We start from the raw sequence: 72,089 nt of genomic DNA on the forward strand, positions 1-72,089 counted from the left end.
AAAATGCAGGCCAGTAGTACAAAGGATATCACATGATTACTTATGATAAATACAAAGAGCCCTTCTGCATGGCCATAGAATGCCTGCCAACATGGAATTCTTATGGGAGATTGTTGGAATCTCACCTCGCTTTATAAGTGAAATGCAGATTTTGCAAGATGAGGCAAAAGAAACAAAAATAAACCTTAATTTCATCAACTTTCTCTAAGATGGATTCTTACCATGTGTGCTGGTTTGAATTTGTGGACCCCAGAAAAGCCATGCCCTTTAATTCTCATTCAGTTTTGCTGGGTGCAAGTTTTTCAATTACCCATGGAGATGTGACCCACCCAGTTGTGGGTTATAACTTTTGATTAGATGATTTCCTTGGAGGCGTGTCTCTACCCATTCAAGGTGGGGTTGGTTATTGGAGCCCTTTAAGAGTGAACCACTTTGGAAAAAAATACAGAGCCTGAGCAGCCAGAGACCTTTGGAGATACAGAAGGAAAACACTCCAGGGGGAGCTCCATGAACCAAGAGAGAAAGCTAGCAGATGCCGTCATGTTCGTTATGTCCCTTTCCAGTTGAGAGAGAAATCCTGAACATCATCAACCTTCTTGAACCAAGATAGGCATTCTAAGGCATTCCCTGGATGCCTTAGATTGGACATTTCTATAGACTTGCTTTAATTTGGACATTTTCATGGTCTTAGAACATGTAAACTTGCAACTTAATAAATTCCCCTTTTAAAAGCTGTACTGTTTCTAGTATATTGCATTCCAGTAGCTAGCAAACTAGAATATCATGTTTGTTCCACAAGTATCCTGATTCTAATGTCAGGTTGGGTCCACCCATTGTGTCATCTATATATAACAAAACGTGGAGCAGTTCTATTGATAACCCTTAACTCATTCAGCTTACAAATAGTTTTGACCACTACCTGGGTAGAATGCCTGGCACATACAATGCACTTTTTGTATCCTAATGTGGTTTAGCCATCTAGTCTAGACTGCAGTGTCCACATCTTGCTTTGGGGTCCTTATTTCTTAAATGTGTTAATATTTATGGTTTTAATAAGAGTACCTGGTGCATTGTAAGAATTGCATAGATTCTATTACATGTAAATACACACATATGCATATATAAAATGACTTAAAGTTCAGTATTAAGGCCTGAATCATTGGCACTTGATTTCTATGGAAGGCTTTGCTTTTCCCAACATATACTGTAGGATAGATCCCATCTGCCAATCTTCTTGTTAACCTGGGAAATGATGGTGGGATACTGCCCCTCTCTGTTTTTCTAGCCTGAATTCTGTCTTGCATCTCGATTCTCATTCCCAGTTATTTTCTCTCTGTGGCAATATATGGGAGGTTATCAATCTCCTTTGGAAGGAAAGGTAATTTCTGCTTAAAAGACATCCTTCAGTGCACAGCACCAGCATCCCATTAACCCTTTTCTGGAACAGTAGCTCAGAGAGCTCCACGTGAATCATTCCATGAGCCAACACAGAATACAACACACTTTCTTGAATTTATTCTCCCCAAATCTTTCTAAAGAAGGGAAATGTCAGATGGAGCAAAACTGGAACAAAACTAGAGCAAAATTTGGTTTTCTTACTCTTGCCCTTTTTCTGCAGCAATGTACCTTAAAAGTTGAGTGCTTCAAACCACTAAGGCTTGAGGGCACACTGCCACCAGTTATTGGTAAGTATCACTGATTATATGCCCTAAAGTGCTTGACAATAACTACGAGTGATGCTAAGACAGAAATTAAAACAACATATTTTCTCTTCATTCTTTTATTTGTAATTAAAACAAAAAGTATTTTTAGTGAAACTGCTGATTTTAATGTTTTACGGGTGTTAAAGAAATTACACTAAGGTCACAGGGAAGGTTTTAAAGAAAATAAAATAACATACAATTTAATATCTTCTCACTAACATTCACTTGATATCAATCACAATTTACTGTAATCCTTGTCTTATCAGTAAGCTTTCTAGTCTTCATTAGAATACTTTTTTCCTAACTCAACAGTCCTTATCTCTGAGTCAGACCTCTCATAGAGCTGGTATGTTCTGCAACTTTAGCTCCAAAACTTCAGGTCAATGTAGCTGTTAAATTTCTCATGGCTGCTCCTCCCAGATTCCTCCACTTCTCTCCATTCCAGTAAAAAGCAGAGTAAAGGTCTTTATTATTATTTTTAAAATCTCTTTATCACTAGGAACATTCTGTAACTTTTCCAAAATTCGGAATTTGCTTTCACGAAGACTGTGCCAATTTTCACTAATGTCTAAACTTTGACATGGAAGAGATTCATTTAGAAAATTCATTAAAAAGCAAATTAGAACCCCACTTTGAGACATGCCCACCGCATACCCGAGAAAACATGGACATATGCATTGTACCTAAGGGAGCAGAAGCACGTGTGAAAAGACATGTATGGGAAAAGTTATTTTCTCTAAGACTTTAGCTTGTCTGCATTTTGGCTTGCCTGCATTTTTTCATCTTGGTGACAAATATCTGAGTGAATGGTAGAAAGGACATGCTATGGGGAGATAGGAAAATTGAGTTAAAGTTAGAACTACAAAGTTGTGTGTTTGAGGTTTTTGCTTTTCTTCTTTCCTTTCATTGAAGAGGATAGGAATATGTGTTGATAGGAAAACCTTGTCAGGGATAATGAACTTAAATTTTCCCAAAAAACTTTATCTCTCCTTTGAGAAGGTTGGGGGTGGGGGTAGGGAACAGAGAAGAGGAAGGTTGGTGGAAAAAGGTTGAAAGGAAGAAAAACAAAACAAGTAAAGAGAGGGAGGGACTGAGTGCAGGAGCCAGAGAGAGAGAGTGTGTCCTTACCTAAAATATACCAAATGCCTCAAATTAAAGCTTTGAAAATAAGACTATGCAGGAAGCACTTTAAAAAGCCACATTTTTTTTTCCTGCAATACAGGACAACTGAAGTGAGAAAAGGAGCTAAGAACAAGAGGCATGGAAGACAGAGGAAAAAGGAAGGCCAAACCTCACTCCTATCATTCTGCGTAAGGTGCTGAAAGCATTTCTTTATAAAGTGTGAAGTTTCAGTTGAATCCAAATTCCTGGCATTAAAAATAGTGTCAGGGGTTGTTTACGAGAAACAGAATCTTCTCTTTTCCTAAACTGAAGAAAACCCTATGTTTCTGCATGAGATCTTCTCCATCCTGAAAAGCCCAGGCTCTTCTTCCATTCATTTACCAGAAGAGGCTGTAATAACTAGAACAAATGAGCAATTCTCTTTTGGACCAGGCCTGACCTATGATTTATTAGGCTGTCAGAAGGCCCTAATCTACCAATCCCAGCTAAATACCCAATCCATAAATTCTGTCCTTAGAAGCCACTCACACCCATGGCTATCCTCTCTTCCATCATACAGGTATACAGAAGGTCTCAGTGAGATAGGGGTATTGGAAAAATGTTGTAAGATATAATTCCCTAAACATAGAGGAAGACGTATATTTAATAAGTGGTGCCGCCATGATTGACAATCAGTTTGAAGAAAACAAAGCTAGACCCCTACCTCACTCCGTATACAAAATAAATCCCAGATAGCTTTAAATATAATAAAAGAAAGAAGAAAATACTTGAATTATTTCAGGATTAGGAAAATCTTCCTAAATAACACAAAAAAAACTTAAAAAACAACATTTGACTAGATACAGATTTCAAACTCTTGCATAAAAAAATACCACAGAATTCAGACCACTGGTTGGTGCCAGTGAATGCACACAAAAGTAAACATTCAAAATGGCAATACTGGATTTGATGATCTAACACTGCTAAGTATGACTTAATATGATTGGGAACTGCAGATAGGCTCCATGCTGCCCTACATACCTGGGTTTGGCCCCCTGTCCCAAGACCTCTTACCCTTTGATTTTCATGACTTTCTATTTTAACAGAAATGAGTTTAGGGTACTTATCATGTGTGTTTTGTCCATATTTTAACTATTTCAAAAGTGCTCAGAGTATGATGAGAGTGAACATGTCTCGGAATTATTTGTGTAATGAAGAAGAGTAGGGGAAAAAGTAATTATGTATCAAGCTAGAAGTACTTATCCTTAAGATACTTGTGATATTATACCTTTGCATTTTTTTTACTATGAATACATTTATTGGTTAATAAAGTATATAAACATGTTATCAAAATATATTTCTGTGAAAAGAACAAAGGAACAAATAAAAGCGAAAAACAACCACATGAAAATTATGCCTGTTTTCCCCTATCCCCTCCATTTTAGCAGTGAAAAAAAGGATAGGTTTTGCTATGCCACCTTATAAAGGGATTTTTTCAAGTTTTTCAATGTCTTTTTAATAAAATGACATCAATTACTGAAAGCATTACGACCTTCATTATGCTACATAATACTGATACAAAATGTGAATAATACGAAGTTCACTAGATATAATATAAGGTTTTAATATATTACATTTGTTTCTACATAAACAGACTATAAATATATGTGCCATAGCATGTTTTATAGTCATGGTTCCCAGCATCGCACACTATGGTACCAAAGGAAAAAAAAAATACATTTTCTTTTTTAAAAGGGAAAGAACAAGGGCAAAAAACAGTAGAAATAACTTTACATGTTAAAAGTCTAAATAATACAATAGATGTTGTTAGAACTCTGGCTATAAAGTAATTTTGAAGTCTGATTAATATTCATTCAGAGAATGAACAACCCAGGTCAGCTTTTACGGGAGGGTAGATGCCAAATACTAATATACTTGTGGGTGGGGATAGGGCTGGGAAGAAGAAACAAAAGGATAAAATCCTTCCTGAAGTTCTGGCACCACAGCTTGACATCGAATCTACTACATTCAGTCTCAGACATATCACATCATAAAAGAAATGTGGGTATTCATCCAGAAGAAACCAGAGGCTGTTGTTTGCAGGCAGAACTCTTCAACACGACAGGGAGCCTTGGTCTGAACATCCTTTCTTTATGGTGTCCTGAATAAAGGATCAGCCTGGGAGACAAGGAGCCAGAGCTGCATCATTTCCTTCCTGGGGCTCGGCCAAGAGACGCGTAAAGGTCCGGAAGGAACTCTCATTAGGAGTCGGAAACAGCACAAGGAACTCTCATTTAGCCCAACTGGGAAGAGCACGCAAGCTTCTAAAACCAGCAACCCTGTCTGAAGCCTTTACATTTCCTACTAGACCACATGTCCACCTCCATCAGAGTCAAGGCAATACAATTGCAGGGTCCAGTACTTTCTCAGAACAAGCTAACATCTTCCTTTCTACCAATCCAAATCCTCCACTTGACACTTGGCTTTGGACCCATATCCTAAACAAAGCTTCTTAGATGGGCTTCAGTCCATAAAGTCCTGGTCTTTCCCATCTTCAAGACCTAAAGCACCAACATTGCTTGGCTTACTTCTTGTTTTAGAGGTGTCAACTCCCTTAGACAGACTACTATTTTTTTGAAGATGGAATTTTTTCTTGAATGTCTTTTCTTATAACCTATGGGTGAGACCCACAGTAAGGCGCATCATAAATGCTCTTTAAATGAATGAAAAGAGAATAGGTCAACACTGGGAGAAGACACATAAACATTCTTAGGTCAGAAGCATCTTCTCAGGAAATGCCTAGGGGGCTGGCTCCCTGCAGTCTGAGGTCCTCTTTTTGAAATGAAAATCAAATGTGGCTATTTCCTGATAGTGGAAAGAACAACACTTGAAAATCTGAGCAGCACCTCTCATGTGATTTCCAGTCGTGGGGGACGTGAGTGTCTCCTTTTAAATAGGAGAGCTCAGTGTGGTCCCAGAGTCAGGCTGGAGAATCTGGTCTGCACCCCTGGCTTGTGGTCCAATCTCCACTAGCTTTAAAAGTTCTGCCTCCTCACTGGAGTACACAGTGGTGTCCGTGTCATCGGAGTGATACCCAGACTGGTAGCCACTCGTCTGGTTTGAGCCTTCAGATGCCACAGACTCCTTGCTTTTGCAGGGCATCAGCCCACTGTAGAAGAAATGGCAACCAATAAGTTGGTAGAAGAAAGAAAACAGTTCTTTGGCTTCTACTCTAACCCATTCCCAACCCCATGTGGACTATAATCTCCTTGGAAAAGCCAGCTGCCTCTATCTCCCAGTTGTTAATCAACATATCAGGTTTACTTGGACAATGTCTATTTGTAGGTACTAGCATGAATTACTAGCTGCAGATAAGTCCCCTTCTTCATGTTCAAGCCTTTCAAGCCTCAGACAAGATGAAAGGCAGTTCTCCTGAGTTATGCAAAGGCTCCGACCAATGGAACATTTTTATGGCCTTGCAGACTGACAAGTTTGTATACAGTGATAGGGGCCAAAGAGACTCATGATATTAAAGGAAATTGGGATGTTCAGAAAGTTTACTTGTGCTTTCTCTACACTATCAATTAGTCAAGGCATGTGTATGGTGTTAATAAAGTTCTTGAAGAACGTGAAACTTTAATAACTCAGAGTATGTGTGTAATCAAGCTTGACATGTCAAAGCCTGCTTTTTACTCATCAAAACCACGTTGTTTGGAAGGACTGAGGACCCAGATCACTCAGCAGCAACCAGAGAATGTTTTCAATGGCATGGAATCCTGACAGATGGTAATCATGTCAAAGCTTAGAAATGCAGGCTCTGTTGATCTAAAACTGCAGAATTAGCGCTTTCTCAAGCCACTAAGATGCAGTTTATTTCCCCTCTTAGTAAGTGTTTTACCCAAATTAGTATCTTAAAAATTGCTGATAGATTACATTTATTCCATGTTTGTATATGAGTTAAAGTTATTTCAAATGATTACAAAGGTAATTTTTCTATCAGTGCATCTCCCAATAAAACTAGTTTAGAGTCACCAGCAATGGCATGGTGCCTCGAACACAGCACTTCCTCAACACATCTTTTTTTGAATTAATGAATGAAATATATTATTGGCTCTCACAAGTGCTCATCTCAGGCCTTGAAGCAAACAATAAAATCACACAGCAGCTCACATTCATGCTTTCTTTTATGTGAGCATCACCCAATAATCCATAAGTGTTCCCATTTTGTATAAGAGTGAGATAATAAGGAGATCAAAATCTCTATTCTTACCTAGAGTGAATCCTCTAGAAATAAATAACTACTTTGTCTCTTATTATTATTATAAATAATGCTTTTCTTTTATTTGTTGTGCTAAAAGTAGGTACACCTATTCAAAGCAACTATAGGTTCCTACTGAACCCTATAGGGGAAATCATACATGAAATCAAATTTAATACTTTTCCTATAAGAAAAATACTTGATAATAACTCAGCCAATAATATTTAGGTACATTAAAGAAATAGATATTGGCTTATTTCTACATCATACTCCTTAAGTACAGATGCATGAATTCATATACAGATTTACAGAGTCTTCAGAATCCACAAAGATTTTAATCATCTGAATAGCTTTTGAAATCACATCCAATGACCTCTTTGTTATCAAACCAATACCATACAAACTGCTAACCACAGCAAAGACCCTTAGAAGTTCTCTGGTATTCATAAATTCTCATAAAAACCAATCAGATCCATGAATTTATTTCAGATTATATTTTAGACTTGCCACTTGGTTCCTCTGTTTCGCTTGTTTTGGCTCTGTAATAGTTAATGGCAATTTGCCCCACCAACAAAGACAACTAAAAGGGAAAACTGCATCAACACTGAAAATCATAAATTCCTTCCAAAAATTCCTGAAAACCTCAGTCTTACCTAAAAGATGGAACTAATTTGGTACTGTCTTCCAGTGTTTTCAGCTCTTCTGACGCGAGAACCATACCACTGTCCGTCTGGTTGTCCTTTTCGAGAGGCAATGAAATGGCACAGTTGATTAAGAGTAAACACTGACCAACTATTTAACTAAGCTGATTTCTTAGCCATTTACCAGAAAACACAATCAAACATCCTATAGCGGGAGGTAAGGGTATCATGGCCATACATTACATAGGCTGCAAAAGGAGAGAGCTGTTTTATAGAAGTAGACGTAGGCCTGGCTCAAGAGAACAATTTAGGAAGGAGCTGAGGAGGCCTTTTCCATCCCTCTTTTTACAATGATGCCGTTTGCTCTTGAGTGAAATTCAGGATAAAGCTAGACTATCTCGAACCTTGGACTAGGGGTTTTACTTATTGAAAAGGGGGTTCAATAAATTCCATTCCCATAATGACCCCATGGCTTATACCCTCAAGGACGGCCTTATAATGAGGCTCCAAAACTCTAATTCTTAAGCTAATATTTATCTAGCTAATATTTCATTCTTTCTATTATTTCTAAGACTATTTTTAAAAGATGTACTTACATCTGGGATTACTTTTATTTCTGGTTCTTCCAATGGGATATCTTCAAATGTTTTTACACTCACAGGCCGGCTCTTTCTCTTAGTGTTCTGCAGATACTGACTGCAAAAGAACAAATATTTTTATTTTAGTGGTGGTATATTTGGCTGCAGATACCACAAGTGATACCTAAGTTGATTATCTTTCAACCACACGCTTAATAGTGACCTTCAAAACTTCCTTTAGAAAAAGAAAAACAAAACAAAACAAAATCTTTCTCTGCTAGCACACATTAGAGGCTTAATTTCCTGTGAAAAGCCATTTAAAAGTATAATATAACTGAGGGGCCTAGATGAGCCCCCACTCTTTTGAATCATACTTTTGAGGTCCAGGGTTGGACTAAAGACAATAACAGCAGACTGAGTGATCATCTTCCCTCTACTTGGCTTCCTGATTGCATACAATTCCTCTATTGAGCCATGACATATTACCAAGTATATCACATCTTTCTGGCCATCTCCTAGAAAAGCATTTCTAGATAATAAGACTTACAGAGCAACTACTCAATGCAAGATGGGCACAGGAAACACCTGGAGGCCTCACTGAAGCATGCTGAACCCAGCAGGGATCTGAAGACAACCATCTCTTTCTACCTTTAATAGAGACTTGATGTGCAGAGGGGGAGGTGGGCTGAGTCTCACCATCTCCTATTTTCAGTCCATGGAGTTTCTAGTCTCAGGAAAGGGCAGTGGTTCAAGTATCTTGAGCTATTTTGTCTATTTCAGACTCTGCCAGTGAAACTTAGGCAAACCGTGAATATTTCTGGGCCTTTGATTTCTCTAACTTAAAAACGGATTGGCAACAACTAATAAGGATATTGGAGGATGAATGAGGTGATTAATGCTGAGCTTCGAGTTGTTAAGTAAGATGATGCTCTACCTCTCAAAGCTTGTTTTCCTCCTTTGAATTTCAAAGAGCATTCCAGGAATCCAAAGACTAAGATGACTTGTCAGACAACAGATCACATGTTCTCTGGAGGTGACCCGCTCTACCATGTCACTTTGGGTGAGTCTGGGTGATCCTGTCAAAATCACTGACAATTCAAGTGGAGAGAAGGGAAGACTTTTTCACAGGAACAGCCCCCTGGGACAGGCAAATGCACTCTTCCACTTACCATAGCCTACAACCTACTACAAGCTGCCTTCTGGACCTGCTGCATAGTAGCCTTGCCAAAGGAGGAGAATGGAAGCTGACTCTCCCTCCCCTGCCTCAGGAAGCAGGTTCCTCCTTTTACTGAGAGGAGAGTATTAGGTTTACCAGTGATATTCTCACTCAGGTAACTCCGCAGTAAAGAGGGCATGATATATAGGGAGAAAGTCCTCTTTCACCTAGGCCCAGTCTCTAGAATAGTTGGTAACCAACAACCACTGGTACAACAGTCAATCATTCATTCATTCACTCATTCAGGCAGCCCTTACTGAGCATCCATCACATACCAGGCACTGCACTGAAGGCTATTCAACCATTATCTCATGGGATCTTCACAATGGTACCTCTCTAGGGGAAGGGATCATTATCCCAACTTTTCAGATGAACAACTGGGGCATGAAAAGGTTAAGGAACTTGTCAAAATCCACACAGCTCCAAAGTTTGGATTATTATTTTGAGGACAATGAGAAGCCATTGAAGGGTGTTTTTTGTTTTTTGTTTTTAAGCACGGGATTAATAAGGTCTAACTTGACCTTTAGAAAGAAGACTCTGGCTATTAAGTAGAGAATGGAATGAGAAGAGTAAAACCAGAAGCAGAGAGAACAATCAGGGGGCTGCTGGACTCATGTAGAAAAAAGAATAGCCCGAATAAAGGTATTGTCCATGGGGTTTGGAGAAGTGGATGAGTTTCAGAGATATGTGGGATATAAACAAAGAGATGGTAATTGATCGGACATAGAAAGTGAGAAAGAAATAGAAGAGAGAATGTCAGTGAGGACTCCAAGGATACTGGCTTTGGGAAATCACGGCAACTGCCCTAGAAGGGACAGCTCCTTGATTTCTGAGTCTAATAATTTAAAAAATCGCATGCTCTTCAAAGTTGACAGAGTACTTTCACAAACGTTGTTGCATCTACTCTCCACCCCACAAAACCATTAAGTAGATCTTTATTATTTCTCCTTCATAGATAAGGAAGTTGAAGACCAAGGAGGAAAATGCTAGTAAAGTGTAGAATTAAGACTTGAACTCAAACTTTGGAGTCTTCAGATTTGAAAACCAGGTCAGGTTTTGTTCCCCTCTATTCCACATTGCCTCCCTTGAGAAACTATCAGGAAGAGAAGGGAAGAGAGCAGTGCAGACAATGGTTCAAATCTTTATTAAGCACTTAATACATGCTCAGCGCTATTCTAGTTGCCTTGCCTGCACTGATGGAGGGCGAGGGGGAAAGATCAAAGACGGAGAAATGGGAGTCCTACCTCAGGCAGTTTAATATCAGAGGCAGATTCAGAACAATAACTTCAGGAGACTGCCCTAGGCAGTAATCTACAAGGGACTTTGATCGATCACTAGAAATTAGCCAAAGTTTAGCCAAAACAAAGAAAATGTTAAGTACCAAAATCTTTCTCTGGGAAAGAATCAAAAAGAAACTTTTGAAAAGCTGCTTGGAGTGGGCGGTGAAAGCCCCCAAGAGAAAGGTGAGGTCACAAAATGTCTGTTTTCGTTATGGGAGGCATGCAAATTTGCGCCAGGGCTGATCCACAGGGGAAATTAAGAGACAAAGCTAAACCTAAGAAAGGAGTGGTCCTGACCCTTCAGACTTCACATCCTCTCAGCCTCCTCTCTAAATAAATGCTGAACAAATATTTTGAAAATAGTTAAAGGGACAACAGATCACAACACTGGCACCCACAGTGACGTCTCTGCCCAGCTCAATTTATAATGCAACGGAATTGAAAATTATAAGGAAGGAATGAGTGAGAATGACTCCTGGGCTTTCCGGCATGGTTGGAAATGTGAAAGAGGAAAGAACAAGTCCCCTGGGAAGTGACCCCAGCCTCATCTCCTTCTCCCCAGGGAGGTAGAACCATAAGGGTGCATCAAAATGAAATGTGCAGGGCAGGCCACGTTGGCTCAGCAGGCAAGGACAATTGTCTGCCATGCCAGAGGACCCGGGTTCAATTCCCGGTGCCTGCCCATGTAAAAAAAGAAGTGTGCAGATGCTTCTATTCTGCCTTTCTTTTAACCCACATGATTTAAATGTGACCATGGAGTCTTATTTTTATAAAAGGAAAAACGGTGGAAGGGGGTGGGAGGGGAGGCAGACAAATGATTCCAATTTCCATTTTAGTTTTCAAATTATGGCGAGATAAAAGAGAAACTGGACTGGAAAGACCAATTCAAAAATCACAGACAGAAAATAGAAGCCAGGCCTGTGTTCAGAGCGTGGTGTCACATTTGTCCACGCTTCTGCGGATAAATGTTAGCAGCCCCTTTTTTTAGATCCAGCATCGCGCTTGGCACTTTCTTTACACAAACGTGACTTCATCTTCTTCTCAGCACCATATGCAAAGCCCCAGAATGAGCCAAGAGGCTGCCAGTTGGAGCCTCACTCCACTTGGTCACAGGAAAAGAAAGACAAGGAATGTAGTTCATGACCAAATGAGGGGAAATTAGCACACCAGAAGGCCAGCTGACCTTGAGCTAGGGAATTTGCAAACTTGGAATGGGAACCGTAGTTTATTTAATTTCTCTTTCTGTCTGAGGGGTCCTTCTTGGGATGGGAGAAAAAGGTGCTGAGTGGTGTCAGAGGGACTGGATTCATCTCAGTTCGTGAATTTAAGCAGATCATTAGTTTAATAGCTATCATTTATGGAGGGCTTTCTAAGTGTCAGTACTTGGAAATACATTATTTCATGTAATCCTCAAAACAACCATTTGCAAACAATAGCAGTGACCTCCCCTCATTTTACAGCTAAAGAAATTGAGGGAGAGGTTAAAGGATTTGCCATAGGTCATGCAGCTACTCCCCAGTAAATCCAATCTAGTTCTAACTGACTTAAAAATCTAGATCTTTTAACAAACTGTATTGCCTCCATTTAGTCTCTCTGAACCTCAAGTTCAACATCTACATCAGAAAGGTAATAGTTTCTACCTTGCATAACTCTGAGAGTTGTCATGTGGGCAAAATCAGACAACATATGGCCTGTTTTCTTTTGAAAAGTGCCTGGAATTCTTCATATAAACAGAATGGGCAGCTTGCTCATTGGCGTCTGACCATTCTATGCTTTTGTCCCTCTCACCACACTGTCCATGTTGCCGAACCTGGGTTCCGTAGGGCAAACTGGTGATATGTGCCTTTGCAGCATCATCTGTGGCTTGGCAACCTAGCAAAGTGCTGGATTCACCATCAGGTTCCTTGCCCTCCCACCGCCCCAACCCCCCATCCCCCACCCCCCACAGCCTCAGTTCACTCAGGGAACCAGCTGAGCCCAGGTTTCAGGAGTTGCAGTGAGTCCAGAGTTAAAGGAGGAAAATACCCAAAGGAAAATACCCAACCTCAAAGGGGGTTGAGGATGAGAAAAAAAGAAAAGTAAAGGAGTCTCCAGACTTAAAAGTAAAAGGTAATTTTAATATCACATTGTAGAAAACCATATCAACTCTTGTCTTATGCACAGGTGCTGGGAGAAAGAAAAAAGAAAGCCTCCTTCAGAACCACTTAACAAATCAGGAAAGGACTGTGGTGCATGTGTTTTAAATACGCTCGGAAGTCCCAGTATGCAAATAAAATTCTGAAAATCAGACTAGGGGCGAGGCTTCCAAAGATGGGGTGCCCACTCTAATTCAGGACAAATCCCCATGGTATACTGTATCCTAGCCAGAGAAGCCTAAGTGTGCACATATATGCACAGAAACTCTTCCTTCCGGAACCTTCCTAAGCCATTTAATTCACGTTAATAAAAGCATACAGCTGTCTTTATGAAATTGGTCTCTTTTCCTGGAGATTAACAAACTATGGCATTCCAGCTATTCGCAGCTGTGGGGCTTAGAATTCTAAAAGGAGAAGCTGCGGCAGCAACATGGGCTACAGATGGGAGAAAACTCACCTACCCTAGCATTGAAGGAGAGTGCCATTTATATTAGTTTCAGGGCTAAGGTTAAGTGTGGAAGCGAGAGATGCAGCAGCTTTATAAAATGTCTTCCTCCCACTCCCCCTCCCCAAGATGGCCTTGAAGCCCCCCGAGGGGACGATGACCTTCGGCAGTACCTGATTCCTGCTGTGTTGTCATAATGGAATTTGGGGTCGCACACTTCCTCTTCTTCCGCACAGGAAACAGGTGAGGTGGGCAAAGAGAGTCCAGAATCCTCTTCCATGCACAGAGTCTCCGATGTGGGGAGAACGATGTAGTCTTTGCCATCCTAAAACAATAAACATAGAATGCTATTGTTATGGCTACTGTTCTACAAGAGTTTTTTTCATGAAAAACAAAGCCACAGGGGCTTCTTGGCTATAGGGTGTAGTACTTTCATATCTGAACATAGCACTCTGACATTAAAAACGGTGTGTCAAAAACAAAAGGGCGCTTGAAAGGGATGTATATATGACAATATACTGAAGGAACTAACTAAAAAGAAGGTGGGTGAGAAGACTGTGAGAAAACTGCAGAGGACTGTCGTTACAATGGAGACAAAACGCTGTGGTCACAGACTTGACAAGAGTAGCTTTCTTCACAGAGCTGAGAAATCTTTTCTTCACAAAGCCCTATATAGAGCAGGTAAGTTCTTTAAAGAGCACATCGCAATTTTAGCCTCTACCTTTCAAGATAATGGAAAAACTGATGATAGGAAAGCAATAAATGGATAGAAAAATGGGGCTTCTGAGAAAAGGTTACACAATTTAGCTTTACTTCATCAAGAGAAGGAGAGAAAGGGCTATTTGACACCTTCAAATGTTTGGAAGGTTTATTGATAAAAACAGATTTGACTTATTGTTCTCCAGCTGTTCAAAACAAAAGCTGGGGGAAACTGGCTTCCATTGTAGTAAGCAGCATTGACTAGAGATTAAATAACTTTCTAACATAAAGGCAGAAAGACCACAACTCTTAAAATCCTCCAAAGGAAGTTATAGCGTACTGGGATTTTACCGAGGAAAGAGCCACCTGTTTTGCATGGTTTGGATGTGGTTTTTGCCAGCAGAATTTATTTAAATTTCCTTTCACTGTTGATTTTCTGAGGGGCCAGATTTTTTTCTTTTTTACTTTGGAAGAGCTTCTGGATAGTTCACACAAAGATAAATTGACAGGAATAAGAATGATCTGCTCCCAGGTTATGGATTAGGACTTCATCTGTCTAAAAGAGTAATTATAGGTTTTAGAAGAGCATTAGTGCTAGGATCTGGAAGAATATGGCTCCTTTAATCAGTAGTTGAAAGTAGAGCACAATAGCCACGAGAAGATCCATGCAGGGGAGCCTTTGACAGCTATATACTCTTTGTAGAAGTTTCTTGGATGGAGGTTACAAACCTGCTGGGCATTAGCTTGCAACAGATTTCCCAAATGTTCCACTAATTCTGAAAATGTGGGCCTCTGACTGGGCTCCCCATTCCAGCAGTCAAGCATGGTCTGGTACCTAGAGAGGCAAAACATTGATTTCATTCACTGCCTTTTTCCTCTTGGAGCTGATGCTGAAGATACGCAACTGAATGAGCAAACATTTATAAAGAGCCCACCACCATGGACAGACATGCTCAATGGGGACACAAAACTGTAGAAGATACAGAAAATTTATGCATAGAAAAGAAAGGATTAGAAATCAACATCTAATAAAAACAAAACTTAATTAACTGGTTGGTATACATAATGAAGTGCTATTGTTTCGAGAAGGAAGTAATGAATCTGTGCTTGAGATTATCAAGGAAGGCTTCAAGGGGGTGGGGGGGGGTGGACAAAGTGGGCTGTGAAGGAGGTATATAAAATAGAAAGTCTTCTAGAAGAATTGTGAGCAAAGAAAGAGGACAGAAGAACCCTTGTAAACTCTTACATTTCTGGTGTGGTATAATCAGGGGCCCTCATTCTGGTTCCTTCTTTCAATCGTCTACAAAATTCCTCATCAATCTTTACCCCAGGATATGGAGAAGCTCCTAGAATATAACATGAATGGGGCATTATTTGATTTGATTTTTCTCTTATGCAGAGTCCTCATCTGATTCTTACAAATCCTCACCTCTATTTCATTTTTGTTTTTTTTTTAAGAGTTTATTAATCCTAAACTTCCAAGTAAGTTTCAATCCTTAAAGAAGGAATACAGGAGAGGAAAAGGAATATTGGGGCCACCAACTTTTATCATTCTACTTGGGTTCTGATGGAGAGGAAAGAAGAATATTACCTAAGGAAAATATTTCCCAGAGCAAAACACCAAAGGACCACACATCACTCTGAATTGTGTACACTCTGTCAAAAATAGTTTCGGGGGCCATCCATTTCAAAGGGAGGCGTGCCTAAGAGGGCAGAAGACAAGGAAAAATTCAAATAGCAAATATTTAAAGAAAAAATTTCCTTTGTTTCTGAACACATGTCCTAAAGTTTGCTATCAGGAGTTTGAATTCTCCAACTTAATAAATCACCAGATTCATCTTTGAAACTTACATCTCCTTTTCTGACATAATCTGGGTCCTTATAAATATCCCGAGCCAAACCGAAGTCACAGATTTTAACAACATTCTTCTCCGACAAGAGGATATTTCGTGCCGCCAGGTCCCTGTGGATACACTGCAAAGAGAATTGTGTGCGTTAGGTCTCGGCACAGCTGATCTCTTCTACATCTGTTGTGATCTCATGCTTAAAAAAGAAAACAAACCCCACATCAGAAAACCAACTGATTAAGGACTGGGCTAACATCTTTTATCAACACTCCAGGAAAAAAAGTCTTTGAGCTTCGTTGAAACACACATCTGCTTATTTCATAAACAGTCCCAGCTTTTGGAGTTGAATAATTACGCTATAATATGATGAGGGAGTCATAAATAGATTTATCTTGGACACAATGAAGAATGTGTTTCTGATCACATCCACACACACCCTTTGCCTGGCACCATATATGGTTAAAGTGTGTCATTCTAAGGAGGCCTCAGAATGGGATTTATTTTGAGTGAGTGATTGAAGATCAGCAATGGAGGACTCTCATTGGTTCTATGCTCTTTGGTGGTTTCCCAGTTCCAGATGTAATTGAAGCTGGTCTGTCTCTGATAAACAATTTCCAGTTGGGGCACATTCTATTTTCAAAAACTGGGTGATCATAAAGGCCTACTAACACAATTTTAACCTAGCACTAATCAGTTGATTATCTAGTGCACAAAAAAAGTAAAACGATATTCACCTTGGCTTGCCTTCTATTCTTTTTAGCTTCCCAGTTTTTCCCTTCTAATATCCCCTGCCATCTTCTAACTTCCTACTGCCAGCCAGCTTTAGCTCCACAATGTAAATTTGTATTCCAAAGTGACAAAGCATAAGAGATTCAGGGACCATTTAGAAATAAATGAAAGACTTAGATAAGAATTGTTAAGTCAGTGATCCTGTGATAAAGTGATGAAGTCATCCTGTGAGCCTCTACTGAGTGCCTCATCATCTGCCTGGCACTTACCTTTGGATGAGGCATTTTCAGAAGCACATTGTTTAACACGATTGAGCAACCAGGGGATTCCAACAAACAGTACTTTCTAGATCCTGCCCAACCAAAGAGCTTCCTTGTTACTCCAACAACCAGGTGTAGTCAAGAAGATACTACCTACCCAGTAGGTGGAAGGGAAGTTTAAAGGATCCCTCATTCCCTTCTAGCAGCCAAAAGGAGCCTGACTAAATGGTAAGCTCTGATTTCAAAAAATAAAAACAAAAAAAAATCATATTCTCCAGAAAAAAGGCCTTTACCTTTGGGGAAACCTTCCCAGAAGCCAACCTCAGGCCCCCCCACCCACCAAACCCCACCCGCATCCCATGGTGTTTACAACATTTGGAATATTTGTAACTTGTCACGTCCCCACCTCAGCCTTTGTTTGGCCTACTTTTCTAATTTTGGCTCTTTTAATCGCTCTCATCTGAAGCCTGTCCTTCCTGGTTTCTAATTATAGGACTAACAAATACTTTTTGATGGATGGTGAGGAATGTAAAATAAATTAAAAATAGACTCTCATCTACAGAGATATCTACAAGGCTCAGTCTCTCACCTCTTTCAGGTCATTGTTTGAATGTCACGTTCTTAGTACAGTCTTCCTTGTCTACTTTATTTAAAATGGATATACACAAACAGAGAAGCGGACACACACACCAAGCACTCCCCATAATCTTTTCCCGCTTTGTTTCCCCATAGATTTTTTTCCCATCTAAGCGACTGTGTATTTTGCTTATTTATATTGTTTATTGTTTATTCCACCCACTAGGATGAAAACTCTGTAAAGGTGGAGTTTTGTCTGTTTGTTCACCACAGTGAACAAATATTAGTGCTTAGAATGCTGTCTTTGTAGATGTTTGATAAGTATCTGTTATATGACTTAATCTTATGAAATTCTTCCGTTCCTTTAATGAGCTGAAACAGGGCATTCCTGGTAGAGCTCGCTGAACAGTCCTAGCAGTGGTGAATAATTAAAAGTCCCAAATGAACACCAGGAGCCAGCACCGGGCAGCTTTTTTCCACACCTGTGATCTGAAGAGATAGTTTATTTCCCCTTGAGTGGTCTTACCTTCCGCGATGCCAAGAACTCCATGCCCTTAGCCACTTGGAAGCTGTAACAGATGAGATGCTCCAAGGTCAGGAAATTCTTGTAGAGATCTTCCGAAGCTGTCAGAAGAGGCAGGATGATGGAGGTCAGTAATTCCAGCAGTCAGTAATATTGGTTTCTAAGTTTTTTGGAATAATGATAGTTTTAAGACTTGGGATTTAAATTCAAGAAGTAGAAGCTGGGAGAAAATGTCTCTATCCTCTGGAAATGTGATGAATCCCAGCATTATTAGCTTTCATCATATACATTAGAAAAAATAATGGTTTTTCCATTTTAGCCAAATTGAAATGGCAAACCCAGGAGTCAGAATGGCAGTAAAATTGACATAGACAACGGGGAGTTAAAGAAGACTTTTTCAAATTTGCTGTTTTAAACTGTTGGGTTTTTTTCATGTACCCAGAGGGATAAACAATAGTTTCATATCAAGAACTCTAAAAATAAAACAATATTCAGGGTCAGTGAATTTTTTCTCTCCAGGCTTTGTCCTGGGACAAAGGCCAAAGGTCATACAATAATCTACAATGGATAACTAAAAATATCAGAAATATATCTACTTCTTTCACTTTAAAGCTAAAAAAGTGCTGTAAACACTAAATCTAGGATGTTTTTTTCCTTCAAGGATACAAATGAGAGATAACAGGAACATGGAGAGAAAGACGAATTTACGTAAATTGGTGGTATTTGCATCATTGCAACTGGTACAAATAAACACTAAGACATCAATGAGTGTTTTCAAAATGAGCTCTTAAGTTTGGTCAGATAAGATAAGACTTATGGCATCTTTCCTGAAGACAAATACCAGAGTAAATGAAAACTCAGTTGCAATAATAACTTTATAAGTATTTAAAAGGCAGCCAGTCTTTTTCTCAATGACTTATTATGTTTAGGGCTAAAGGGCCTTTGGTGAACAATTAGTGAAACCTCTTCATTTACTGAATAAAGAAAGAATGCCCTTTCTACTCCAACATGCTATCTCAATTTCCGGCTAACTGGCCACCATATTGCGAGAGAGAAGGAACTGGGTAGAGATGGCTCTACTCAATGTGGGTTCAGGTATGTGGGGCCTGGATGATCTCCCAGGTTCTGCTGGACCAAGTCCAGGCTTACTGCTGCCTGCTTGGTTTCTAAGGGAAAGAAATTAGATTTAAGTTCTGCTTGTAGCCCCACGTCAAGGGAAATAGAGTAGGCTTCTTCCACCATCTCATAATTGGATTCTTCTAAACTCATGTCTCAAGAGAAGTCAGATGTCAGAAAACTCCACCTCTACATCCTTGGAGCTGTCTCTGCTCCTTCCAATCTACAGGGGATAAAGAAAAGTGGCATTTACCAAAATTCCTCTTGGAAAGTAGAGCTGAAAGGAACAATTGATAAGCCATTTTGTGGGGGGTAGGACAACAGACGGCCTCTAGGCTGCCTTGGAGATGGATATGATTAACTGAAAGACTTTTGTTGTGTTAGTGAAGTATGCAACATGGAGCTGAACTGCTTAGAGCAATGCGGAGGTATTCAATCCCTAAAGAGCCTCCTTCTCTGACCTTTCAGAAATATAGTGGTTAGCTTCTCCTGATAATAAAGCTAAACCAATATTTTAAGAATGTCGGTTTGTTACCAACTGGTTAGTTCACTTGGGGTACTCATATGTCTCAGGCTAGTCCTACTCTGTCCCTCAACCTAGCCTGCTGTTTATCTCGGGCATGCACTCCAATTTTGGAGAGATTTCAAGGCAATCTAGAAAGTCACACCTTTTAAATGTTAGGTAGTATAGGACTCTTCACATTACAAAATTCCTTGTAATACCTTATCACCTTGTCAATTGTTACAAGAGCATGAGTTAAACAAAGAGGAGGCAATAGCCATTACCTTCCTCTTCCTCCACATCACTCAGGGATTTCTCCTCCACAAATCCAGAACTGGCTGAGCTCTGGCTACTGGTGATACTGTCCAAGCGGCGTTTTAGATCCACAGGGATTTCCCCAACGTAGTCTTTCCCTTGACGGAATCGTGCCCCTTTGGTCTTTAAAGAAAAAATAAATGAACTTCTTGACTACAAAATGGATCTCTAAAGTGTAATAAATGTGGAAACAATAGAAATTATTTTAAAAAAAACAGACATGAAAGACATCAATTCCAAGCTTATCATCTCTAGGCTGAAATTCTGGGCTAATTCTCTGTATAATAAATTTTCTTCCATAAAGCTCAGCTGCTTTTTAACTTAAAAGAGATAAATGTGTTATTTCAAGTTGCTCTGAGACATATTTCCAGCATTAAGGTGTCCTTTATAGAGAGATTACACTCAATGGAGCTAAATATGGCTAAAGTGGGGAAAGAATAATCCAGAGCTATTTTTCACTCTGTCTTTCCCTTTTTGTAATCACACCCACCACCTTCTATCCTCCTCTGGCACCATCTTTGATGAGTCAATATATTAAAGTCACAAAAATAAAAATGAAAAGCATGTTTCCACCAGGAGGTAAAAACGGACAGGCCAAGAAGTTTTGTGAGATTTCTCACAAGTTCTTCAGAGAATTTCAACTAGACAATTAACTTGTTCTACTTTTGAGTGTTCTCCCATTTTACAACATGACCAGAGTTGAGTTAGGAAATGACATACCTTATAGGGGACAAATTCATTCCTCTTGCTCCTTAAATAAGTTGATAGATTTCCAAACTTGCAGAATTCCACTATCACCATGAGTGGCCCTACAGACAGCACAGCATGCGATGAAAGGAAAAGTGTTTTCACTCATGTTTCTAAGTGCCTAAGGTATTGATGAACCCAAAAATATCTTAGAAAGCTATAATCTTTGATTGGGACAGGATCTTAAAGACCACTTGGTCCCAATCCCTTCTTTTGTAGCTCTTTTCTCTTCCAAAAGGCAATTCTACAACAAGACTAACTGAAGTTTCAGAAGAAAAATTACCCACTGGCTTTTCAACACTATCATCTAGAATGACTCTTTTTCTTCATTTGATGGGAAGATACTTGTAAGGTTCTTTGCTTTCAAGTTGTTTGAGAAGTTTACTTTTTCTCATCTGAACATCTATTAGAAATCATATCATAGTGCATTATGTCCTAGTAATGCATTCGTAATACATTCTTATTGCATAGGAAGTTTTAGAATAATTTAATTACAGTGCCTATTAAACCTATGTGAAATATATTCATATCTAGAATTCTGGTAAAGTATCCAAAGTTAAGGAAATCACAGTCATGGGAGTTGAGCGGTTTCCCCCAAATACTAGCAGAGAAGTATATGTCAAAATTAGGCAACCAGAAGGAATGAAGTTGATGCATGGATGTACCTTAAAGATATCATGTTGCATGAAATAAACCAGACGCAAAAAGACAAATGTTGTATGGTCTTTCTGGAATAATTAGAATTTGCAAATTAATAGAAACTAGAATATAGGTTACCAGGGGTCCAGGTAGGGATGGGAATGGGGAGTTAATGATTAATTAGCATGGAGTTTTTGTTTGAGGTGATAGAAAAGTTTTGGTCATGGAAGGTGATGATGGCAGCACATTATAAATACAATTAACACCACAGAAGTGTACATTTGAATGTGGTTTAAAGGGAAAATTTTAGATTTACATTACCAGAATAAAAATTTTTTTTAAAAAACAAAAACCATAGAATTGTTACTGAACCCTAATATAAACTAGGGACTACAGTTAATACTCTAATAATATTGTTTCATCAATTGTAAGAAATGTACCACACAATATAAATTATCAATAGGGAAAACTGTGTGTGGCAGCAGTAGGGGAGCATATGGGAGTTCTGTACTTTTTGCATGACTTTTTGACAAACTTAGAACTACTTTAATAAAATATCCATAGATACTCACCTCCTGGCTTGGTACAGGCACCTAGAAGGTTGACCACATTGAGATGATGACCAATATGAATGAGGATCTTGAGTTCAGACATGAGGGCTCGGTGTTCACTGTGTGTGGCTCCTTCTACAAATAAAGAACAAGAGGGAAATCATAAAAACCCGTATTGCCTTAGGTTATGGGTTGAACTGTGTCTCCCATCAAGATATATTCAATTCCTAACACCTGGTTCCTTTAATGAGACCTTATTTGGAAATAGGTTCTTATGGTGGATTGAAGCTGTATGTACCACAGAAAAACGTGTTCTTATACTTAATCCATTCCAGTGGGTGTGAAACCATTCTAAGGAGGACTATGATGATGTAACTTCTGTTACGGTATGTCCCACCTCAATCAGGATGGTCTTAATCCTATTACGGGTGCCCTTTGTAACAGAATGTAATTTAGAAGAAAGAAAGAAGAAGAGAAAGGAACTAAGAAGCTGAAAGCATGGAACCTGAAAGAAAAGAGAGAGACCAGGAGATGCCACCATATGCCTTGCCATGTGGCAGAGAAGACAAGGATTGCTAGCAGCTAACCCCAGAATGCAGCTCTTTGGAAAGAAGCATTATCTTGATGATGGCTTGATTTGGACTTTCTTTTAGCCTCAAAGCTAATAAATCCCATAATTTAAACCAACCCATTATATGGTATTTGCTTGAGGAGTCTATGAAACTAAAACAGGTCTTTCAAGACATGACCAATTATGAGGAGATCGAATTGGATTAAGATGGGGTCTATTCTGATATTACTGGTATCCTGATAAAAAGAGGAAATTGGGACACAGATAGGCACAGGGGAGAAGGCCATATAAAGATGGAATCCGATGCATCTGCAAGCCAAGAAACACCAAGGATTGCTGTCAAATGCTGGAAGCTAGAGGAGGCAAGGAAGGATTCTCTGCTACAGGTTTCAGAAGGAACATGGCCCAGTGACACCTTGATTTTAGACTTGTAGCCATCATGAAACAATAAATTTCTGTCATTTGTAGTACATTTTTATAGGAAACTAAGACACTTCAGGACAATTGATGCCTTCCCTCCATCTCACGTAAAAAACTTTGCAACTTTCCCTCTAAGGATAACACAATTTACAACATAGGTGTGTTTCCCTAAAAGTCAAGTGTCAATTAAATTTTCTAATTTTCAATCAAATTCTTACTCTAAGTTCACCGTGACATTTAAAGAAATCCATTGTGAAGTTTTTTTTTGCCAAGTGGAGAGTACATCTACAAACGAAATCACACCTAGACTTTCCTCTTTTACAAGTGGATTTTAATATGTCAGGTTTACTATATTTCTCAGGGCCTGATTATTTCAGTGTGTCCTAATAAGGAAGCAAAAGCATGTATTAAATATACTTGCGTGTTAAAGCCTATGCTGAAGTTCCAGCCGATTTGTGCTGAGTAGGAAACTAAATAAGGGCCAGCTGGCAAGGCCAGTTGGCACATGGGGTTAACAGGGCTAAGGCTGAGAGCTTGATCTTGATGTAAACTGGTTCACTTTCTTCCAATTCACAGACACATTTGCACCCCAGCCCCAGATAAGCCACTTCAGACTTATATACCTCCCTGGCCACAAGGGAGAATATGCAAAAGGGCCAGCAGCATTGTCTTCATCAATGAAAGCAATGAAAGGCAGCACATCGTAATTGGAGTAAAGAGTTTTACATGCACACCTCTCCAAATTAAAATGGCAAGACCAGAATTCCACTACAATTAGATTTAACTATGCCCAACATTCCTATTAGGCTATAAAATGTATGATCTGAACACTCCGAAACTGTTGGGCCCTCTGCTCACAAGCTGGGAAGACCCTTTAAGTGTTTTTCTTAAATAAAGAGCAACAGTTATTTATAAAGCTTTGACTTAAGAAAAATTACCCACAATGCTTCCTTTCTTGACACAACTATTCTTATTTTTGCATATTACCTTTTCACGTGAAAGTCTTTCACATATTTCAATTCTAGGGAATATATTGTGTTAGCATTCCCACTAGTTTCATTTATAATATCAAATTCTTTTCTACACTTCTGGGATGGGCTATAATTATCTTACTTACATTAAAAAGAATTTTGGTATAATCATGGTACATTTTTCTGGTACCCTAAGTATAGTTGTATAAGCTGTGCCCAATACAAGGGTTCACAGGCAACATGTGGAAGTGGGGTGGCTAAAATGTAGCCCCAATTTTGCCTGCCAGGCTGTGCTCTGTTAAAGTCTGTATGCTTAGCTAGTGGGTGCACCTAACCACGAGACCACTGATATAAGCCTTGCCATTATGTTTAAAGACTGGATGAAACAAATAGAGGGGTTTATCACCATACAATTCTGTTTTTACCTTTCAACATTTTGACAGCCACTGTCCTGCAAGTTGCTGTCTTGTCAATTCCGAAGGCATCTGCTTCAATCACTTGTCCAAAGGCGCCACGGCCAAGAGGCTTACCTAGAGTCAACAATAACAGCAACAATAAAACAGACTTGGGTTATTATACCACCAAAGTGTGCAGAGAACCAGGTAGATTAGGTGGCCATAATCCTGGTTTAACAGGGACTATCCAAGTTACTCTCTTGTCCTTCCTTAATTATTGAGTTGCTCCTCTTCCGCTCTCCAAGCATTCTATTTTGGAGGATAATTTCTACAGGGACACTATATCTAAGTGACTAAATGGATAATTATCCACATTCAAGAGATGGAATGAGTATTTCTGAACCAGAATCTGACATTTGAATAGACTAGACTTATCATAACTCCAAAGGAAGAAGAAACAGCCTGGGAAACCAATATCAAATTAATATCACACAAAAACACACCTAACTTCAGGCGATCTCTGGGGAATTCCCATTTGTTGGCATCATAAGGAAGGCGCTCACAGCGTTCGTCCAAGGGGAGTTCATCTGGATCCATGACAATGGACAAGTAGCCTGTCTTCAGTTCTCCTCCATTGGCCTGGAAAACATCAGTCCTTCTGGTCACATAAGCCCTGTTGTTTGGCTGTTGTTCTGTGTGCCTGTTGTTGTTTATGGGAACTTCATTCTTGATGTCTCACTTTTCAATGAGAATAGTCCCCTTACAGTCCTGCTTACAATGTCTCCTCATCTCCCCAACAAATTAAGTTCTTAAATCTTAATTATACTAGACAGTGCAAGTCCTATTTCCTCTCTAGTGGCTTCTGTCAATTAAAGCCCAGTGGCCCAGCCATAAGAAAGTGGGCAAGAATGTTAATGTATTGAAAGAAAAATGTGCCCATTGAGCCAATAAACATGGGAAGAAATAACTCAAAGAACCCCAGTCAGCTTTCATTAATCATGAAAACTAAAATGCATGGGACAGAGGGAAATTATTTTGTTACCCGTTTAACGGTCCGTAGGATGATGACAAGAAGAAGCCAGAAGAACATGGCAATCACTGCAGTGCCTACTAGAATAATGACTTCCAAGTTTGTCTTTTCCTGAGCACCTGGGAAGACACAAATGAATGAGCATCACTGATTGGCAACTCACGCCTTTTTTTTAACATGGGTAAGCACCAGGAATCGAACCTGGGTCCTCTGGCATGGCAGGCAAGCATTCTTGCCTGCTGAGCCACCGAGGCCTGCCCTAACTCATGCCTTTTGATGTAAGAGGGCAAAGTTGCTTGCTAAGGCAAGGTTTCAAGCTTACCAACTTGGAAAAAGCACAGAAGAAGATAGTCATAAGACTCGAACTTGAATGGAGCCTACAATTTTCTTAGTAGAAAACTTAAAGATTTTAAAGCATGGCTCAGGAAAATTTTCAGCAATAAAATTCTAAAGTAATTAAGGATAAAATTGTTAATGTCCTGAAAGTGTTTAGCAGAACAGAGTTAAATGGAAAGAAAAGAGATCCTGTTCAATAGAGAAGTATTTTTACTTTGGGGAAATAAAAGTCTGGCTTTACACTAACAGTCAATGTTTTGATCTATGTGGAGTTTGACAAAGGATTGTTCAGGAAATAAATGGAGTCCTTTGGCACATGAGCTACTGGTGACTATGCATCTAAGTATCTATCACTTTAGATATGTCATCCCACCTAATCTCAATCACCCTTAATTTTCAGATGAAAACTCAGAGAGGTAGCTAGTCAGTGATCTGGTCAAAAACTGAACAATGTCTGTCCAATACCAACTAACCATATACTTACTATGTCTCTGTGTGTCAGGAGCCTGAATGAGGCAGAGGGAATTGAGATGAGCACATCACACATAGCTTGGCAATAGGAGTTTAAAACCAGCCATGGTATGAAAGAGAAAAGGAAAAGTCAGAGATCCAGGAGAAAAGCTGTTCAGGGTAGCGAGGACAGTTTTGAATGAGAAAAATTAAATGCTGGAGAGGCTTTCAACTAAGAATAATTAGCTAAGAGTTGATAAGAAAGCAATTATCACCTAACTTCTACCCATCAAGAGTACAGAGTGAATCAACCAGGGCTACAAACTGTGAGGTAGGGCAGCCTCAAGAGGTAGAAAGACAAATAATTAATTAGTTAGCAAAATAAGAGTTGTTAATGGTTGAGAAACAAGCACCAGGTAAGCTTTGTTTCTTCAGTGTTCCTACTAAAGTAATTATTTATACACAGATACTTGAAAGTTCATTTATACTTAGGGAGTAAAAAGTTCAAAGATTGAATTGTCTACATAAATTGGTGTACTAATATTCCACATCAACTCTGGGAATCTAGCAGGAGTATTAAATATCTACCTCTGCTCTTCTAGGTAGTCTCCAGGTAAGAAGTAAAGAGAATTTCTTTGCCAATGCTACCTAGGTAGGCATCCCAAACCAGCTACAGACAACTAGCTGGGGCGAGGCAGAGTACCAGAGAGAATCTGGGTTCTCCCTGGGATTTGCCCTGAAACAAATCCCTTTGGAAGTAAAAACCCACCATATCCTACGAAATTTTTATTTGCAAGTATAGTTTCAAAAATGGTAAATAAGGGCGGGCCGCGGTGGCTCAGCGGGCGGGAGTGCTTGCCTGCCGTGCCGGAGGACCCCGGTTCGATTCCCGGCCCCAGCCCATGTGAAAAACAAACGGACAAACAAAATATAATAAAACAAGAAAATGTTTAAAAATGTTTCCCTTTCTTCCTCCCTTCCTTCCTTCTGTCCTTCCTTCCTTCTCTGTCTTTCCTTCCTTTCCTCCCTCTCTCTTTAAAAAAAAAAAAATGGTAAATAAGCCTACAGATTTGAAAACACATCAAGGTATTGAGCTGCAATACTTCGCTACATTTTTTTGACAGATTAAAAGGACCAAAATCTAGATTTTGAGAGACCAGTTTTGATGAGTTCACAGGAATCCATCAATTTCCAATCTGTCACCATCCTACTTTCTTCCCCTTGCACACCATTCCTTCACCCACACAAAACAGTTGCTTTATTCCCCTGGTCGGTTCGAACAAAGACGTAAGAATACACTTCTTCAGATAAAATATTCTGTCACAGATTATCTTTTCTACTGAGAAAATGCCAGATTTCACATCACTCCTGCACGCACATTACAAGTTTCCTTTCACATTTAGATGAGAACCAAATTTTTTATTTCAGAAAAGTAATGGCCTATTGTTAAAAAATCTTTATTATTGCTATTTCAGTGAAAACTATGAGGTGACAAGTTAAGCAAGGCATTCAAATGAAAAAAGGATCATGGAAGGAGGATATTCAGACTGCCTAGCTAATCTTTCCTCAATGAGAACTCAAGGGATATGCAATGGGATGCAAGCAGATTCAAAATAACATTAGTTTCATGTCCTGGTTAAAATAATATGTAAGAAAATTTACACAGTACAAAAAAACAGAGAAATCACCTATAATCCTCTCACCGAGAGTATATGGGAAGATATGCGAGGCAAGCTAGTTTTTAATAACCACTTGGGGTGTCTTATGAATTCTCAACTGACCTTCTACTATAAAAGAGGCCTCTGATTTTACACATCCAAGAAGACTACAGGCCTGGCAGGTGTAGAGACCTTCATCCTCCTTCCTCACCCTGCGAATAGTTAGGTTCCGATTTCCATCTTTCAATATGATGCCTAAGAGAGGAGGAAAATGGTTATCCTTATTTATGGAGAGGTCTGGTGGAATTTTCCAGAAAAAAAATTTTTTAATATAAATTAATCTTGGGCTATTAGCTAGCTCCTAAGAATCATACAGGATCTACTGCTGACTGATCTCTCCCAGTTTCCATGAGAATTTTACAAGGCTTCTGAACACTCTGACTCAATGTCCATGAAATGAGCCAGACATGTACACTAAAACTGCTAGTGTAGTGTAAAAGCAGTGTACTAAAACTGCTTTTCTTCCTACCATAAAGTGAATGTGGGGCATGGGCAAAGGAAGTTCAGTGGTAGCATCCTCACCTGTCAGGTGGGAGACTGGGTGTGATTCCTGGCCCCTGCACTTCCCGCCCCAACTCCTCACACCAAAATTCAACAAACAGGACAATTGCATGGAAAAAGAGTGAAATGTGACCTCCACCATACAGCATACAAAGAAATAGTAATTTTAAAATAATATGATTTTAGATAAAATCTCTGAGAAAATTCTGCAACCAAAGATAGATAGACAAGTTCTGTTCACCTGAGTCTTCTACAAGTGTCTCATTATCTTTAAACCAGGTAATCTGTGGAGGGGGGTTTCCAGAAGCTATGCAGGAAACTTCGATGGTTTCACCAATATTTGTCGTCTGATTCTCCAAGCTCCCTGTGATCATGGGTGCCATGCGTTCTATGCACACAGGTAAGACAATCAGAGAACATTTAGTCATAATTTGAAATGGTTTTAGTATTAGTAAACTATTGATTATATTATACTAAACTGAGGATACAAAGAAGTTGGCATCAGCAGTGTTGACCCCTGAGAGTTAAAGTAAATGAAACAAGTTAATTCATACAGATTACCATACCTCTCTGAACATCCATATTAGTGATTCTAGCTGGTACTCACGTCACAAAATCCACAAGGTCGCTTTTGTGGATTTTCCCTCTATTCAGGGAGGGTTTCCCCAGGGAACTCCTCCCACACCCTCGAACCCCATGTCATGTTTCTCTTGGGAAGTGTTAAACCTTCAATGTAGTTCAACACACAAGGAATGGCTTATAATTATTTGGCACTTCCCTTTTTATAAAACTCATTTATACAATTTCGATTACTAACTATCCCTCCTATGTGATGGGCAGGACAGGAATATTAGCCTGATTTTGCAGATGAAATAACTACAGTTCAGGGGAGTTGGATTTATCCAAGTTCCTATAACTAAGTAGACTAATTGAACCACTAATAGATTCTGGTGACCCTAAAAGACCAGTCCATTGCTATTTCGACTAAAACAAACAAATAAAACAATACTCGAAAGAAAGTCAAGGATTTAAAGAAAATGAGACCTGTGGGTATTTATACAGCCAGACTTTACATGTAACATTTTCCTGCAAATTGTCAAAGTGTTACAGAAAAAATTGGCCCAAACCAATTGACCATCAAAAGGAATCACGGTGCTAGAATCTAACTTCAACATTGAGCAAAATGAGATTTTCTTAACGGAGCACTTACACTGGGCTTTAAGTAAATGTATAGGGTTTTAGTCTATTTCTAAGAGTAATTTTTGGAAAACAACTTAGGGGTCCTGAGTTGAAATTGTAAGAAGATACTTCCTGGGCATGGCAAGGCCAGGAACCTCCTAAAATTTTCCATCAGCTTGAAGACAGACTAGCCATCAATGTCAACAGAAAATACATCAGCATCCATGTAATGCGAATGGAAGGGGCCAAGAGATGACTTCCCCTCCAAATACCTCTTCTTCTGACACCTGAAGTTTTAATAATAACCAACTCTATCATGCAAGTGTCTCTGTCTAAAGAAATTTCTTAAAATATGCCAAGACCTCAAAGGAAGGCATTATTCCTCTAACACTCTGATACAAATTAGTTTATTTGGGTATTTCCCCTCCCTAACAGTAAAAACAAAAAACAAACAAACAAGCAAACAAAAAACAGAGAACATCCTAGCAACTTGGAGGAAAAAGGAGGAGAAAAGAGAAGGAGACACACAAAAAGAAACTTCTCAATTTAACTCATTTCCCCAGATAGAGAGCTATGGCTTTTATGTAAGGAAGGTTACATGGAGAGTTGCTCCAAGGGGAATTTATGAAGTTGTCTGTTCACTAAAATGATCATTCCTTTGACCCTGAGCCATGCTGGGCCACACAAGATAGTCCAGGGGCACAGGCAGTGGGTAGTACCCCTCCTGTGGACTGTCACAGGTGCTAAACTCACTCCATCACCACCATTCATACAGCAGATTGCTTACTGAGCACCTAGACTGCGCTAGGATGTTCTAGGAAAGACACAAAACAGACAACAAGTGCTGCCTTCGTGGAAAAAGAGACCTCCCTGTGCTATGACCGCCCCTTGGCTTGTCTGTGTACTGCACTGGACTGTACGCTCTTTGAACATAGGAGCCACATCAGGTGCATCTTGTTCAATACTGTGATGTTCAGGAACTCTCCTGGCTCATAGCAGACATTCCGTATATACCTGTCTATTTCATTAAATGAATGCCCAAGAATAGGGCAAACAAGGCACAAAATTCCTTGGTTCAGGCTAATCCCTTGCAGATATGAGTGGATTAACCTATCCTCAGGGCTGGAAAGAACCATGGCCTTGTCTCTTTTTAAAACATCATTTCACCACTATTAGCTTCTTTCTGCCTGGAAAGCTTTCAGTGAAGTGTTAAGTATGCAAGACTATACTTTATAAACTCTTAGAGCTCAGTCATCTTCACACAGCACCTTAAAGGACATTTAAGGTGCTCCAAATGCCTCTGGACAATGATTCAGAGTTGCTCTCCTACCTAGGACCGTGAGCTGCCTGACCACACAGTGCCTTTTCTTGGTCTTCCTGTCTTGAGCAAAGCAGATGTAGTCCCCTTGGTCCTTCAAGGATGCATTCTGCAGCTCCAAGACTAAAGTGTCACTTGTGCTGTTAGAGAACATGGTGGCATCCATTTTCTGAAGAGCATCCAGGTTCTTGCAAATAGGCGTGGGCAGCTCTCCCGCATGGGCTGGCAGAGCTTGTGGGCTAAGCTTGTACCACATGAGGTTTTCAAACATAGTTCTGTCTGCAGTGCACCACAGAGACACACTATCCTGCTCAGTTGGCTGGGAGACAGGTTGCAAAGTAATTTCAGGGCCCCCTGAAATTGAAAACCCATTGTTAGAGAATGGTGATTTAACTTTGCACAGCACAGTATTGCTTGCCTGTTATGTTCAGACTCCACCTAGAAAGTACCAAGAGGAACTCTAGCCATCCGAGATGATGTAATAAAAGGAGACAAACAAACTAGACACTTCAGGTCACGAAATGCACTATTTGGTCCAAATTCCCCAGATATTATCAAAACTCCATGTTGAGCCCTAAACACAGTTTTTAAGTTAATACCGTATCCAAAAAAGACCCTAGTCACAACATGGAATTTTAAAAATCAGTTCCCCATGAACACATATCACCCAATGGCATGATAGCTGCACTTACTACAATTAGTAGCCCAGATAAAATTATTTTATCCAGTCCAGTCAGCTAAAGCTGATGCCTAAATGCAAGTTGCAAAGGCATAACCAGCCGCAATGGGAAGGTACTGCTCCTGGGTCATTATGATCACCTCCAGAAAATTCAGCTCCTGCAAGTTTTCAGTAGCAAGCCCACCAATATTTACTGAACCCAATAAGCCAAGCCCTGTATTAGAATCTGATAAGGAAGACATATATAGGACACAGGACACATGGTTTAAAAGGACGTGTGAAAGCATGCGCTCCCCAATGAAGCCGGATGTACCGACTTCACACACCGACTTCACACACCCCCTGGAACTACTTGAAGAGTTTTACTGTATGCACCAAAGCACCAGTTATTCAATCCATGCCCTCAGCCTAAACAACCATGATGCTGCTCCCATAAGATTGGCAAGAGCTCCTGATTACACTGCTTAGCACCCACTTTGAGAGAGATCCATCCCATCCTAGGGGAGAGGACTTACTGGTCACGTGGAAGGAGATGATCCTCTCTCCTCTCCCGACTTTGTTGACAGCTTCACATTTGTACAAAGCTGATACATTTGCCGCTTGGATAACAAGGGTACTTACAGTCTGTGAAAAAGAGAACAAAAAACAAAAAAGCTAGGCCATAAACAATGGAGGCTGTGTTTGTGTTCATGCATTCAGCCCAAAATTCAGCAGCCCCCATAATTGCTGCAACTGCCTATCTGAATCACACTACTCTAATGACCACTCTCAAATCTATGCAATGCTGGTGAAGCTCACACACACACACACACACTTGCACAAAATGAGCTCTGGAAACTATATAATAAACGATGAATATAGCATTAAACACATTTTCTCATTTTCATGTTTATAAAATCAGAATTACCTAATAACAAATGTATATATTTAATGGCATCTGTGTTTCACTTTTCTCTGATAAGCTATTAATAAGTCAACAGTGCTTCTTATAGTTAATGGCGTTTTGAAACTGACTTAATATGCTAATATTTTATAATCTAGTTAATTTGATTATTAATCTCTGGATTTTATAGTCTAGTTTATTTGATTACAAATTTCCAATATTCCTCACGTATTACTGGATCATCCTTTCATTTAGAAAATAAGAGAGAGAGGGAGGCATGGACTTGAAAGAACTTCACACTTACTTTGTTTTTTCCTTCAATTAGGGCAAATTGATTTTTGGTGACTTCAATTTTATTCCCCCCCTGGCAGTCCTCCATGTTTCTCCATCCTTTACAAGGATATGGGTTTGTCATTAAGATAGCTTGGCTATGATAAAGAGAAAACAGATCATGCTATGATTTAATTTTTCTTTATTCAAATTCAATCCTAAAGAAATGAATCTGACTTCATTATTATGTTCCTAGAAACAACTTTCAATGCAGCCTACCACGTTACAAGACTGTCTGCCAATTAAAAATAGGCCTAAAGCAATGAAGGAAAAGGTTCTAGGTAGATTCGTTCAGGATACAGGAGGGAAGGAGCTATTCTGGGAACAAACCTCCATTCATAAATTGGATCGACAAGACAATTCAAGTTAATTTAGTTCAAAGGAAGCCAAGGAAACCAAGAAGCTATTGGGATTCTTAAAGTAACTTCTCTGGGTCTGTGGCCTTTGTGTAGGAAATGATCAAGCAGCCAAGGAAGAAGCTAGTAGTGACCATTTCAAAAACAACAACAGGAAGTGAAGTGCTTAGGGTGGTGGTTTGCTGCTTTGCTTGTTGTTCTTTTTTTTTCCCCTAAGGATGTCTGCAGTTGTGTTAGACCCTGATAAGCTGAGCCTGAGACTCCGAGGGCTAAGTCTACTGCTCCCTGACATCCATGAGCACTTCCTCTGAGAGATGGATCTTCTCACAGATAAGAAGGAACAATGCAGCATTCACCAGTTGATGGGTACAAGGAGAAAACCCACAGGTTGGCAATTAGCAAACTGAGCAGATAGCCTGCATTTGGTGAGGTGTACTTTGTCACTGAACCAAAAAGAGACACAAAAGAAAGAAAGCCAGTTAATCCCAAATAAATGAGCGCTCCATGCAAAGACATCTCCTGAAACTTAAGACACAGACAGATCATTTTCTTAGGTATATTCTTCCTGGCTTAGAATTGGCTATAAGAAATGCAGAATGACAGGTTAAAAAAAAACCCCACATTATCCTACTCACATGGGGCTGGAGGTACACTCTTCCTCCAGCTGCCAATACCAGTGGATGTGACGTGGGGGAGGAACGGCATAGACGGTGCATGTTAGCATTTGCATGGTACCATACTGGTAGGAGTCCACGGGAGAAATCAGGGACTTCTCACCAATCTGTGGTGGGACTGCAGATGGGGAAAGCAACTTGTGAACTGCTGATTGGCTTTGAGGAATGGAAAGTAGAGGTTTTCAAGCAAACAAAACCTACATGTTTTCAAGCATATGACTTCAAAAAAAATTTTTTTAATATATATACAATCTAAAATTTCCCATTTTAACCCCCATCAAATATACAATTAAGTGGTATTAATTACGCTCACAAGGTTGTGCTACCATCACCACCATCCATTACCAAAACCTCTCCATCACCCCAAACAGAAACTCTGCACCCATTAAGCAATAATTCCCACCCCTGCCCCTGGTAACTGGAATTCTAATTACTGACTATGATTTTGCATATTCTAATTATGTCATAACAGTGAGATCATACAATAGTCGTCCTTTTGTGGCAGACTTATTTATGTCGCTCAACGTGAGGTCTTTGAGGTTCATCCACGTTGTCACATGTATCAGAACTTCATCCTTTTCATGGTCAAATAGTATTCCACAGGATGAAGATACCCTATTTTGTTTATTCATTCATCCATTGATGGGCTCTTGGGTTGTTTAAGCACATGATTTTCCCCCAACTTTCTTCCTCAAAGAATAGCTAAACCTGGAAACAGGAGACCTGAGTTCTGGTGATGGCTCACTTACTAATCAACTGGGTAACTTTGTGCAAGTCTCACAACCCTGGGCCTCAGCTTTTCTTGTCTACCTTGTCTCACAGTCTCATAAGTGGGGGCCAAAGCTCTAGTTAGAAAATAGTTGACACAACCTAGTAAATATATTTATTTTGTGTCATGCATTGTTCTAAGTGCTTTACATTGATTAATTCATTTAATCCTCATAACTAGTGTTATGAACCTCCTAACTTACTGTTCCTCATTTTAATGAGAAAAAGGAGACACAGAAAAGTTAATTTGCCCAGTGTTACCCATTAAAAATTGGCAGAAACAGGAAAAACCTACACACTCTGACTTCTGAACCTAAGCACTTCAGCACCACATTAAGGGAAGTGTAACTCATTATACGAAGCATCACTGCTACCATCAGTTTTTTTTTTCTTTCTTTCTCTTTTCTTCTTTCCTTCCTTTTTTCTCTTTCCTCCTTCCTTCCTTTTCTTCTTCTTTCTGTCCCACCTTCCCCACCTCTCCTTCCCTACCTCTACCCTCTTCTTTCTTTCTTTCTCGTCCCAAAGTCATTAATGTGAAACTATTTTTGTCATCACTCTAACCTAAAGTTTCAGATTATATTTTCAAAATCTCACTTTTTTTTCATGTTAATTTCATATACCATGGTAAGTGCTAGAGGGAACCAAATGCTCAATAACATCATGAATTGATGAGATGAAGTTATTCACTAGCCATTTTTACGTCTTTATTTCTCATTCATTTCCTTCTCCCCATTCTACTTATGAGTTTTCCAGTTTCTGACTCCTCCGTAATACTTTACTCCTGCCCTGCTCCTAAACAGCCTTTCTGGAACCTGTTATTTTAAAAATATTTCCTGAAGCTGATCTCTCAGGAAAGAAACAATGCCAAGCTTAGCAGACATACGGAGGGAAAGCAGGAGGCATGGGGGAAGCACAACTTAATGTCATGAGAGAAGATTCTGACATTTTAATATGTCATGCCAGTAGGAAGAACAAAGAATTGCAACAAAAAAGCATTTTTTTAAACTGCATTTGGAGCAAGATATTTAGTGGATGTTAATGAGGGGACAGTGCTCTGATTAAACAAGCTTGTTAAACCCTGCATACTTTATGCCTTTCCTTCTATAGAATGACAATACATATTAGCATATTTAAAGCCCAGAGAAATCCTGCCAGGAGAAACCTTGTTTTACATTAATTTAGCACTTCCCACACACTTAATTGACCAGAGTACCGCCTCCCCACCCCCTCACCCCCCACCCCCGCACCGCCCCAAAAACATTAATCTCTCAATTCGGGAAAGTTCAAATATTCATCCTTAAATCAAAATAAAACTTAATATCTCCTCTTTACAGATTCAAAGTTAGATCCTGAACTCCTGTCCAGAAGAAAAAGAAGTTTCTGACTCAAGTCAACAGTGTCAACCTTAAAAGCCTTCTGAGTTGGAATCTGCACTGCAAAATCAAACTAGAAGTTTCTCATGAAATTCAAGGAGACCAGATTTACTTTTTCCTTCTACACATCTGCATACCAGGTGTGGAATTCCAAGAGACAGGAGCAGAGGAAGTTCAACTTAGACGTAGCAACTATCCTTGCAGGCATTCTTAATTCACAGCATTTAGACATCAAGTAAGCTCGACTTTAATTTTGCATTTGACCGGATAGTTCATTTAAATGGCTGCTCAAGCAAACACATTCACAGCACATTGCCCTACACCTCATTTTATCTCCACTGCTCTTGGTCATATATACCTAAATTTATATATATATACATACCCTACTTGTATGATGTGGGTGAAACAGCTGGAGACAAAGGAATGGTGGCTTAGCAGTTTAGGAAGACATAATCACACTCTTCGTAATAAATTTCAGACAGGAAAGGAAAACTGAATGGACTCACCATTTACAACTAGAGATACCACGTGGCTCTGCTTCTCTTTTGAAATGGGATTGGTAAGAATGACAGTGTAATTTCCAGTGTCTTTTTCACTCACTTCCATAATTGTCAGTACATGTCCCACTTTAATTGTGTGGTTGGACTCAATGGGTCTTCCATTTTTATACCTGCAAAAATAAATCGCAGGGGGAGTGCAAGGGTAGGTCAGTGGTAAAATTCTTGCCTGCCATGCAGGAGACCCGGGTTTGATTCACGATCCATGCACTTCCCAAAAACAAAGAAGCAAGCAAAACAAAGAAACAAAAACTCAACAAAACGTGCTGCAATAATGGGATTCTCACATGAAAAAATTAATGAAATGTGACAAAAAATAATAATAAATCACAGGAATTTGGATAATCTAAGGATTTCCTTTCATGTAAAACAATGCTTTGCATTTACTTTCAATAGTTACCATTTTATTTCAGGGGGTGGGTAGCCAAGACACTTCACAGGGACTCTGACACGTTCTCCCACCGTGGCTTCCACCAAAGATTCCATGCCACTATCAAATGCAACAAATGGTTTTTCTATAAGAAAATTTAAAAAAATTATAAACATCAATTTATTGTTGATAAACATAACAATATGTTTATCATGTAAATGGCTGTTTAGATTTTTAGTTCAAGTGAAAATTTTAAATACCTATGTAGATCTGAGTTGCTACAGTTCAGATATTCCCCAAACTACCTTTCTATGCCATTCTACTTTTCTATGAGTCATGTAGATATAATCTTCTCCCCAACTCTTAGTCTTTGCATTTGCACTCCCCCAGGCCTATTCATTGCTCAAGTTTCAATTCAAGCATCTGTTCCCCTGTAAATCATCCTCTAGGTCCTGGGATACCCTGATATTTCTTTTTCTCTGTCGTCCCAGGGCTCAGGCCTTCAACCTCTTCTCCCTAGTCTCAAGGCTTAAAGTCCATTTATATACCTCCCAAATTTATATCTCCTCTCCTGACTCCTCCGAGTTCCACTTGAATGTTTAATAGGCATCTCCCAATAAATGTACCCAACACTGTTTCCCCCGATCTCGCTCCCTCTTCAGTCTTCCCCATCTCAGTAAATGGCCCAGTTGCTCATGCCAAAACTCAGAAGTAACCTGCAGTCCTTTTCTATCATACCGCTCAGCTAATGAAACCACCAGCAGACACTGTTGGCTCTACCTTAAAAATATCCAGAATTAGATCACTCATCCCTACCTCCATTTCTGCCACTCTTGTCCAAGCCACCCACAATCTCTCACCTGGATTATCACAATTAGCCTTCCAACTGACCTCCTTATTTCTACCCATAGTACTCTATGATATATTTTCCATATAACAAAACAGTGATCCTATAAAAGCATAAGCTAGAGCATGTCTCCCTCTGCTCAAAACTCTTCTATGCCTTCCCATTCTATGAAATCCCAAATCCTTACCAAGGCCTGAAAAATGGGATGTCATATAAATTATCACTAACCTGAGACATGTATATGAGTGAAAGAGAATCAATGAGAAATTAACTGATTTGCTTGCAGTCCTATAATTGAATCTAGGTTTCCCCAATTGCAAAGCCCATACAACACCTTGCAATAAAATGAAGTTTTAAAAACTACCTTAGATAAAAACACCCTGATTTATGAAATAATAATAAAAGCAAGGACAACAACTACTAGTAAGTAAGTACTTATTCAAAATTAGCTCATTTCTCTTTAGAGCTGAGATTTGAACCTATAACTCTCTGACTCCAAAACTTTGCTCTAGATTACATGGGCTCCTTAGCAAAAGCCGAAAAATAGCTACTGAATGAACACAGTAGGAATCACTAGCTGACCTAAATTTATTTAACTTGTCTCACTTTTCAAGGTACAGCATAATTCCAAATGAGATCCTAGCTCACCATGGACTCTGACGAACGTGCTGTTCCTTTTGGTCATCAGCCCGCTGGACGCTGCACAGATGTACCACCCTTGATCACTCCGGGTCACACTCTCCACTGTAAAGGTACTCAAAAATTTCTTCATCTCACTCCCAGACTGAGTTTTTAGGTCCCGGATTATAAATTTCTTATGCTGATGCTGAAAAAGAGTTTACTTCATTTCCAAAACCTGGTATAGTATTCCCCGGATACCCAGATATATACAAAATCCATTCTTGGCTCTTGGTAACATTATCTAATGCTAATAACAGGGACTGCAGAACTTTTAACATTACGTAGATGATAAATGTATCTGGCGTCAGGAAAAGTAAATGGAAACAATTGAATTAGGCTCTAATCAACCTCACACAGTAAGAATAAGGTGGCTAAAACTGCAGACACAGTAAATTTGACCACTATTCAAGAAATGAGTCTCTTAAAGAGACATTTTCTTAAAGAGAAAACAGGTTAAGGACTTTGCAGAACAGGGAAATAACACAATTTGGAAAGACGCAATTGCCTAGAGAAAACTTATGTTCACAGCCTGATTATAGTAGCATGGGACAGAGTTCTTGGCATTGCATCTTTTTTTCAGGAGTGTTGCAGGCTCTACACTCCCCTTAGTGTGTGTGTGTGTGTGTGTGTGTGTGTGTGTGTGTGTTAAGACCCTTATATATTTTTATCTGGCCACAATAATCCCTGTCTCTTTCAAGCACACGCCTTACCATTTATTATCAAAGTATTTAGAGGTCTGGCTTTGAATCGTTAATGTTACCTTCAAAGAAGGATATTCCCAGTTGAAGTCAATCCCCACATTTAGTTCAGTCCTGGCTGTACAATTTAGGACAAGCTTCTCTCCAACAGACAGCTCAACTCCGTGAGGGGGGCTCAGAACCACATCATAAATCCTGTAACCTGGAGCAAGTACGTTGGAAAAACAGAAAGTGAGTGGAAAAACAAATCTATAACTTGGCACATGTTTTTCAAAACTTTAATATGTGTCATATTTTTCCCTGAAGGCCTCATCTATACATGGTCCCTCACAGAAAAATGGCTTTTGGAGATTTATAAGGCACTGCCTAAAGGGATCTCAAAGATACTAAAGTCCAGGAGATGGAAACAGTAAAAGCTAAGTCATCAATAGCCCTAGAGCAATGGGACCAGCTTTAGTAAATTGCTAAACTGTCCACAAAATAGGTATATTTAAAAGAATTGTTGCCAAGTAATGTTCTGAATACTGAATTATTCAGAAAATGTGCTACCATAATAGCATTCTTTTTCATCTGTGATCTTGGCAAGAAAGGAGAAAAACTCAGTTGCACATGAGTTTATATGGCGAAAAAGAACAGATGTAATGAATTGCCCAACACCATTTCATGAGCTAATGTAGTTTTGAATATCTCTGATTCACTCTATGCTCTCCAAGATCTTATTTAATTCACCTTAAACTCAAAAATCTAAATATATGAGGCCAATCTTTATTGCCTGAAATTAACGATATGGAAAGGAACTGTCTTCTTACCTACAACCACAATTATGTACATAAGAGACTGGTAGCTTTCATCATTAATTTTTGCTTCACAGAAGACCATGCCAGCATAGCTGATCATGTAGCTTGGAATAATAAAACCTTTCTTGCTGTCCCAGAAAATTTTGTTACCATCAGGAACAAACCTCTTTTCTGGATACCTCTGGAATAAAAAAAAATAGCAAACATCCAGTCAAGTGCTACCCAAAGGTGAACAAAAACCCATCTAAGGTGGCCACGAAAAATAAAACAAAATATTGCCGTATTTTCAAGAATGCAAATTGTTTTTTATTTTACTCATTGTCATTTTAATGCTTCCTACTTTAAAACTCATTGTTGATATTATAGATAGGCTACCCATCTTAATATTAGCTAACAACTATGAAAACTTAGAGATGAGTGAAGAAGGGATAACTTACAGCACAAAGGGACACGTTGAGGTTTGAAATGGACCCAAGACACGGAATTACCACAGTTTTGTTTTTATTCTCCTTGATGTACACAACTCCATGTTGGTCACTAACAGAAGCAATAAATGGAGATCTGTAATCTAGAAGAAAATTCCATTCCATTAGTCAGTTAATGGCAGTTACTCAAAATGGTGGTCATCCTTCATGTCCATAAATTCCAACCAGAGAGATGATTGGTTGGAAAGGACACCTCACAGTCGACAAAGGCACCCATGGGTTGGTCTGCTGGCAGATATCTGGCTCAAAGGATATGCTACAGAGGCATATATATATATGCAATTTTGAAAGAAAAAACTAGGATGAGACTGAATCCTTTATAAGAACCATCAAATATAAAAGTACAGTATATTTTTATAGGATCCAAATTTTAAGAGATTAATCATCACAATTTTTTTTCAAAATGAAGGATCATATTCACTTTAAAATTTAAACTTAAATCTATGCACTTTACTTACTGAGTTTTAGTGGTATTAAACACACATACATATGCATTCTCTCTCTTTAGGCAATTAATGGAAATGTCACAAAAACAAATAATGATCCCAGAGGATCTTTACAGTACATAGGAAATAAACATCGATTTTTAACTCAATCATTCAAGAAAAAGTTTTATGTATTTTAAGACTGTGAAAAATAGGTGTAAGACTCTGCAACAAATAATGTTTAGAAGATATTGCATTTAGTTTAAGACCCAGTAGTCATCAATATCTTCAAAGACAAAAATTTGAGATGTCACCATGCAAAAGACTAAGAAGAAAACTAAAGAAACTTTCTTTAATGCAGTTCAAACTTTGCTCCTACAATGTTCATACTCTGCTGGGAAATAACTCATGCCCCAGAAATAAAGATGTGGTCTAGTGTCATATTTACATGTCAGAGAGATGATGGTCCATACTGCTGTGCACTACACACCTGAGGGGGCATTTTCACAGTGCATCATAATGGTCAGTCAAAGTGAAGAAAGAGTTCATTAAACCCAAGAGTAGGAAGGCAGCCAATTTCCTACAAGAGCAAAAGTTTGATTTCCTTCCCAGCTGGAAAGTACAAGAAGGCAGCCAATCTAGCCCACCACATGCCACAGCCATTATCTTTTGGGGCCAGGGGTCCACTTCCTGGCTCCAGCCACCATAGGGAATGGGGTCAGGAGACTAATGGAGCAAAGTGGAGACCAGAGGGGACATTAAAGAGCTGCCCACTGGGAATGCTCCAATTTTTCTTTCCCATTGTTAAACTTCGTGGCCAAAATCTTAGCTCAACTGCTAGAACATTATGGCTTCGACAGGAAGTGGAATTTGACGGTATACCCAAAGACTGCTACGATGCAAATAAACAGTGCTAGGGACTGCTACTTTTTTATATCATTTACCTTTCATCCACATGTTATGAAAATATAACATAGCTTGCTTACAGAACTTGCTTTTGGAAGCTAAATTAACCCTTTGACGTAAGTTCAAAGCTATTCAGTAAACCAATTCTATTTCAGTATCCCAAAAAAGGAAATAAACAAAAGAAACCCAAACAACCATCCATCCTTTCAAAATAAAATGTTTACTGTCATTCACGAAATGAAGTTTCACATGTCTCCAGGTTTCCTGACTTAGAGAAAAGGAAATAACGAAATATTATGGGAGAGGTTCATCTTGTAGTATTTTCAAACAGGCAGAAAGCAGGAAATCCTTGCAATCTTCTGTGAGAGCCTGACTTCTTAAAGACTGCCAGATCAAAAGGAGCCAGAAATTCTGGAATATCTGAGCCTTGTCTCTTTCAAATTCTTCAGAGGGGAGGAGGAAGGCACAGAATTCTATCTTCAACTGTGCTTACCCCAGGCAAAAAATAATTCACAAACAGGAACAACATATTATTTTGATGTGGTCTCTACTTTTCCAATATACTGACCATAACGCACTGTTGAAATATAAGTGGGAATATACAAGCGTGTTTCTGAAAGCTGATGAAATTCTTATTCTGGAAAAAAGACACTTTTAGAGAAAAACATCTTAGCAATCTTCACCTGCACAAATCTTCTGGGATATAAAGAGGTATACAAGTAAATGGTCTTTCTGAAGCTCATCTTCACTGAAAAGTGTTTAGCATATCCCACCAAATTATTATGCAAAACTTCTCAACTCTTACATTTCCAATGTTATAGTATAGCTATCTCAGTGGTTAAGTCAAATTTTCACAGCAAAATTAAGCTAGAATAGGATTTTTGAAATACAAAAGAGAACATAACTCACATTATAAATACTAAGTATGCTTAATATTGTACTTCACATCATATGGGTGTTAACGTCACCTCCATGGTGTCAATTCCAAATTGCAAACCCTAGAAAGACGTGACTTATCATCCAAGATCTCAGACCACACACGCAAGGGAAATGCTCTCTTCAGAAGGCCCTTTGAAGCAGTGCCTTTAATTGCACAAGAAAATTTATACATTTAGTAGGAAAAGAAGAGCTCCTATGCACAAAAAGCTTCAATGCTTTTGGCTGTTTCTCTGTGTATTCTTGGAGATCTCTCCTCCTTGGTGTAGATAACCTATCTCTCTACAGGAACCTCTCCATAATTCACCCCCAAATCTTCCCTTACATGGATTTCAGGTTTTTTCCTCAAGCATCAGAAGCCCTCTTAAGACTCTCCATAGTCAGTTTTGAATGCAAAATTTACTTTAGAACAAATTAATGAGTCTCATTTCTCAGAGGAAGCCTTGGGAGAGAAGAATTTTGTATTTTCCTGTTGGCAAATAGCCCTTAGAGAGAGCCTTTTGTTGTACTCAATTCATCTTTGGGACTATAATGCTTTATAATCAGAAAATCAATGTGGGAGATGAATGCTACTTAACCACTCACCTTGAACGTAGACATATACAACTGAGGACGTGTCCGTGTCATGGTAGAAGCACTTGTAGGCTCCAGTATCATTTCCGATCACTTTTGGAATTGTGAGTGTCTTACAGAAGAGGCTGTCACTGCACTCAGTAACCTCCACCCTTTTCTCAGAGCCACTCTGATTGTTGGGCCAGAGCCAGTCCAAGTCCCTCTGTCCCCTAAAAAATTAATCCCAGGGAGATAGCAATGTGAAATGTTGCAGTATGAAGCTGGGTTTAAGAAACCAGAGGCAGAAGGTTTGACTCCCAAACTATTATATAAACCCCTCAGCAGACAGATTCAAAGTCTTCTACCAAATAATACAGATTGAATCGGCGTATGACAAAAAGCTCAAGGCTTAGCTTTATAAATCACTTCTAGAGATTCATAAGTTTTTATTCATTCACTCATTTATTCATTCAACAAATATTTATTGAGCATCTACTATGTGCCAGACACTATTAAGGACTGGAGATAGAGCAGTGAGCAAATTAGACAAAAATCAATGCCACTGTGTAACCTCAGTCTAATTGGAGAAGATAGGCAATTAAAAAAAAAGTAACATCTATCATATAAAAGGTGGTGATAAATACTAGGAAGAAAAATACTGAAGAGTTCTGAAAAGAGAGGGAGTTTGATAAAGCTGGCTATGTGACTTTCAGGAGGAGCAGTATTCCAGGCAGAGGGAACCGCATATGTAAAGTCCCTGAGGTGGTGCATAATTAACTTAGTGGTACTGCAAGGAAGCCAGGGTAGGGAGAAAAAAGGGAACAAGGGATGTGAGAAACAGGTGAGGTCAGATAGGAAGGGGGTATGACTGCCTCGGACCCTGGAACTGCCATATTCAAACACAAATTTATTTTATTGCACCATTTCTTCACAAGGCCCCAAGGAAGGTTGTCAACATCAAGAACACTGTGACATTATAGACCCTTCTTCCTACAAAGAACTTGTAATTTACATAAAGTTGCAGCTACTTTAATAAAGTTACTTCTGAAACACTTCTAATATGCTTTTTCAGAACATATGAAATGCCTATGCAAAACTTAAAAAGGGAGGGTGGAATCTTTGAAAGCTTTTTAGCTACCAAAGCTAAAGGAACAGTTCTTGCTATTGTTTCTTCCCAAGGGCTGGGTGCTGGTGACCTACCCTTGATAAGGGATATCTTTACACTCTGCAGTCTTAAATAGATCTCTATCTTTTTGTGTTGAACACTTGTTACTCAACAAGGGGAAGCAATTGCAATAAACTGCCCAAGGTTTTTTTGTGGATGGCCAGCACTCTTCTCAAAAAGCAGCTTTGCCTCCATCCTTCAGTCTCCGCCAAAACCACATTCGTCCTGGGACGCATCTAGATCTTTCACACTAATCACTACATTAAACCCCAGGCCTTCCATCTTTCCTCCCAGGGTAGCGACTAGAAAACAAAATGTAAAGGCCACTTCTAGTCAAAGGGGTCTGTTTCCTAGTTAGCAAAGTCAATGGCATGACTTCTTCCTGGCAAGTACAAAGAGAAGCATTCCAAGATGTCAAAACAGAGCTTGAAGCCATTAACCATACAGAAAGTGTATGCAATAATTCTCATGACTGAGTATTAAATTGCCAAATTTTACCAGGAAATAAAGGTCATGGAAAGGGCTAAAAAGATGTTGGAAAGCCATTCTACTGTAATAAATATGGACCCAAACTTTTTCAAGTCTATCCCTTAAGGGTATATCCTCAACTTTATTTGGTCATTCTATATTTATTGAGCGTCTACTACTGTGCTGTTCATTAGTGTGTATTTGTGTGTGTGTGTGTGTGTGTTTTGCTGACAGAAGATAGTAGAAGAAAAATATTAGCAGTATCATACAGAATTTCTGGAAGAAGGCTATATATATATACTATAATACAATATTAAAATTTATATAACACAATTTATAACATATATAATAATGGTATAACAAATAACTACATGCTGATATAATATATAATAAAATCTTTTAAATTATTAATCAGTCTTAGAAACCTATTTGTAAATAATTACTACAACTCTGTTATAATTCTATTTTATTGGACATTATTTTTCCCTCAATAAACCATGAGTTATTTAAAACAGGAACTATAACTCTAAAATGAGCCCTTACCTGCAAGTAATTTGAAGAGTTGTATTAGCCATTATTGTAAGTATATCTTTTTGTATGCTGAGCTTGGGTGAATCAGGACTGGAAAAACCTAGAAACAAATTAAATAAATGAATGTCATTGCCACTAAGTTGGACCCAATAGGAAACATCTTCCATAAACAATGCACACTCTATACTTTCAGAAGGCCTCTTCAGCAATTCATTGTGTGAAACTGTGAATTTACTTTTCACCATTCCCAGTAAAAGTTCACAAGCTGTGTCATAACAGGAAGAATAGGCAGATGGTCATAAACCAGCACAACAGTTCTGCAATTCATGGAGCTAGGGTGGAGTTCCTGTTTTCCTGCATTGCCAACTTCAAGGTCTTACAAAAGGATATGGGACATTGAAACCAAGTGAACCTTCATCTGATGATCTCACTCTCTTGGGAAAAGACCCACTCACATTTCTTATAACACATGGGATGCACACATTTGACTAAATTGTTGATGAATGAATACTACTTAGAGAGATTTCTATATAGTCCCATCTATGCACCCTGAAGGGGTTAGATCGCCTGTTTTATTTTCCTTTATCAATTTTCTAGTGCATTTTCTCTGGTAACTAACTGAGCTACTGAAATTGAAGAAATGGCTCATAAAGACTAGAAAACTGGGTGAGAGGATGGAAGAGGGGACATTTTCCAATTTCATATCACATGCACATTAAACTACTTTTTCTTCAGAGAACGTGACTAAAAAAATGTAATGCTAATGAATTATTCATCCTGATATGAACCTTGGAACACAAGAAAGCCATGTTTACCTAAAGGCGTAAGGACTAGAAAAATACCATGGGTCAGTTTCCCTACCAATGATTTCTCCACAGAAAGGAAACTGAGTTCTCTGTTGACAAAATCTGAAGAGCTACCGGGTCTTGAAAAACCATCAGAGAAATGAAAACTATCCACCTTCTAGGGTCTTAACTGAAGATTATTAAGACCTTCAAAGCAACAGCTTAAAAAGTGATGCTGGGCAAGCGTCCACATTTAATATGGTCCCGAACTCACACCTACTAAGAACAAATGACTTTCTAGGCTTAACATGGCACTGGCCTTGTTGGATAATAGAGTATGAGTAAACATGAGCAAGCATGAGAGAATATAATAAAGTATGAGCAAATCTCCAGCGTACATATTCAATGAATTAAAAATATGTGGACTCCGTGAAGAACCACAGCAAAATGAACTGATCACCCAGGTTCTCGCACACCCACAAATACGTGCAGGGTAGGTTGCCGGTATAGCCTGGGTCTGTTAGTCAATAACGCAGTAATACGAAGGAACTAACAGCCCCCAAAGTTTGCAAAGAATAAAGCAAATGTTTAAAAGCAAAAGAAAAAAAGCCTTCCAATAAGGGAGCCCATTTTCCAAAGAAAATGAAAATGAAAACATTTCATCTGAATGAGCAAAAGTTTCAAATTTGACTGGGAAATGCGAGCTTGAGAAAAATGTCAATAACAACAACTGAATACAACTCACATGATAATTCAAATAGGAAATAATTCATTATTTGGGCACATTTGTGTGAGAATAAAATGGGAGTAGTATCAAGGCTCTAAATAAGCTATGACAGCCTTCCCCCCATCAAAATAAGAGAATTTTGAAGATCTTTTATATATTATTGCCACAGATCATCTCACATTCTTGACACATCTTCCTATACAAAAATAATTTTTAAAAAGTCCCCAGAGTATTCAAAAAAAAAAAGAAAACAAATTTAAAAAGAGAGAGAAAAAACCTTTTCCATGACATTTTTCTATAAGAAGTTAAGACAACACTGTACTGTTCTAGAGACCTGTCTACAACAAAAATCTATTCAACAAGGCCAGCAATAATGATAACTTCAAGTTCTTATCTGTAGACCAACACTCAAGTTTTTTCTTTTTCTTTGCTCCATTAACTTTCATTCATTTTTCCTTGGCAAGTTTGAGTCCTATTCTTCAGAAAATATCCTACAGAAATGGCTATAAGAGATACATATGCTCAATAAAAAGCCCTTCTATGTTCAAATCCCATAACCCATATTAATTAAATTGTGCACTATTACCCTCCCCAGCTTCGAGACAGAAAGGAAAAACAACAGTGCCTCTGTCTCTAGAATTTGATGGCACCAATTATAGCCCAATCCAATTAAGTAAGTCACACACTCCAAAAGGGCAACCCCACCATTATATTCAGCAGTTACTTACAGCTGTGCTATGAAACACCCCAGGCTTAAAAGCAACTCACTTCTTTATGGGCTACAGACCAACCACAAGCTCCAGATCTTCATTCTCTTCCCATAAGGGGGGAGAGAGAGGCCTTGTCAGGGACAAATGAGTGGCCGTGACACAGCTAAGCTTGGAGAACCAAGTAAGTCACGATTAAGAAAATTCAATAACCATGGACAGATGATCTTAGTACTGAGCTCGTGCCTTCTTTAAGTGTGTTTTTTTTCTATCGTTATAAGAATTTTTTCCCCTGAATTATTATTATTATTATTTTTAGAGGGACTGGTTCTTTACTTCAAAAAGACATTTTATCAATTTTTTCTATCAAAACAGTTGCATTATTGGTTTCTCTTTCTCCCAATCTGCCCCCAAAAGAGACCGCACCAACGGAGGGTACATTTTAACAAGCTTCAGGATGCCCATCTAACAGAGCTCACAGGAACCTCACCAGAAGAGGGGAACTGAGTGGGGAAAAGAATTGTAAAACATCAGCATTCTGCCAGCCCAGACTGTAGAGATGGGGTAGCCAGTGTTCCCCAAATCCAAAGAGGCAGAATTTCAAAATAATAGAAAATTAAAAAAAAAAAAAAGTTTTGTACATACGTTATTCACGATTTCTCCAGCACTGGCTGATACAAAGTATAAGATGGCACTTAAAAGTAATTTTCTCTCCCTTTCAAAAAAGAGGTAAGAAAGTACATCAGTGGTCACCCCAACATAAGGGGCACATGATTCATTCTGTAGGAGTTGGGTCCCTGGATCATCTGATTTTGCTTTTCTCCGCCCTCTCCCCTTCTCTTCCAAGACACAGAATCTGGGACTCAGTAAACTGTGGCTATGGAGAAAGAATATCAACTGGGCGCGCGCGCGCGCGCGCGCACACACACACACACACACACACACACACACACACACACACACACACAGCTATTGCATCCAGCACGTTATGGGTTCCTAATCTAGAAGGGGACCGCAATGTTAAGTGGCGCTAAATCTGGGTACAGGGTAGACCCTGCGCTTACCTAGGAGCCAAAATGCTTAGAAAGACGTTAACACTGCTTTACCTAGGAAGGGGGTTGTCGCTTAGTCACTTGGGGAAGCTGACAGGGTCCGGGACCAAGACCCCAACACCCCACCCCTTTCTGCAAGAAGAGCGGCGTCCTGCTCCATGGAGAGTAAAAATTTCCCTCTTCCCGGACCCCGCCACCTCATACAGTGGCTGTGCCTGTCCGAGAGAAGAGGGAACAGGCAGCCGGTGGCCCCGTTTCACTCCCACCGAGGTAGAGCGGAGGGCACTGTGTGAGCTGTACCGCAGGACTTACTCCCCTAGCAAGGCTTCCTTCCCGGACTGGCAAGCCCGCCGGGGTCCCCCCCAGAACGGTTCGCACAGTCGGACAGCTTCTCACTGTGTGTTCCCGCCTGCCGGGGTAACTTCTGCCAGTCAGCCCCTGGCGCCTTCCCGCCCCGCCGCCAAGGAGCCCGAGGGTGCGTCGGCCCCGCAGTACACGCTCCAGCCGAGGTCCCGGTCAGACACCAGAGCCTTGGAAAAGACACCGCTAGAGCTCGGGAGACCACCTCGCTGGGCAATCTTGGGCCAGTCTGTGAGTCTATCTCCCCGCTGGGTAAAAGGAACAGCACAAATGTGTCAGTTTCTCCCAACTCTCCAGCTCTATGATTCAAACTTAGATCGGTCTCCAGATCCTCCCCGCATCCGCATCCACCCACCCGCACCCGACCTCTCGGCTCCCTCCCATGGAGTGGGGTCCTTACCCACGGGGACAGCCCGGGTCTCCAAGCACAGACACAGCACGATGGTCAGCAGCGCCTTGTTCTTCATCCTGCACCTCGAGCCCAGCGCGGTGCCCAGAACTCGGGAGTCGGTTCTCTTGCCCGGGGCCTGCCCGGCCACCAAAGCGCGGAGCCGGGACGCGCGCCGCAGAGCAGGACCCCGAAGCGCACTCGGCGAGGATGCCCCGGCTCCCCGCGCGGCTGGCAAGACCTGTGCGGGAGCTGGTGGAAAGAATATCCCGCCTGCGGGACCGGCTGAGCTTTCTGCAGCACGCCAGTTACGCCCTGTGCAGGTGGAGAGAACGCAGCGGCAGAACACCGCCTGCTCTGCGGTGTCTTAGGACTCAGTGCCGGGTGCGAGCTGGGGCCGAAACTCTAGAGCGCGGGGGGCGGGGCCAGGTAGGGCGGGATCTGGGGGGGGGCGCCCCTCTGTTGTCGGCCCCGCCCCTCACCTCGCAGGATCTGGTGTTCCCCCGGCTCGCTCGCTGGGATCCCGGGCTCGCCACGCCCACTACAGCTCCCCTCCCAACCTGCACAGGACTACGCAGACCTCGAGTCGCCCGGGAGAGAATGTCCTGGGCGCGACAACTCCATTTCTGGTGGAAGTAACATGAAGCCAGTAACCGGCTCCGAGCGTCAAAGTTCGAGACCCTTGCGCTGTAGCGCGCTTCTAAACTAACTGCGAGACCAGCTGAGGTTGAGCGCAGTTTGGAGCAAGCAGCCAGAAGCGGATATTAAGCCGGGGTCGCAAACTGGCACTGACTCCAGCCAGTTAGAAATATTTTGTTTGGCCAGCACAGTTGCACAGTTTAAAAGTCTGGATATGAATGCTGTTAGTCAGAAAATACATTTTCCTAGTCAAAAAGTTCCTGCCATTTCCTCTTATACCTGGCGACTTCAAGTATTTTGAAGTTAACTGCGGAGCCCCAGAAGGCATTTAAGCTTGCAAGCATCACGTTTGGTCCTGCCTAGCTCCAGGCCAGAAACCTACATCAGGGCTCACAGGAGGTGGAGGTACCCAGCTTGGGTGGACCTAAGGCGTGAGGGGCACCCGTCTCTCTCGTAAGGTTCTCCTTGAGAAAGGGCTTTTGTCCACCCTGTTAACCGGCCAGTCCCCAGCGTGACTCTTCTTGGGTCCTTGGCCAGGCCCCTTTTCAAAGGAGAACTTCCAAGCCAAGATACCCTGAGGCCGAGGGAAAGGAAGTATAGCAGGCCAGCCTCTGCTGAGAGCAATTAAGTGAAAGTTCCTAGCTAGGTAGGTACTCTGGACACTCCATGGACAAAGCTCACGACTCTCACCACAGATGTACATTTCTTGGATGGTTGGAGGGAAGCTACCATTCTTTTCCGCCCTCATTGTTCCTTCTTGTTTTCTATCCATCTCTTCCCACACCTGGGGAGTGACATGAAATGCCCCCTAACTTCATTAAATCAAGATCTCCCTAATCCCTCTGCCTCTTACTTCCCAGGAATGGGAACTGAAAGGACCATCCTTCAGCGAGATGGAGAGGTAGAATTACTGTTTGACCCTACATCTGGTCCCAAACCCTCCTCCTGAAAAACACAATTAAAATGTTGCTTTTCTTCCACTTTTTAAAAATATTTGCTTGCTCTTCTATTTCCAAGTTGACAATCGAAATATTTTAACTTTTTTTGAAATATAACTAGTATATATGGTTAAAAGTATTTTGAAAAATACAAAAAGGCTTAGAGTGAAAAGACCGTCCTTCACCAATGGCAAGCTTTTTAACTGGTTTCCTTTTTCCAAGCAAATTCTATGCACATATGAACATATGTAGATTAATCACCCTTTTTTTTCCATAAATGATAGCATTGGTACAAATGCTGTTTTGAGCCTTGACTGTTTTCACTTTATAAAAGTATACCTTGGAGAGCATTCTCTATTAACCCTTAGAGCTGCATCTCATTCTTTTTAATGGTGGAATGGTGTTACATTGAATAGATGTACTAATATTTATCTAGGAGGTTTTTATTTTGTTTTCATGCTTGGGCAGTTGTGGGAAAATTCTTTAAAAAATTCCGTTCTTCCCACTAATAAATTTAGCAAGTAAAACAAGATGGACTCTGAAAGAATCAGCCAAGAGAGAGAGAGAGATGGTACCTGGTTTGGAGAAAATTTTTCTCCATCTTTACGTCCAAACAATTGTTCTCTCTCAGCCTCTTAACCTTATTTACAATTTGTGACACTTCCTTTTCCATGTCTCACTTAGGAAGATAGTGTCTCCTCCAAATGCAAACCAGAACCTGCAGGCACATGGTAATAGCCCCCTTTAGAAGTCTTTGAGGAAATGATGCGTCTTTGATGGTTGCAAGACCAGAAATTGGCAGGGTCTCAATGAAATCATTCTGCCACATTCCCTCCTACACAGCACTTAGAAGTGCCTTGTGTTCATGAAAAATGAGAAAGTCTGTTTAAAATAAATTAAAAGTTCTGTTCCATGTGCAACCCTCTCCCATTCTCTGGCACCAGTGCAAAGGAGTGATTTTGTGAGTTGATCCAGGAGTACAGGTAGGACCACCACCTACCAAATACCCCAAATGTGTTCAATGCCCCGTAGATGATATTCAGACACGTTATTGCACAGGAGCAACAAACAGAGGTGGCTAAGTGCACAGATCCTGGGGCCACACTGCCTGGACTTTGACTCCAAGATCTCCCACTTCCTATCCATGTGATTTGACCAAATTACTGGTTACTTACCTACAAAATATAAAAGATCATAATGGTTTTTTCTTCACAGGGTTTTTGTCAGAATCAGATGAGTTACTGCATGAAGGCACTTAGAATAGGACCTAGCACCTGGTACGCACAGATCGTAGCTATAATTAGCACCTGAAACACACCAAGAAGCATTCTGCAGAGGTTGGTTATACTACTATACACGATCTTCTTCACTTCATGCTGTCTAAATTGAAACTGCAAATAAAACACATTCATTCAACAACACTGTGTCAGGAACTGGGGTTACAATGGTGAAACCAAAGGTGATAAGAGCATAAATGAGCAGGCATCACAACAGCCCAAGCAAATTTAATATGATAACAAGGTTCTGCGTATCTCCAGCTACTTCTAGGCATTTGTGCACACAATACATTGTGTATATCACCAAAGCCCACTGAACAAATTACACCTCATATATCCCAAATGTGGTTCCACGACCATCACCGGCACATTAGACTCCATATATTCAAAAATATATATGAAAATTGGCAAATGGTTAATAATAGTGAAAGCTGGATGATAGATACATAAAGGTTCATTTTACTATCCTCTACTTTTGCATGTTTCTATGATAGAAAAAAATTCTTGTTTTAAGTAACAATAATCAAAATGATGCTTGGTGCATTTAATATAATACCACTGACTTTTCCAGTGCCAGACTTGATATGGTGAAACATGGATTTGGAGTGATATTAAGCAAATCCTTTCATTACATTGGACATCAGTTTTCTCATTTGTAAATGAAAATAATAACTCTTACTTTGCTCACTTCAAGGATTACTATGAGAATCAAATGAGATAATCTCATACGAGTGCTCTGTAAACTGTAAAATACTTTATACCTATGGTAGTGGTGATAATAAGGATTTATTAATAGATGTTTAATCTCTTAGAAGAACTTGTTACAAGGCCTGTAATTATCTGGCTTATTTATGTTCTCCATACACAGCCCATCACCCGAAAACTGTTTTCACCACAATGGATATCAGGTGTTCAAAGTGTTTCCTATCTTTCTTTGGCATAAAATACAGATCTAGAAATAGATTTACAAATAGAGATGAGATACATAGATATACATTCATAATAGAAAATTTGTAGACAATAGCTAGTAGGATACACACCCAACAAATGCCTATCTCTGGGAAATGGTTGATGCAAAGAGGTAGATAGATGGGAATTTGAACTTTTTACTTCTTGCATTTCTATGACATTTTTCAAGCAGGAATGTATTATTTTTACAAATAAAAAAATATCAATAAGACCAACTCTTTTTTAGTGACATTATTTTCAAATATCGTCATTTATTGATTATATATTTGCATGAAATTTTCTCATGTGTACTTCATTTATTCCCAACATTTGTTTATTTTATAACTTCCCAGAGCCTTAAACCACCTTTGCAGATGTCAACTCAGTTTCATAGCCCATCCATGCTCATGACTATGTGCCTTCAGAGATTAGGAACCTATTCTTTATCTCTTGTTGTCTACTGTCTCTAAACACCCAAGTTTATTTCAGTCCCTGTGTAACTTACATTTTTTACTTAGAACATATTCTTATGTTAATGAAAAAGATGACCATGTCATCACAAAGCCATGCTTGCCTTGGATGTTTTCATTGGTATTAGGTTTTCTTCATAAAGTCTTACGTTCTAATAATTGTAAAAGAAACTCCCCATTTTTGTGAAACATCAAAATCTCAATTACTATTAATATGTATGCATATATTCCCTATCCAAATTCCTTCACATAATTTCTTGAGGTGTTTCACGTAAAAATAAATATAACAATCCAAGTAGAAATAATCATACTTGGAGATAAAAAATAAGCATAGGGGTAGTTCAGTGGTAGAATTTTTACCTGCCATGCAGGAGACCTGGGTTCGATTCCCAGCCCATGCACTTCTGCAAAACAAGCAAACAAGTAAGCAACAAACAAAAGAAAACAAATGAAAGTTCAACAAATGGTGCTGCAATAACAGGATACTCACATGGAAAAAGAATGAAATGTGACCCCGTCATACAGCATACAAAAAAAAAAAAGAATAACAATTTAAAAATGTGTGAAGTATGCAGGAAATTTAAATAATTGGCTGCAAATCCATATAGTACTAGAGAAGGATGCCAGAAAATAATAAAAACAGCCAACGTTTATTGAGCACATCCTTTGAGCAGTTACTGTTTTAAATGCTTTATTTCATTGCTCACTTAATTCTTTTTTTAAAAAATAACAACATACAAACATGAACATTCTTACCATATGATTATTCCACTCTTGGTATATAATCAATAATTCACAACATCATCACATAGTTGTGTATCCATCACCATGATCATTTCTTAGAACATTTTCATCAATTCAGAAAAAGAAATAAAAAGAAAAAAGAAAAAAACTTATGTATACCATATCCCTTACCCCTCCCTCACATTGATTGCTAGTGTTTCCATGTACCCAATATATTTTAGCCTGTTTCCCCTATTTTTTCTATATCCCTTCTCACTCCCTTTCAATGATCACTAGCATTTCAATCTACCAAATTTATTTTAACATTTGTTCCCCTATTATTTATTTTTAATCTAAATATTTTACTCATCTGTCCACACCATAGATAAAAAGAGCATCAGACACAAGGTTTCCACAATCACACAGTCACATTGCGAAAGCTGTATCATTATACAATCATCTTCAAGAAACATGGCTACTGGAACACAGCTCTACATTTTCAGGCACTTCCCTCCAGCCTCTCCAATATACCCTACCTAAAAAAGTGATATCTATATAATGCATAAGAATAACTTCCAGGATAACCTCTTGACTCTGTTTGAAATCTCTCAGCCATTGATACTTCATTTTGTCTCATTTCTCTCTTCCCCCTTTTGGTCTAGAAAATTTTCTCATTTCCTTGATGTTGAGTCCCAGGTCGTTCTAGGATTTCTGTCCCACTTTGCCAGGAAAGTTTAAAACCCTGGGAGTCATGTCCCACAAAGAGAGGGGCAGTCTCACTTAATTCTTATAACACCTCACAAGGTAGCACTATTATTAACCCTTAGTAAAAAAGAACAGTATGATATTAATGATTTATTCCTAATCTAAGTAAATGTTTCTTTACCTCTAAAAGTCCTGCCAAAAAAGTTGTTTTGTTTGCAAACAGTGAATGCATAGTAATTTCACCATTATTTGAGAAGATGACAAAAATGAAGACACTCTTAGCTTTTTAAACTTTTAGTAAAAAGAAGAGGTAGATTTTTGGAGCACCTATTACATGCCAAATATTTTCCTTGAATTATCTTATTAAATCCCCACAATAAATTGATAGAGAAAAAAATCAGAATTATTCCCATAAAACAGAGGAGGGGGTGGAATGAGTTTGGAAGGTTTAAGTAACTTGCCCAGTGTCCCATATCAGGAATTAAAAGCAAAGAGGTATTTAAGACAGACCCCTCCAAACACAGGTAAACAATTCCTTTTTGAGGAATAATCTCTTGCCAGGAATGAGGCTGAATGAATTGATGCCACTGGCTTCCTCTACTTCTCCATGACTATCATTTCCATTATCCTAGGAGAATGGAAACCTGAGTAATGTAAGAGTCCAGAGTCCCTCTGGGATAGAGGACCAAGATAAAATAAGAGGTAGGTCTTTTGATCTTCCCCTCCCCTATCCCAGGAATCTCAGTCAAAGTGGATTTTCACTTCTTCCCAACCTCCAGAACCATTGATCTTCTCCTACAAATAAAAGCAGTTGCTTCTATATAGAAAATTACATGTGCATTTTTTGGCATTTCATATCTGCATGGATTATTTTTTGTCCTTTGTCATACTGGAAAACTTTTATTTATCCTTCAATATCCAGAACAAATTTCCTTCCTAAGTGATACATTTTAGCTTTTTATTCACATTTCTCCTTCAATGGAAACTCTCCCAGAAGAAACAACCAAAGGCTAAATTTACCTGAGCAGCTAGCTGGGCTTAGAATGATGGTTGTTAAGTTATAATAAGAATGATGCAGTGTATGATGGTGATGCCTGTTTAATGAAATGTTCCTTTTACGCTAAAGATTTATCGTGATATGTCTGATTAAATAGAGATAGAGTCAAAGATGTGCTAAAATTACATGCTCCGATTTGAAATCATTAGAATAAAGCAAACTCACAGACTCAGAATCTAGAATATAGGTTACTGGGAGATGGGATGAGGATAAAAAATGGGAAGTTAAGGTTTAAAATGTACAGGGTTCCTGTTTTTAATGATGGGAACGTTTTGGAAATGGATGGTGCCAATCGTGGCACAACATTGTGAATGCAATTAACAACACTGAAACACATATATGAATATGATTAAAAGGGGAAATGTTAGGTTTATATGTGGTAACAGAATAAACACTCTTTTAAAATCCTTGAAACTGCTCCACACAAACGGTGAACTCTAAGTTAAACCATGGTCTTTAGTTAATAGTACAATTATAAAAATGCACTTTCATCAATTGTAACAAATGGTGCACACCAATGCAAGGTATTAATAAGAGTGTGTATATGGGAATCCTGTATTTTATGTATGATTTTTCCATAAACCCAAACTTCTCAAAGAAAAACTACATGTTCTAGCTATGTAAAATGTATTTCCTATCATCAGTCTTAAATTCTGTTAAATAATAATCATACATTTAAAAATATACCCTCATTTATACTGAATTTATACCTTATCCTATACATATTAATATGGGCTATTTTATTATTACTCTCACTAGGAAATGATTTTCCTTGTCCTAGACACCCACCACACTTATATGAGATGATAGCTAGTTCGTCATGTATGTGTGTAAATGTTTCTCCCTCAAAAGCGAGGATGAAGTCTAATTCATCTTGTATTCCCAGTGACTAAGATAGCTCCTGTGCATAGTTACCTCTCATCTATATGAATGAAGTTCAAATTATTTTTGTCATGTTCATTTCTACTGCTTTTTGCTTCTTTTTTGCTTCCCCATCCCTAAACCAGAATCGCATACTCTTACAGTTGTCTTTATAGAGAGCACCTTAGTTGGAATAAAATAAGACTATATGCTGCCAACCTATCCACAGGGTTAATTTATTAAGCCTTGGAAGCTGGAGGCTTTGTTTCTGGTTTTGAGTAATGAAGAAAATTAAATAAAGCATCTATAAGACTTGCATGTAGTATACAAGAAATGTGTGACTTTTGATTTTCACATCTGTGCCATATGCAGATCGAAACCACTTTCTGGTGAATTGATATCATCTTTTCTCTCAAAAGCTTTCAAGAAAACTATCAAGTTTTCATAGAACAAAATAGTGCAAAAAGAAAATGCTTTTGTTTCCCAGAGAAGTGTTACAAATCACCAATTCCTCACGAGAGGGGTCTATGTACTTCCAGACTGGTTGTATTAGTTTGCAGTACTGATCACATCTTTACAGAAAAAAATCTTTCTCATTAATGTGGCCTCACGAGCACTGAGAGAGTTAGTCAATGACAACAGAAAATTTTATGTTCTTTGTATGTAAATTTAGCTTCCACAGTTTCCAAAACATTGGTGAGTAGTCCCTTGAGGCACAAATAAAAATTCTCTTTAAGCAAAGTGTTTCTGAATGTTCATTTCTAATATATCACTACCTTGGTGCATATAATAAAACCAAACAAAACAACTCACCAAGGAACACCTCACACAGAAAAATTTTTAACTAAAATGAACGCACAACTTCAGATCTAATTGATAATCATCCAAAAATCGGTCAGGCTGGTTATAGGCAGATGAAAGGCCATGAGGGAGTCATTTCATGCATCTGTACACATAATATAAACAGAAGTTCCAGATGTGGAGAAAATGACTCTGGTAACAAAGCACCACATCAAAAAATATTTGACATTAAAACGGTCTATAGATGCGTACAAACACACAAAGTTCCTTATCTTAAAAAACTTGACCTCGCTTCTCCCTAAAGCTACGTAGTGATCTGTTCCTTTTACCTTCCCTTCATCAGAAAGGGACTTGAAAGTCAAGAGGCCACCCCTTACCTTCTCTCCTCAAATACAATATCTTCTTCCCAGTCTTAAACCTGCCCAACATCTCTTTATAGGAACCCCGTTTCCCAGCCCCTCTGTGAAGCTCTGTCTTCCCTTGATGCTCATGACACTGTCCTCTCCTACCCATCCCACCACTGCCCTTACCTGGCTCATGCTCGTTTTCCCATCCCTACATGCATCTTTGGCCATCATCCCTGTGGTGACAGGGTCTTTCCAAGATGTCAATACCATGAGGTTTCACCCCACACCGTATCCAGGAACCTGCAGCACCTGGAATACAGGTGCAAGATTCCTGAGCAATCTCACTTCATTGAATACAATATTAATTCGCTCTTTAATAGCAAAGTAATTATGTCACATCCCATGCAAACACCAGTGTTTTAGACTTTTTGTAAAGTATTGCCCATGCACTAAAGGAACTACACTGTCTTTTTTTCTTAGAACATTTTTTAAGATTAAACCAGTGATTCTCAATCTTGACTGCACATCAGATTCTTTTCTGGGCATGATGAGCTTTGAAATTATTCTGATACCTGTCCTGGCCCCATCCTTACATCAATTAAATCAGAATCTTTGAAATGGATGCCCAGGTACCAGACTTTGCATGTGTGGGTTCTAATATGATTCTAATGTACAGCCAGAGAAGAGAACCAGTTATGTTAAATTCCTGTTCATAGGAACAGAAAAGAACTTTCCAAAACTTAGAAATGAAAACATTTTAGCTCCAGGAATATTTTGCCCATTCCATGAGCTTTCTAGAGAGTACCAAGAAAACATGAGAAATGTAACAGTGTAATTTTAAGAACAAAATAACTTATTCTTAATAAAATGAAAGTTAATAAAAATGCTCTTAAATATTTTTCAACCCCCAAGTCTATTTATGTGAGTGCACTGTAACTTGTTTACCAAAATTCAAGGCAAGTTCTCCAAAGTAAGAGCGCCTATGGGATAGAAAGGTTTAAAAGCACCCAAGAGTATTTCAAATTGCAATTCAATATTTCACCGTATAAAATGTTTCTATACTGCAGAAAAATATTAAGGAAGTAAAAGGATCTAAAGCCAACAGTCTAGTAACAACAATACAGTTTTAAACTTTTTTTATTGTGAAAAATAACATTTATACAAAAAAGCAATATATTTCCAAGTACATTTTAACAAGTAGTTATACAACAAATTTTCAAGTTTGGTATGAGTTACAGTTCCATGATTTTTCATTTTTTCTTCTAGCTGCTCCAAGACACTCGAGACCAAAATATCAATATATTGATTCAGCAGTCATATTCATTTGTTAAACCCTATCTTCTCTATTATACGCTTCCTTCTCTCCTTTTTTTTTCCTTTTGGTGAAAAATAACATATACAAAAAGCAATAAATTTCAAAGTACATTGCAACAATTACTTGTAGAAAAGATTTCAGAGTTTGGTATGGGTTACAAATCCACTATTTTAGGTTTTTATTTCTAGCTCTAAGGTACTGGAGACTAAAAGACCTATCAATGATTCAGCAATCATACTCATTTGTTAAACCTACCTTCTCTTTATAACTCCATCGTCATCTTTGATCTTTCTCCCACTCTTTAGGGGTATTTGGGCTATGCCCATTCTAACTTTTTCATGTTGGAAGGGGCTGTTGATAATATGGAATAGGGGAGTGGAACGAGTTGATGTTCTGGTGAGGCTGGCCCCTTTAGGTTTCAGGACTTATCTGGTCCAGGGACCTATCTGGAGGCTGTAGGTTTTGGAAAGTTATTCTAATGCATGGAACCTTTGTAGAATCTTATATATTGCTCTAGGTGTTCTTTAGGAATGCCTGGAGTGGTTTTGGTTGGGGTTTGGCAAGTTATGATAGTAGCAATGTCTAACTGAAGCTTGTATAAGAGTGACCTCCAGAGTAACCTCTCGACTCTATCTGAACTCTCTCAGCCATTGATACCTTATTCATTACACTTTTTTTCCCTCTTTTGGTCACAACAATACACCTCTATAGAAAGAATTACAACTTGCTAGTTCTTATTTTCAAACAGAAGATAAGCTTTTTATGTTTTTGAGACAACCTTTCCATTATATGAGTTATGCTTTTAGTTAAACGCTATTCTGAATAAAAGAACTCCTTAAGAGAGGTTGGGTGGGAGGAGGACACCGAAAATGAGTTTCATGAATAATATAAATCAGTTTCTCTGACCCAGAAATACTGCTGAACTCAATGCAGTATACGATGTCATCCTTCACCCTCCCTCGCTCCTAAAGTCAAGAGTCAAATTCCAATAAATTAAAGTAGTATATAGCATAAGCTCTTTAAAAAAGTTAAAATAATCCTTCAGGGAAAAAAAATTCTTCAAGGTCTAAAATGAGGATCTCAAAATACAACCATCCGTGACATTTTTTATGAACTGGCTTATGAAGCCAAGAAGATCTAGATTTAAATCCTGGCTCCCCCATTTTCTGACAGTGTGACCTGTCAAGAATGCATATGTTTTCTGAGCCTCTTATTATTGTGGTGAGGCTTAAATTAGATAATAGATAGGAAAACATTTTGTAGAGTATGAGATTATTACATTATGGTTTTTATGATGAATTATGAGTGATAATTTATCACTGTTCTGAGGTTAATGATTAGCTTTGGCATTACTATGGAACACATGAGAATACAGGGGATGTTACAAGACACTTATTCCATGCTCCCTAAGTAGGAGAAAAGCATTTCTTCAAAAAGTTCTTAAATGTCTGTATTTGGTGCTTGTGTACAGAATACAGAATAAAAAGCTGCATGTCAGAATTTAGCAGCGATTATCCCTAGGTGAGCAAAATTATGGATGACATACTTTCTACAGGAATCATACAATGCTTTTTATACATAGGGGGGAAAAAACTCTTGAAGGACACACATGAAACTTAATAGTAATAATTACTCCTAAGAACCAAAGTGGGGTGGGGTGGGGTGGAAGGTGAAAGGGATTTCATTTATTACTTCATATTCTTTTATATTGTTTTACTATTTTCATTAATTTACAATTTATAATAATAATTTAAATATAATAAACATATAGTAATGAATTTTGAATTTTTAAATCCATGTAAGGCCATATTCATACTCTAATTGGAGGTGTCTTTATTAATATCTTACTTGCCCAAGTGTATAAGAGAGTTGGAACAGAAGTGCTTACTTTTCTCCTACTTAGAGAGCATAGAATAAGTGTCTTGTAATATCCCCTGCATCCTCATGTGTTCCATAGTAATGCCAAAGCTAATCATTAATCTCGGAACAGTCATAAATCATCACTCATAATTCATCATAAAAACCATAATGTAATAATCTCATACTCTACAAAATGTTTTCCTATCTATTATCTAATTTAAGCCTCACCGCAATAATAAGAGGCTCAGAAAACATGCATTCTTGACAGGTCACACTGTCAGAAAATGGGAGAGCCAGGATTTAAATCTAGATCTTCTTGGCTTCATAAGCCAGTACCCTTAAATTGAAAGAAATAGAAATAGTAAAATGATTAGGAAATTTGAAGTCTAAGTTGGTAATGTTTCTGCCAACATAATTCCCTTAAAAACTCTGTTAGTCTCTGGCACTGTGGTATCAACAATGACATCCTGTCCAAAAGGGGGAAAAGAAGTGTAACAAATAAGGTATCAGTGGCTGAGAGAGCTCAAATAGAGTCAAATAGGGTTGAGAGGCTACTCTGGAGGTTATCTTATGCAAGCTTCAGTTACACATTGCTACCTGTCACAATTTGCCAAACCCCAACCAAAACCATTCCAACCAATCCTAAGGTTGTATAACTAGGGTGTTATATAAGATTCTACATAGGTTCTATGCACTAGAGTAACCTTCAAGAAACCTACAACCTCCAGTTGGGTCCCTGGACCAGATAAGTACTGAAACCCAGAGGGGCCAGCCTCTCCAGAACATCAGCTAGTTCCATCTCCTTACCCCATATCACTGACAACCCCTTCCAACAAGAAAAAGTTAGGATGGGCATAACCTAAATACCCCTATAGAGTGGAAGAAAGATCAAAGGTGATCGTGGAGTTATACAGAGAAGGTAGGATTTAACAAATGAGTATGACTGCTGAATCATTATATTGATATTTCTTTTAGTCTCCAGCATCTTAGAGCAGCTAGAAGTAAAAACCTAAAATATGGAACTGTAACCCATACCGAACTCTGAAATCTGTTCTACAACGAATTGTTGCAGCGTGTTTTGAAATGTATTACTTTTTTATATATGTAATTTTTCACAAAAAAGAAAAAAGTTGATTGTGATGCTAAAAAAGTATTTATTCCTTCATTTCCTGGACCATGTACACTATCCCCCTCAAATATATATATTTATTCCTTCTAGCCTTTTATGTTCTGGAGCAGCCAGAAGGAAAAAATCTAAGATTTGGCTCACGACAAACTCTGGGATCTGTCCTCTAACTACTTGTGGAAGGGTGCTTTGAAAACTATTGCTTTTTTCTTTCTTTGCTTTGTATATATGGCATATTATACAATTTAAAAAGTTTTTTTTAAAAAAACTCTGTTGGTCTCCTTTAACTCTTCTTGAGATTATTCCATTTGTCAAAACCCTCATCCACAAATCTCTTTGAGATGAGCCCTGTTCTACCTTGGGCTTCTTCTGAGAACACTGGGGGAAACAATGACCATAAGCTTCTTAAAAACCCTACTGTTAGACTGAATAATCTTCTGAAGCAACACCTTAGATCTTTCTGGCTCCCATGTTCAATAGCAGTTTATTCACTTTCCTTCAAGCTCTCACTACCAGCCTCCTCAAAGGCCATCAAGTTTGTGCCTACAATCTTCCAAATATTCTTTAGGCTTTCATTATCATGCTTCTCAAAGTCTTTACAGCCTCTTACCACTGCTAATTTCAAAGCCCCTCCCATATTTTAAAATATTTGTTGCAGCAGTACCTTACTTTCAGGTACCAAAATCCATATTCGTTGTCTTTTGCTGCATGACAAATTACTCTAAAACTTAGTGGTTTCAAATGCTAAGATTTATTATTGCACAGTTTCTGAGGATCACAAATTTGGGAACAGCATAGGCTGATCATCTGGCTCATGAAGTTACAGTCAAGATGTCATTGACTTATATATGTGAATGTAAAGGAGGAAATTTTAAATTAGATATATGTTACTAGAATAAAAATTTAGTGACAAAACAGGACTGTACAACACAGTGAATAGTTAATAGTGCAATTATAAAAATGTTTTATTATGAATTATAACAAATATACTACACTAATGAAAGGTATTAAATATAGGGTGGTATATGGGGAAAATATATACCCTAATGTAAGCTGTGGACTACAGTTAATAGTACAATTTTAATATTCTTTTAACAATATTGTCAAAGATATACTAATGCAAAGTGTTAACAATAGGGGAGTATGTGGGAACACTATTTTTTACATGACTTTTCTGTAAACCTACAATTTCTTTAATTAAAAAAAATTAAATTAAAAAAAAGATGTTACCCACAGCTGCAGTGATGTGAAAGCTTGATTGGAGCTGGAGATCCATAACTAATATGACTTACTCATAGGCTATTATTTCAAGTCCTCAAATATTTGTTGGATATTAGAAATCTCCACAGGCTTGTTTGAGAGTTCTCATGACATGGCAGTTGACTTTCTTAGAGCAATTGATCTAAGAGAGCAAGGTGGAAAGATGCATTGCCTTTTATGGCCTAGCATTGGAAGTAATGCATTGTTATTTCCACAATATCCTTTTGGTTACACAGGTCAGCTCTATTCAATGTAGGAAAAGGCATTAATACCAGGGTTTGAATACCAGAAGACAGGGATCATGGAGGACCATCTTGAGTTGATTATAACTTCTCACTAGCCTTTTATAGTTTTCATCATTCAAAACTAGACCATTTTTTGTTAGATATATCCCAAAGTATTTCATGTTTTTCAATGCTATTGTAAATGGCTCTATTTTTTTATTTCAATTTCCAATTGTTCATAGTTTATAGAACTACAATTAATCATTTGCATTGCCCTTGTAACTTGAGCCCTTGCTAAATTTGCATATTAGTTCTAGTTGTTTTTGGTAGATTCTTTGGGATTTTCTATATAGACCATCACATTGTCTATGAAAAAAGACAATTAATTACTGTTTAATTTCTTTCCAATCTGTATGCCTTTTACTTCTTTTTGTTGGCTTATGCATGGGCTATGATCTCCAATCTAATGTTAAATAGAAGTGATTATTATGGATATTCTTGTCTCATTCCCTAGTACACAGTCTTTTATTAAGTATGATGTTATCTATAGAATTTCCATAGATGCTTTGCATTAGATTAAAGTTCCCTTCTATTCCTGCTTTATTGAGCATTATTATGAATGGATATTAAATTTTGTCAAATACTTTTTCTGCATTTAATAAGATGATCATGTCATTGTTCTTCTTTAGTCTGTTGATATGGTGAATTGCATTGATGATTTTTGAATGTTCAGCCACCCTTGAATTCCTGGGATAAACCCCTCTTGGAGAATATGTGCTATCTTTTTTGACATATGCTAATACTTTATTAAGGATTTTTAAATACATATTCATGAAGAATACTGACCTATAGTTTTCTTTTCTTGTAATGTATTTCTCTGGTATGTTATCATGGTAATGGTAGCTTCATAAAATGACTTGGGAAGTGTTCCCTCCTCTTCTGTTTTCTGGAGTATGCATATTTACAGATGAAATAATATTATGTCTTGAATTTACTTCATATTAATTTAGGGTGAAGGAGGACAATGGGTGTGAATACACATGAAACAAGACAGGCCAGAAGATGGAAATTATTGAAGTTCAGTGATGGGTGCATAGGAATTTATTATATTTTTAACTGTACTCTGTATCTGTTTGAAATTTGCAGTAATAAAAAGATTTTTTAAATAAACAAATGTCCCTTTCGCAGCTGTATCCTACTTTCCATTTGTATGCTTGGAAAAGAGGGTTTCCTGCAATTTCAGCAGAGGATAGCTTGGGCTTAGACACTGAGAGTTCCCACATACTTTTTTCAAAACTATTCTGATCATTACCATCCAAATGTGTATTAAGAAGAGGGTAGGACAGAGCAATTAGACAAGAAAAAGAAATACAAGGCATCCAAATTGGAAAGAAAGAAATAAAATTCTCACTGTTTGCAGATGATATGATACTATATGTCAAAACCCAAAAAAAATCCACAACAAAGCTACTAGAGCTAATAAATGAGTACAGCAAAGTGGCAGGGTACAAGATCAACACTAAAAAATCTGTAGAGTTTCATTATACTAGTAATGAACAATCTGAGGAGCTAATCAAGAAAAAAAAAATCCATTCACAATTGCAGCCAAGAGAATAAAATATTTAGGAGTAAATTTAACAAAGGATGCAAAGGACCTATACACAGAAAACTACAAAAAGTTACTAAAAGAAATCACAGAAGACCTAAATAAATGGAAAGGCATACTGTGTTCATGGATTGGAAGACTAAATATAGTTAAGATGCCACTTCTACCTAAATTGACTTATAGATTCAATGCAATACCAATTAAAATCCCCAAAACTTACTTTTCAGAAATAGAAAAACCAATAGCCAAATTTATTTGGAAGGGCAGGGTGCCCCAAATAGCTAAAAATATCCTGAGAAAGAAAAATGAATTGGGAGGTCTCACACTACCTGACTTTAAGGCATATTGTGAAGCTACAGTGGTCAAAACAGCATGGTGCCAGCATAAAAATAGATATACTGATCAATGGAATCAAATAGAGTATTCAGATATAGACCCTCTCATCTATGGACAATAGTTCTTTGATAAGGCGGTCAAGCCAACTCACCTAGGACAGGGCAGCCTCTTCAATAAATGGTGCTTAGAGAACTGGATATCCATATGCAAAAGAATGAAAGAGGATCCATATCTCACACCTTATACAAAAATTAACTAAAAACAGTCAAAGACCTAAACATTAGAACTAAGACCATAAAACGGTTAGACAAAAATATAGGGAAATAGATTATAAAACTTCTAATAAGAGGCAGTTTCCTGGATCTTACACCAAAGCATGAGCATTGAAGAAAGAAATAGATAAACAAGAACTCCTCAAAATTCAACACTTTTGTGCATCAAAGAACTTTTCAAGCAAGTAAAAAGGCAGCCTACACAATAGGAGACAATATTTATACCACATATCATAAAGAGATTTTTCAACTCAGCAACAAAAAGGCAAACAACCCAATTAAAAAATGGGCAAAAGATATGAACAGACACTTTTCTCAGAAGAGGAAATACAAATGACTAAAAGACACATGAAATGATGTTGAACTTCACTGGCTAATAGGGAAATGCACATCAAAACCACAGTGAGATATCATTTCACTCCTACCAGAATGGCCATTATCAAAATAACAGAAAACGACAAGTGCTGGAGAGGATGTGGAGAAAGAGGTACACATCCATTGTTGGTGGGAATATAAAATGGCTGTGGAAAGCAGTTTGGTGTTTCCTTAGGAAGCTAAGTATAGAATTGCCATATGTTACAGCAATCCCGTTGCTTGGTATAAATTCAGAGGACATGAGAACAAGGACACAAACAGACACTTGCACATTTATGTGTATAGCAGCATTATTTACAATTGCCACAGATGGAAACAGCCCAAATGTTCATCAATGGATGAGTGGCTAAACAAGCTGTGGTAGATACATACAGTGGAATATCACAGAGCTGTAAGACAGAACAAAGTCATGAAGCATGTAACAACATGGATGAAACTTGAAGACATTATGTTGAGTCAGATTAGCCAGGAACAAAAGGACAAATACTGTATGATCTCACTGATAAGAACTAACATTGATGAGTGAATTTGGAGAATTTCAGCTAAGAACACAGGTTATCAGGAGATAGAAATAGGGTAGAGATTATATAATTGGTGCTAAAGGGATACAGATTGTGCAACAGGATTGATTGTAAAAATTCAGAAATGGATAGTCCAATACTACCTGATTGTAGTATTGTGTATACACAATAATTTAAGTATACTGAATGATCCTGAATGTGAGAAGGGCTGGGGGCACATATGAAACCAAAAGGAAAGATAGATGATAAAGACTGAGATGGTATGATTTAGGAATGCCGAGAGTGTACAATGATAATGATTTAAATGTACAAGTTAAAAAATGTTTTTGCATGATGAAGAACAAAGGGAAGTCAGTATTGCAGGGTGTTGAAAATAAATGGCCATTTGTATTTTAAAACTTCAAAACTAAAAGAAGAGGGTGGGGGAAATCAATTACAACTTCAATTCAGATGTAGGATTTACTATAGCCTTGATTTCTTTTTTTTTTCCTTTTTTTTTATTAATTAAAAAAATTAACTAACACAACATTTAGAAATCATTCCATTCTACATATGCAATCAGTAATTCTTAATATCATCACACAGATGTATGATCATCATTTCTTAGTACATATGCATCGACTTAGAAAAAGAAATAGCAAGACAACAGAAAAAGAAATAAAATGATAATATACAGAAAAAATAAAAGTAAAAATAAAAATACAAAAATATATAAGAAAAAAAACTATAGCTCAGATGCAGCTTCATTCAGTGTTTTAACATAATTACATTACAATTAGGTAGTATTGTGCTGTCCATTTTTTTTTTTTTTTAGAAATCATACCATTCTACATATGCAATCAGTAATTCTTAACATCATCACATAGATGCATGATCATCGTTTCTTAGTACATTTGCATCGGTTTAGAAGAACTAGCAATATAACCAAAAAAGATATAGAATGTTAATATAGAGAAAAAAATAAAAGTAATAATAGTAAGAACAAAACAAAACAAAACAAAACAAAAACCTATAGCTCGGATGCAGCTTCATTCAGTGTTTTAACATGATTACTTTACAATTAGGTATTATTGTGCTGTCCATTCTTGAGTTTTTGTATCTAGTCCTATTGCACAGTCTGTATCCCATCAGCTCCAATTACCCATTATCTTACCCTGTTTCTAACTCCTGCTGAACTCCGTTACCAATGACATATTCCAAGTTTATTCTCGAATGTCGATTCACATCATTGGGACCATACAGTATTTGTCTTTTAGTTTTTGGCTAGACTCACTCAGCATAATGTTCTCTAGGTCCATCCATGTTATTACATGCTTCATAAGTTTATCCTGCCTTAAAGCTGCATAATATTCCATCGTATGTATATACCACAGTTTGTTTAGCCACTCTTCTGTTGATGGACATTTTGGCTGTTTCCATCTCTTTGCAATTGTAAATAACACTGCTATAAACATTGGTGTGCAAATGTCCGTTTGAGTTTTTGCCCTTAATTCCTTTGAGTAGATTCCCAGCAATGGTATTGCTGGGTCATATGGCAATTCTATATTCAGCTTTTTGAGGAACTGCCAAACTGCCTTCCACAGTGGTTGCACCATTTGACATTCCCACCAACAGTGGATAAGTGTGCCTCTTTCTCCGCATCCTCTCCAGCACTTGTCATTTTCTGTTTTGTTGATAATGGCCATTCTAGTGGGTGTGAGATGATATCTCATTGTGGTTTTGATTTGCATTTCTCTAATGGCCAGGGACATTGAGCATCTCTTCATGTGCCTTTTGGCCATTTGTATTTCCTCCTCTGAGAGGTGTCTATTCAAGTCTTTTTCCCATTTTGTAATTGGGTTGACTGTCTTTTTGTTGTTGAGTTGAACAATCTCATTATAAATTATGGATACTAGACCTTTATCTGATATGTCATTTCCAAATATTGATTCCCATTGTGTAGGCTATCTTTCTACTTTCTTGATGAAGTTCTTTGATGCACAAAAGTGTTTAATTTTGAGGAGCTCCCATTTATTTATTTCCTTCTTCAGTGCTCTTGCTTTAGGTTTAAGGTCCATAAAACCGCCTCCAATTGTAAGATTCATAAGATATCTCCCTACATTTTCCTCTAACTGTTTTATGGTCTTAGACCTAATGTTTAGATCTTTGATCCATTTTGAGTTAACTTTTGTGTAGGGTGTGAGATATGGGTCTGCTTTCATTCTTTTGCATATGGATATCCAGTTCTCTAGGCACCATTTATTGAAGAGACTGTTCTGTTCCAGGTGAGTTGGCTTGACTGCCTTATCAAAGATCAAATGTCCATAGATGAGAGGGTCTATATCTGAGCACTCTATTCGATTCCATTGGTCGATATATCTATCTTTATGCCAATACCATGCTGTTTTGACCACTGTGGCTTCATAATATGCCTTAAAGTCAGGCAGTGCAAGACCTCCAGCTTCGTTTTTTTTCCTCAAGATGTTTTTAGCAATTTGGGGCACCCTGCCCTTCCAGATAAATTTGCTTATTGGTTTTTCTATTTCTGAAAAATAAGTTGTTGGGATTTTGATTGGCACTGCATTGAATCTGTAAATCAATTTAGGTAGGATTGACATCTTAACTATATTTAGTCTTCTAATCCATGAACACGGTATGCCCTTCCATCTATTTAGGTCTTCTGTGATTTCTTTTAGCAGTTTTTGGTAGTTTTCTTTATATAGGTTTTTTGTCTCTTTAGTTAAATTTATTCCTAGGTATTTTATTCTTTTAGTTGCAATTGTAAATGGGATTCGTTTCTTGATTTCCCCCTCCGCTTGTTCATTGCTAGTGTATAGAAATGCTACAGATTTTTGAATGTTGATCTTGTAACCTGCTACTTTGCTGTACTCATTTATTAGCTCTAGTAGTTTTGTTGTGGATTTTTCTGGGTTTTCGACGTATAGTACCATATCGTCTGCAAACAGTGATAGTTTTACTTCTTCCTTTCCAATTTTGATGCCTTGTATTTCTTTTTCTTGTCTAATTGCCCTGGCTAGAACCTCCAACACAATGTTGATTAATAGTGGTGATAGTGGACATCCTTGTCTTGTTCCTAGCCTTGATTTCTTGACTATTTTCAACTTAACTTTTTAAAAAAATCTATCCTGTAATGCAATGATTGTCAACTTTAGTGTGCATCAGTATCATCCCGAGGGATTGTTAAAACACAAATTGTTGAACCACATCCTCAGAGTTTCTGATTCGGTAGGTATGGGATGCCACCCAAGAATCAGCACATCTAACAAGTTCTGAGTAACCGTAACTTGAGAACTTTTGCTTCAACACAATGCCTCAGATTTTGCAAGTTTCAAACTTCTTTACAATTTAAACCCTGAGTTCGATCCATATGGAATATTATTTAGTTCGCAAGCTACACTGACTCTAAATTCCACTTGATCTATTTTAGCAAAGTTTTTGAACACCTACTACGTACCAGACTCCTGCTAAGCTCTGGAGATACAGGATTACATACTAATGCATTGTCCCTGCCATTGGCAATTTTATAGTCTGATGTCCTTCTCTTTAGTTCTGTTTAGTAATTTGACACAATGTTTATGTTCAATTCTGATCCAAACTGTTTCACTTGAATAGATTATTTTTCATTTTGCTCCTATAAAACAAATTAACAGTTGGGTCCAGCTTGTAGTGCAAAGCATTGCAGTGTTTGTTCTACATCTTGGTCTTATAGTATCATCTATAACTGAAAAGGACCTTAGGAATTATCACATTCCCCCCACCCAACACCATTCTACAGTTGAGGAAAAAAAGGCCTGGAAAAATGAGGCAACTTTCCCAAGGTCATGAAACTAAGAAGTGGCAGGACTAGAACTAAGTCCAAGTATTGGACTCCTCGTATATTTCTCTTTTCATGACATCAGGTCTCATGACTTAAAGTCCTACATCAAGGAAAATTATTGATCTCCGTACATAGGAAGTATTCCAAAAGTGTTAGCAGATTTTCTTGATTAAAACAGATTGTTTAAAGATCTTTGTAAATCAAAGGAGAAAATATGAGTAAAAAAGATGAAGCAGGGCAGGCTACGGTGGCTCAGCAGGTAAGAGTGCTTGCCTGCCATGCCTGAGGACCCAGGTTCGATTCCTGGTGCCTGCCCATGTAAAAAAAAAAAGATGAAGCAAAGGTACATTGGTGGTGCTGGTGATGATGGTGATGGTTGTAGTAGTAACAGATAACTTCCTATGTGCTATATTCTGTGACTTTCTTGGAACATTTACTCTTCTCAATAACCTTATGATGTATATGCTGTTATTATAGTCATTTTACAGATGGGGAAACTGAGGCACAAAGAAACTTAGTAACTTGCTTAAACAGACATTTTTGGGAGCATACATTCTACCTAGTCACCCCGTGTATAATTTATCTCCCAAAAGTAACCAAATCCTTCTAGGATAATGATGTAAGTAATAATTAACCATTGTATAGAGCTGCACAATTGTTCAAAGTTCCAAATCTTTTTTTTTTTGGGGTACCTGAGAATGATAGTTGACAAAAAAAGGAATTTAAATTCTTTCTATGCCTGTTAGAAAGTAAAGAGCTCTGTCCTTCTGAACAGGTCAGATATTAAAGTAAATATTGTTTTTCCAGCAACTGGTATTCACAGATAGGTGATAGGCTTCATTGGAATGGAGCATGTACAAGGTACACCCACATGCACACACATATGCACACACCCCTCATTCAATTTCATGTATAAACAAGCATTACCTTATGCCCTGGGGAATTATTTTTAGCTGTCTTTAGCTAAACTGGTTTCACTTGGCAGCCTGCAAACCTCTACAGGTGGCACCTATTCTCTATGATGTGTTTCCTTTTCCCAGAACTGAGACACTGGCACCACGTACCTCCTTGCCCTTTTCTACATCTGCTTCTACTTCTATGCCAGCTAAAGCCACCTGATCTGTGAAAGGAAGCAAAACAAAGGTTCGTGGTTATTATCTACCAAAATGTCATATCTTGCTACACCCTTACCGTGGAAACACATTGGGAAACTCAAATAGGATGACAGGTTTTGGTTTACATTAGCAAGGGGCTATGGAGAAAATATTTCTCTTTTTTACCTAAATGGTGTAGAATAGAAAATAAGGTAGAGCTTTAGACTCTAGAGTCTACAGAAATCAGTTCACGGTGTGACTAGTGAT

The 72,089-nt window shown here is 38.5% G+C and overlaps 1 protein-coding gene across 5 annotated transcripts; it reads right to left on the minus strand.

The window, feature by feature from the left end:
- Nucleotides 1–1,749: 1,749 nt before the first annotated feature.
- Nucleotides 1,750–49,613, minus strand: KDR (kinase insert domain receptor). Of its 5 annotated transcripts, none has more exons than XM_077136895.1 (30): nt 49,263–49,432; nt 45,244–45,331; nt 43,101–43,297; nt 40,201–40,331; nt 39,776–39,944; nt 39,029–39,168; nt 38,236–38,413; nt 36,771–36,885; nt 36,320–36,483; nt 33,634–33,790; nt 32,617–32,740; nt 31,945–32,053; nt 30,763–31,104; nt 28,495–28,641; nt 27,816–27,947; nt 25,261–25,367; nt 24,722–24,857; nt 24,249–24,353; nt 21,883–21,996; nt 20,645–20,733; nt 19,894–20,047; nt 17,995–18,092; nt 15,908–16,030; nt 15,648–15,759; nt 15,303–15,402; nt 14,786–14,891; nt 13,531–13,682; nt 8,300–8,399; nt 7,716–7,801; nt 1,750–4,982 (listed from the first exon to the last, which is right to left on the minus strand). In XM_077136895.1, exons 1-30 carry the CDS (start codon nt 49,327–49,329, stop codon nt 4,874–4,876), a joined length of 3,951 nt encoding a protein of 1,316 aa, XP_076993010.1. In that variant the 5' UTR covers nt 49,330–49,432; the 3' UTR covers nt 1,750–4,873. The 5 variants fall into 5 exon arrangements, with proteins under 5 accessions (XP_076993010.1, XP_076993013.1, XP_076993011.1 ...); XM_077136898.1 differs by having other exon boundaries at nt 4,865–5,973; nt 49,263–49,613; XM_077136896.1 differs by lacking the exon at nt 49,263–49,432 and adding an exon at nt 48,096–48,115 and having other exon boundaries at nt 4,865–5,973.
- Nucleotides 49,614–72,089: the final 22,476 nt, after the last annotated feature.

The sequence above is a fragment of the Tamandua tetradactyla genome, chromosome 19 (assembly GCF_023851605.1).
Source record: "Tamandua tetradactyla isolate mTamTet1 chromosome 19, mTamTet1.pri, whole genome shotgun sequence".
NCBI lineage: Eukaryota > Metazoa > Chordata > Mammalia > Pilosa > Myrmecophagidae > Tamandua > Tamandua tetradactyla.

Coding starts and splice junctions, on each gene's coding strand:
- KDR (XM_077136898.1), bottom strand. CDS start 49,329: ATGAAGAACAAGGCGCTGCTGACCATCGTGCTGTGTCTGTGCTTGGAG. Junction 20,734..21,882: donor TGCCTGTACCAAGCCAGGAG/GTGAGTATCTAT, acceptor TGCTGTCTGTAG/GGCCACTCATGGTGATAGTG. Junction 16,031..17,994: donor AGTTCTTGGCATCGCGGAAG/GTAAGACCACTC, acceptor TTCTCTTTGCAG/TGTATCCACAGGGACCTGGC.